The sequence below is a fragment of the Helianthus annuus genome, chromosome 2 (genome assembly GCF_002127325.2).
Source record: "Helianthus annuus cultivar XRQ/B chromosome 2, HanXRQr2.0-SUNRISE, whole genome shotgun sequence".
NCBI lineage: Eukaryota > Viridiplantae > Streptophyta > Magnoliopsida > Asterales > Asteraceae > Helianthus > Helianthus annuus.
The window spans coordinates 154587115-154659203 of NC_035434.2; the positions used below are offsets into that span (position 1 = coordinate 154587115).

The window sequence follows — 72089 nt, forward strand, 5'->3', positions numbered from 1 at the left end:
CCCACTCTTAGCGCTGTATAATTTGATCATCTGACTTTGTTATTATGAAAAATATTTCGTGTCAGAGTTGTTTTTTACCGTGATATGCAGTTCAAATGCGGCGGTATGTTGTGTTTACAAATGTTTAAATGAACACTTGTAGATACCATAAAGTGCTTTATAACCCGCGCGGCGTTAATGAACACTTGAACAACAAAGTGTTGTCTACGCGCTTGGCGTGAGTGAACACTCATTGAGATAATAAAATGCTTTATACGCGTTAGGCGAGAATGAGCACTTTATGTAGGCCACTACGTGCTTTTCCCGGACGCGCATTGGCGTGTGGAATGCTTATAGTAGGTGGCGTGTCTGTTTAAACTACCTTGCCGAATATGGCGCGAGGGTTTTCTGTTATCCCTGCCTTATATTGGCGTGGAGAATACACATCCGAAGAAGTATTTTTCCTGTCGCATAGCGTGCGGAATACTTATTCGAATAATCAAGTATATTGGTTTTGTTGTGCGTTTGTCTTGACTACCAAATTGCATATGTTGTGTCAAATGGTGTAGTCATAGGCCAAATGATATGAGAAGTGTAAATATCGTATGGCGCATCAAAATATCCACATTATATAAGAACTAATGCAGGATAATATGTGGTGGATATCACCTTAATAGGCGGCCTGAGAGAAGATGATCACTTTTAAAGTGTGGTGGCACTATACCCTGCTAGTCCCCCAGTTCAGTGCTGCTAAATAATATTAGTAGTATTGAACTTAAATAATATAAGAAATGTTCAGAAGCGGTAATGCAAGCATATATAAGAGTGAATCAGATGTGATGGATATACCATGTTTGTCAGGCAAAATACCTACACATGGTTTAGTATTTGATACCTGTTAACCGGAGTCTCTAGTATATATTGGGTAAGCGAGTGGTGGAGCTTGACTGTCATGCGTAGGTAGCGAGCTCGTCCGTCATGGGCGAGTGGCAGGAGCTTGCCAGCTATGTGAAGGGTTTCCTGAAAGGTGCGCGGGTTACGCCAGATAGTTATTGCACTCAGGTGGACTTTGAGAAAATATTTGGTCGCTGTTGATCCATGAGTCGTGTCGGAAAATAGGATATGACTATCAAACGATTAAACAGGTGTAGACAATATCTATCAATATCAATTTTAATGACGCGTGTATGGTCTAGCTATGAGATACACCATCAGGTCAGATGATGGTACATGGCCTGATCATAGAAAAGTGTCCACTGAATAATTAGTGAATACATATACTTCGAATGTAATCAAGAATATACCATTCCTAAATTCAAGTTGGAGAAAAGCTTTAGAACCTGTAAACCATGACACGTATGTATACAGTTGCGATCCGTATATTTATTACGCCTAGTTCAAGACTGTCCGACGAACATGACGGTTTGATAAATGAGATAGCTTAGCGGGAAGATATCTGGGCGGGGTGCGATGCGCCCTCATTCAACGTGTTGCGTACCTGTACTTCAATCATTGTAAATACTTTACTATGTACAAATAAAGGGTTAGACCAAACCGTTGTCCTTGAACAAGGATCACACGGTGTACCAGTTTTAAACCGTGTGAGCTTCTTCCACGGGTATCATGCTAAATATGTCATCAATATTGAAACTCGTAAAATGAACTGATTACAGTTTCAAGATGAATACAGGGAGCTGTATCAATCCATCACCCCTGGGGGTATTGTTTGCACTTAGACATAATAATTTATGCTTCGACGTACAATACAATGTCTAGCCCCTTTAAACTTAGTCTGTTTCATATACTGGTAGTCCAATCCTCATAGCCAATATGTTCTTAAAAACCATTTATGGCGGTGATTGTAGGCTCTTCGAATCATACCTGATGATGTATGGCGATATATAAAAGTTTTGCTAATATAAAATTCTTTTACAAAGATGTAAATATGTTCGTCAAGCCTTGTGTACAACATTGTTTTATCTAGTGAAGTGATAACCTTTATAAAGACACTGCTGTATGAACTAGCGAATCATGGATGATAATCTTCTACCATGAAAAGCTAATGCATGGGATACGCCGGTATGGTATTACATGTGTATGAGAGAAAGAACTCATAGCATTAATACCAATAATAAAATCATTCTCCTGAGCCTACTATTATTATTGTTTTTGTGATAACCACAAAAACGTGTTTACTTATATAAGACATGATTTGACATGATATATATTTTTCTTTTTGCAGCCAACTGTGAGACTATAATTTAAACCCGTAAGCTATCTCAAAGGGGTTATTATAAGGGGGGACAGGGCGCCCCATTATCGGTTATCTTTCCCGCGTGGAACGGCGTGGAACACCACCTCCGGTGGATATTATCACGCGTGGAATGAATTAAGCGTGATAGTGAGCACGCGTTGTATATGTTTGTGTGATAAGTGACGGGTACCCCTACCCTCCTAAGTTGAATGAAACTAGGGAATTTATATACAGTCATGGGAGCCATTCCATATATCCCTCCCAAAATATGATGGAAATTCAAGGCAGAGGACTTACCCAAATGCGGTGACTTCGTACAAGGAAAGAATGGCACACCACTTACCAGAATCCTTTGGTCGATGCACCTAGGATTGCAAGAAAAATTATCCAGTAGGCGGTCCAGCTCGAAGTGGTTCGACAAATAGGATGGTTTAATCTTAAGTTATCAACGTGATTGTCATGTAGTTGTCCGGCTGGGTCGGATGGCGAGTTCGTGCACATTTCCAGCCAGGTTTCATGCAACCCAAACATAATTAGTTGAAAATGCAATTAAAAAATTTTAAGAGTAAAGAGGGAAAAATCTAAGGGATAATCGATGTAATGACGTACCTCAAATCCGATTTTTCAACTTGAACGTTACCATACAATGCATTTTGTTAATAAGCATGTGAGAATGGGACATGATGTCCCTTGATAAACAACGTGTATACGTTGCATTATCTTTGTATTATTTCAAAACATAGTTAAGTTATGGTATGGTTAATGACATACCTTTTTGTATAACATATTCAGCACATGGTGATTGCATAGCGGTAGGATGCCTGATTGGTTGCCATCAGACCACGCTACTTGGACATCGAAATGATCGTGGCTGGTCCGTGTATGAACGACTGTCTCACGCGTTTACTATCAGTTTGTGGGCGTTTATTGTAAAGCATTGTCTCACTCTAATAATGTGTGGTTCTGTCTTAGGACCACCGTATTTAGAGCACACATGTTTATCAGGAGCGAAGACTAGCTCGATTGGACGTGTTAAGTCTGGTAACAAGGTTGCCATGGTTGTAGGAACTTTTACGTTATCCCGTATAGTGTATACATTCGACCCTTGTCAAAATAATTTGTAATTACAGTAATATGTGAAGCTCTAAGGTATACCTCTCTAATTGGAAGCATCTCATGAGCTAAAATAGTCAAAAGTTAGCAACAAAATGTATACAATCAGATTATATTTGTTTCATGAATGAAACATTTTCATGAATCTTAAAATAAATACCATCTTGTAGCGCGGGTAGTTGGTACGAACAAGATAGTAGCCCGCTCGAGATGGCATAACATAGGACTTGGCCCGTCTATGGGGGCTTCATACAGAAGGTTACATGTCGGAGATGGCATGGCCTAGGGCGTCGTCCGCCACTATAGCGTGGCTAAAAAAAAAGTTATGTGCTGGAAACGTCACGACATCCGATAAAGAATTTAACTTTACGTACCGCAATGAGTTACTCAGTATCGTTATTTGTAAAGGATATTTTAAAAATACAAAAGATATGTATTTATCTAAAAGATATCTACCTTGTATTATTTATGAAAATAACCACAAGAGCTTTATGTAAATTCTATGGGGTGATAAGTCATAGTTATTTTCAACAATAATATCTCTCTTTGATTTTAATATAACATCATACTCTGTTTAAACTCATAAACAACAAAGATGTCTCTGTTTGACAACAAATCATATCTCATTCACTCCGCGTCCGGTGATGGCGTGAATGGACCAAAAGTCGCTTGAGTGTGACCACACCTTCAATACGTCTGACATGGTGTGACTGAGGCCCATTAGTTGATGGCGCGACTAAAGATGGTGCCCAACCGGAGATGGTGTGAATGGACCAAAAGACGGGAGTGGAGAAATAAGCGGCCGAAGAAAAGGCATGTTAAATAAAAGCCTCTTCCGGAGGGGCGGGTGGATATGAGCTTCCGCCGAAGGTGGCAGGTTGAAGAAAAGCCTCCGCCCGTGGTGGCGGGCATCCGCCAAAGGTGGCGGGTTGAAGAAGAGCCTCCGCCCGAGGTGGCGGGCGTCCGCCGAAGGTGTCGGGTTGAAGAAGAGCCTCCGCCAGTGGTGGCGGGCTTCCGCCGATGGTGGCGGGTTGAAGAAGGGCCTCCGCCCGAGGTGGCGGGCGTCCGCCGAAGGTGTCGGGTTGAAGAAGAGCCTCCGCCAGTGGTGGCGGGCTTCCGCCGATGGTGGCGGGTTGAAGAAGGGCCTCCGCCCGAGGTGGCGGGCGTCCGCCGAAGGTGTCGGGTTGAAGAAGAGCCTCCGCCAGTGGTGGCGGGCTTCCGCCGATGGTGGCGGGTTGAAGAAGAGCCTCCGCCAATGGTGGCGGATTGAACTGCTTCGGCTAGAGTTGTCGTAAGAACCCATAAGTAACAATCGGCTTGAGTTGTCGTAAGAACTCATAAGTAAAAATCGGCTAGAGTTGTCGTAAGAACTCATAAGTAACAATCGGCTAGAGTTGTCGTAAGAACTCATAGGTACCTGATTGTTTCCCCCTATACAAGCAAAGCTTTTGAATATGCCCTGCAAATTGGTTGTACCCTCCCAAATCAAACATATCATGAAAGTATTATGACAATTGTAAATGGGTGTATGACGTGTACCTTTGAATGGCCATGTTCCATGCCTCACTTTTAATTCATTCAGTTTCTTACGAATATTTATCACTTTCTTACGAATATTTCGTATATGAGATAGGGTAAACGGCAAATGACGCCAACCACGTAGTATAAATTTTAGGAGGGTAGAAGCTTACCTCATTGATCAGATTATTTTCAACAGATCTTATAGTGTGGGTTTTCCAGAAAAAAAAAAACTGGAAAGTTTGCCGACCACAGATGCAAAACTTGTAAACCCTTTAGAGCTTGAACGGGCACAGTTTGAGTTTCTTGATTCGAAAATCGAAAGTTGAACCCAGAGAACTCAAATCTTGCTTGATAAGGATGTACATCCCTTTTAGCCGATGCCAACATGATGTTTATGTATTACCCCTCTGTTGCCTTTTGCAAATTATTTTTAAGGCCTAGATTTATTATCTTTCACAAAAAAAAAAAAAAAAAAAAAACGTTGACCACATCAAAAAGAGTGTAAGATTTGGGTGTAATAATTAAAAGATTATGCAAGGGCATATGAGGAATCATGAACCCAAAACAAAACCATATTTGGAGTTGTGGGTCTCTAAAAGGCTAAAAATATGCAGAACGCAGATCTGGGAAATAGAGAAAAACGAGATGTGTTTGTTGTCGGGTCCCATGGATGGCGCCAATGAAGAAGCATGTCCCGAGCGGGTCGGTACTTCTACGGTGATGGATACGAACCTGGCCACACCTCGTCTTCTCCACTTCATCCTAGACCTGTAAACAAGAAGAGAGAAACGTGGGCAATGTAGAGACGGCCGGTAGAGGAAGAATCCCCTATTTCCAGCTACAAAAGTGTGTTGCCCTATATCTCATGCCCTAATGAGGAGGTGGAGACCTCCTTATATAGGAGATATGGGAAAACCCTAACCTCAATGGGCCAGGCCCAGTTAGGGGTTGTCTCTACGAGCCCACAACCTAGTGTAGTATAAACTACAATGCGCTAGGCTTCGCGGGTTAGTACACAATAATAATAATATATAATTAATATAAAAGTGATAAATAGCAGAAAAGTCTGACCGTTCGGGTCGGGTCCAGTACCATACCTCGTCAATATATATTATGATGTGAAAACAATTATTAAGTGCAAAAACTAGAAATATAAATTCCCATTTATCACACATGAGTTACGCTCCTGAAGTAGCAGTATATTATGAGAGTATGAAAAGATTGAAATAATTTTATATTCGTGTGACTGAATAAATAATGAAAAGTTATGAAACTTATTTTGCTTATTTCGTTTCCCAAAGTGAATGTGATTATATAAAGATCATTGAAAATATCGTGATCATGGACACAGTTAAGAAAATTGCAATGATGGTCATTGTAATAATGAGATCGACTATTAGAAATTAAACGATAGCCAAGTTAATAATGAGATTGACCATCACAAAAAAGGGAGCGATAATATGCGAATGATATGTGGAAATAATAATGGTGATATAACATGATAGTTTATACATTATCTCGTGTCTTATGTCTTATACTAGCATATGTGCAAGTAATATGTATACGATCATAAACCAGAAGTTTATGGACCATGATTATTTACTTTATTAGCATGACCGGTTAGACCACACCGAGTCAATGATGATGTGAAAAATAATGAAGAACTTAAAGATTCTTCTAGCAGATAGCATATTATGTTTGCTCTTAAGGGAAATTGTTTATTTGCAAATTAAGGGTGTGTATCCCTAAATATTCTGGAAATGATTAAGAGATATGCATATCTCAACATGATACCATTTAGTGTTTTAAATCGATGCATCGTCTAAATGGTTATCAAATTCACAACATGATGTTTGTGGAATTTATGGCTTAGCTAATAAGATAGCAAACACGATATTCCAGATTGCATGTATTTATTAGTATTGACGATAAGTTTATTTCCCTAGCTATTAATGATCGACGGAATAAGTGTTGAACTTCCTGTAGATTATGTTCATACACGAATTGCTTTTGTTAAGACGATCACTGAACGTCTACGATTGATAGCAAAGCCAATAATCATGAGAGCAAGTTCATGTTTATATATGAGTACATGTAATTTTACATGAAATAAAATTAATTCACATCAAGCTAATATGTTGTAATAGTTTCTCCCCAATTATAGTTGGTTTTTGGTCAGAAACCAAAGATGTCCTTTCTAAGATTTTGGTTGTGCGGTATATATTGAAACTGATCCACCACTACACACAAAAAAGGACCTTAAAGGGTGGTTGGGAATACATGATAACGAATTAATTGATATCCATCTCAATGAATTAACATTCCCAACATCAGGGGGAGATAAAACGCAGTTGGAAAATAAATGAGTTAGTATGAATTATCATTGATCCTCAAAACTAAAAGTATGAACCAGAAGTTCAAAGGAAAACTCAATTACAAAGATTAGCGAATCCATTACCAGGCGCATTCACTGACCTTAAGAAGGTGACTATGTCACATATACCAACTGCTGATGCTCCAATTAAGATGAGTGTTCCAGAAGAACAACCACATATTTTGTAATGAGTCTATTGCATGCCTAAAGCATGGTAGACTAGTTGATTCCAATAATAAAATTCCTCGAAAATTGGAGCAAGTAATTAAGATGGTCAAGTCGAGGTTATAGTAATAAGATCTCCTGAAGAGACAGTAGACATGATGGTTCAAGAAGAACCTCAGGTACCTGAAAATAAATAGATCTAGATAAGCTGTATCATGTCTAAGATATGTATGGAATCGAAACAAAATCGACGTCGTTATACTTTTGTATATAATATAGCGCTTGAAATGATGAAATGACGAGGATCAAGATTTAAGATCTGCCTATGAATGAAAATACATAAATGATTGGCCAAAATGGAAAGACGTAAAGTATGGCGGATTCAAATTCTCTAACGAAATGGAAAGTTTTTGGACCAACAGTCTATACAACTGAATTTGTAAAGTATGTTGGATATTAATGGGGCTTTTATGCGAATCATGTGAAAATCAAATTAAATGAGATAAAGCAAATATGGTGCACAATGATTTTCACAAAAACCCATGATTGATTATAATGAGACACATTCTCTAGTGGTGGATGTAATGACTTTCCAATATTTTATTAGTCTGGTAGTATAAAGAGAGAATTGATATGCGTCTTATGAATGTTATGTATCACTTGATACTAAAAGTTTACATGAAAGTCCCTCAAGGATTTGAATGATCAAAAATCATGTAAAATGAGTTCTCGAGAACGATATGATCGTTGTATACAAATTCATATTTGAATACGTTGAATATAATTGGAACTCCTGATGAGTATCGTAAAGCATTTAAGTGCTTAGAAGGTTAGTTGAAACATCTTAAGGATGTAATTCTTGTGCACCAATAACTATACATAGAAAACTTGTGTCTGGTTATTATGGCATCTTAATGTACAATGTATAAGCATGGTACAATATGGATTAAATATTCAAAGACATCCTTGCATATGATATAGAAATCAATGAGGAGGTATATGTAATAGAACTCCTAAAGAGTGAATGCACATACATTGTTTTTCAAAGTTGAAAGAAGTATGTATATGATTGCAAATGCCTGAAGCATTGATTTGAAGTCCTCAAGAATGTATCTTTATAAAGTTAAAGATAATATGAACTAAAATAGTCAAGTTGAGTGTTGTATAACTCATGATATATTATGATAAAGAGCAATATAAATTTGATAATATTATCCATCTTTATCAAATGATCTTTCTTAAAAGTTCACTATAATCCCAATTTACAGTGATGATGTCTAAGCATCATCAAGAGAAACTGGCGAGCTTTTAGAAGGGGATTTTTTTAATGACCCTAGTACAGTCTAATTATTACTCGACTTGAAGTTCGAATATATTTGTAATCATACTTTTATTCATCTATCAAACTACATCTAGAAGATGTTGATGGGGACATTTTAGTATGTTGAGAGCTCAACCTTGTAGTATGTTAAAGGTTGTTCAGACACGTTTTATAAGAAATGATTATTATCATCTCCTACCAAAGTAGAGATTCTCATTTCAAAAGTACTATGGCTAAAGTGCAATTGTGCACTAACTTAACTTTCTAGATATGCATGATAATATATATTTTTTATTTGAATTGATCAACATGATATAGCACATGTCCAATGAGGAGACATGTGAATGGTAAAGCAGATATGTCGATACCCTAAAGGTAAGAATGATATGTGTCTATATTTTACTAACCCATGAAAGCTAGTTCTGTTAGTCTTGTAGATATAAAGAATGTAACACAAATAGTCTTGGATCTTATAATATTTGTTCGCAAGAGGAAGCACTAGAAGTCTCACAAGAAGATTTTACAACATTACTCAATATAAAGGATTGCACTTCAAGGCATCAAACGACAAATCATTCTACAAAAGTTTTGAGCAACTTTTGAGGATAATGGACACACTTTACTTAAAGGATACATATTATAATGAGGGGGAGATTTACTCAAGTTGCACTCTTTTTCCCTTAACTAAGTTTTATCGCAATGGGTTTTCTTAGTAAGGTTTTTAATGAGGCAATACACCTGATCCAAAAGTATCAGGGGGAAATACGTGCTGCACTCTTTTTTCCTTAGCTATGGTTTTATCCCACTGGGTTTTCCTAGCAAGGCTTTTAACGAGGCAGCATCACCTAACGTATTAAAAGAACAGTAGACTATTATATTTCAACATGTGGATAGTCAAGGGGGAGTGTTATGAATGCATCATAATGTGGTGACTCTCCACATATGTAACCTCCATATACTTATTACCTTTGTATTAATGTAAGAACAATATATATAGAGGTTCTTTGTATTGTATGTTGACAACTCAATGAATAAGAATTCACATTCTCCATATTCTCTTTTTCTACTTGATCTCTATAGTCTTGTTCTCATGTTGCTAATAGACCGTTGTTTTACAACAGAGATAAATTTAAACCCCATTAAAATTTACATAAACTATATTAATTTTATAACATTAGAAGGATATAAATGAGTACTCATCAATGCCGTTCCTATGTTTTCGGAGGCCCTAAACGAACTACGAAGTGGTGGCCCTTTTGCAAAATTATCATAAGCATAATCCCTAAACAAGAGATTCAAATGGGCAAATACACCCTAGTTCCCTATTCAACAAATGAGGATGTGAATGTCTAACCTGAGTGAGAGCCACAAGATTAAATCGCCAACCATAAAATTAAATCGCAAAAAAAGAGTCTGAGCGCCTATGTGTTCTGAGTTCCAAGTCAGTCAGAATAGTGAAAATCGCAAAACTGAGCAGAGTGAGCAGTGTGTTCCTGTTCCAAGTTCGAAATTGTAAAATCGACAAATCACAATTTCGATTGAAGGAGCAGTTGATTATTAAAGAGTGTATATAAAAGATTAAAGGCTTTAGAAGATGGATTCAATAAGATACAACAAATGGTTTGAAAATTGCACGCTATTAGAGACTGTTAGATGTTAGTTACCTTGCGATGATGCAGAGTCGCTCCTGATGCCATGATTATTGCCTGGATACTTTGATTGCTCATCGTCGCTTTGGCTTCTTGGCTTCTGCACCGCTGCACACTGCACGTGCTTTCAATGTTCACATATTGAGAGATATGCCATTGGGTTATTAGGTTTTTGGTTTAGAGATTTGGGTCTGATCTGCTAAATTGATGGCCCTTCAAATTAGAAAACTGGTGGCCCTTCAAATTTGGTGGCCCTAGGCTTGGGCCTAGGTTCAATAACCTTTTGGGCCAGCTCTGGTACTCATGTTTGCATGCACAATCATTAAAACAATTTATTGTATACCCAATACAAATATTGACCTCTGTTGTCATTGTCACCACTACCAAAGTCGTAACCTATCCTCCTTTCATAGTGACACTACTAGCATTCTAAATACTCGTCATCAACAACTCTTTCTGCCAATGACCTTCCCGTCTTTGAACTCCGTCATGATATGTTTTACTTGGTTCTATAGAAATGACGACGAAGAAAACATAAACAATCACTAAGAGTGTTACACCCCAACCAATGGCGGAATCATCGGAGTGAGACGAAGAAAGATTGCTCATCACACATAACGCTAATTGTGACAATAATTAAATCAAAACCGTTTTCATTTCATAACTCAAATTGTCACTACAATACATGGAATTCAAATTACAAATAGGGATGGCAAAAAACCCAAGCCCGACGGGTATACCCGAAACCTGAAGCATAGCCGGGTAAACCCGAAGCCCGATGGGTATAGGCCGGGTATGGGCTTAAAAATGGAAAAAAATCAGGTATGGGTACGGGTATGGGATTTAGTGATACCCGCCCGATACCCGGCCCATTTACCCGAATAATACCCGAAATAATCATATTATAAATTTCCATACATATAACTATATTAGTATCCAGAAAATTATATTTTTTCTTTTCATATTATAAATTTTCATACATGCACTTATTACTATAGGACTAGGGGTCTAGTCTTGTCATCTCTTTAAAATTATATTTCCAAGAAGAAAAGATATAGATGATCAGTATCCAGATTTTCCCACCTAATTTGCCAAATGCATCATCCACTTCATTGAAATTGAAATTAAATTTCCAAAAAGTCAAGTAGCAACAACACCATTATCAGATCGAGATCTTGTTCTTGTAGTGAAGGTAATATTTTTCATGTCTACCAGGTGGTCGACCAAATGCTAAATAAATAAACTGACTTTATGTGTTGTATATGTTTGAGTTATTGTTTTTCAAGTGTTGGAATTGAAGATGATGAACATGTCTTTTATTGATCCTTGTAATGCTACACAAAGTATGTGAGAACAGAGAATAGATACGCCCGGTGGAATAAGTCCATATCACTTTACCAATTTTTTTTTGAATTGATAACTTTCAGTTAGTGATTAAAATTGTAGTCATTAAAATTGTAAACTATATAAACATCAAAGTAAAAATTGCACATTTGTCCCAACGGGTATTTTTAAGAAATTAACGGGTATACCCGATACCCGCGGGTATGCCCGATACCCGACGGGTACTTACCAGACAAATACCCGACGGGTAACGGGCTGGGTATGGGACAAAGAATTACAACCGGGTACGGGCCCGAGATTACCAATACCCGGCCCAAAACCGGCCCATTGCCATTCCTAATTACGACAAATAAAAGACAAGTACAACGAGTTCAACATAACATAAATATTCAAATCTAGTAATTTCTTGAGCGTGTTTCTAGTCATCCCTACTAGATTTCATATGATTGTCACCATCAACCTGTAACATGTTTAAAATAAAGTTCAATGCAAAAGGAAAGGCAAGTATACATGTTTTCGTGCATAGCGTAATAAGATAAGTTTTAAAACAATTCCACATGGCAAGCTAGTCGAAACAAGATAAACAATAAACTGGCATGTGCATAACTAATCAACCCAAGATGAAACGCAATAAGCTCTTAACATAACCCAACGTTCACAGGCGGTGCGTTAATCCTATTGCGCTATATATGTCAAGGATAGGCTCGTACGAAGTTAATGATAAGTCTAACACAAAACGTATAAACCCAAATTTAAAGTACCGAGTAACAAGTATGCATGCATGTATAAGGAATGTTTGTACATTTTTAGAAATATGTACAAGTGTAAGTTTTCATAGTTTAACATGTTACACCCCAAAGGTGGTAAACAAAAAAAGGGGGTTTCAAGTATACTCATGGTTTTGCAAGCTTCCACTTGTTAATCCGCGAGGAGCTTGTTGATTGTTGGAGGATGAAACACCGACTCTTTCTACACAAGGAAACGTAGGTGTATGAGTGTTGGATGTTAACGGAGGATTAGGAATTCGGAATTTAAAGTATATGGAAAGTAAACATATGGGAAAATAACCATCTAGCACATAATACTCGTTTTTGACACTATGAAACCCATAGGGGTTTGAATGTTTTCATGGGTTAAAGTACCCATTAGAATCGTAACGAGTACTAAGTTCTTAGATGGTGTAACTTAGTATTTTGACAAGTAATCATTAGATTATCATCAAAGGTTCGGTTACTATAGGTATTATTTATTCTTTATAGTATATATTATAAGTTCTAGTCCATCAAGTATATCAAGATTATCATAGAAGTCATGCATAGAGGTAGGAAGATAAATCTTCCATTTTAAGACCTCTTTTGTATTCACCAATGCACAAGTTGCCATAAGACAACAAGGATGGTCATGAATGTACAATAAGGAATGAAATAAACTAACTAACTATCTAAGAAGAAAACATCAAGTGATGCATGGATTTGTAAGTAGGATAACCAAGCTATCCAAGTAATCACACATATTCAAGTTCAAGACTTGTTCATCACTTGTGGGTTTAAACCCTTTTAAACAGAAAGTTTTTGAGGATTAAACATTTGGATTTACATGTTACAACCTTGTTTTTAAGCTCACATAATCATGGTCTTGATTAGTGGCATAAGGACATAGGAATGTATTGAGAAATCATAAGTTTAAGTATGTTTATTAAAGTGTTTGTACAAAACAAAAACTTTCTTGCACTTTTAACCCTATTTGGTTGATGTTCCAGCCTTGGTTTTCCATGGAAAACCTGTGTAAACATACCTAAGGCTGTTCTAAGCGCTAAGAAGAAATAATGAATGAAAAAGATGAAGTAGAAGTGAAGCTATGCTCACTTTTGCAACTTGTAGTGAATCTGCCTTGCTACTGATTTCTCAGCTGGATTTAGAGTGTTTGAGACTAGAAAAGATGAGTTTGCAAAGTGGAAAATGTGTGGAGAAGGGTTGGGTTTTATAGGGAATGATTAGGGTTAGTGGTTGAGTGTAATCAATGCAAGAAACACACCCAACTAGCATAAACTCGTCCAATAGTTGAAGCTGATTATGTTTTCTGCGGATCAGTCGTCCTCGCCAGGCGCGACTCGAGTGGGTGAGGGGGACGCGGCCGAGGAGCCACCCCATTTTGTCATTTTGTTTGTTATTTGGCACATTAGGTCCTCGTACTTCCATATATTAATGTTTTAGGTTGTTTTAAGATGTTTTAAGCATAAGTGATGTTGTAAGGGTATATTATGCAATTAAAACATCAAGTAAGTATAAAACAAGTATGCATAAGTATCTTCGTCGAGAATAAGTATCGTGTAAGCATAAATTGAGCATGTATGACAAATAGTTGTATGTTTAACACGTTTCGCATGAATTTGGAATAAAGTATCGCATGTATGATTATTTCAAACGCATGAAAATGTATGAAGTATGTAGAACATGAATTTAAAGAAATACGACTTTTATTTATGATCCAAGTCTCGGATTTTACAACGATTACAACGAAAAGACGATTACAAGAATACAAGACTTCCAAAAATAGAAATACAAACAATGCTTTCTAATTATGGAAAGTACGAAGAAGCATGGCGTTACAAAGAGAAAAGCGTAAACCTATATAAATGATTGACATATGTTAAAAACTCATAGGTCAATAAACATGAGAATGTTGGTCAATTCTCCATCCAACTACAAATGTTAGCACTAAGCCCCTAACCCTTAATCATATGATGTAAAACTTCATACAACTTTAGAGCAATATCATGATCCTAGCATGGATGGAGTTTTAGGCGTGGATATCACCACACTCCATCAATGGGCACCCCATCAATGGCCACCATACATGTGCTATCCTGTTGACCGCCATCCATCCACCTTCAAACTCTTGTTAATTTACATGTGAGTTTACGTTATGAAATGATATTTAAACTAATATTAACTAACAATGTTAATTCACATGTGAGAGAATATTAGTAAATATGTGACATAGTGTAAATTCAGGTGTAGAAATTTACTGCGTGAATTGCCATTGTGGGTATTAAATGACAATATTTAATATTTGTAGTACTTATTCACAATTACTTTATTCTTTAGGCCCTTTATCGTATCTTGTATGCATATATATTGCCTTGAAGTTGCCTTTTGCAATGCGTCATTTGAACGTGTGCATAATCTACGTGATAATCTTCGCTTCATTCAAAAAGGAGACAAAACTGTCTCCTAGTTCAGGCGCACTTTCAAAACCGTTTGTGACCAACTGAGTGCTATAGGTTTCCGTGGACTAGAAGTATGGCAATAGGTTTCCATCTTCTATAATTAATGGATTATTACCCCAAACTCGTTTAATCCAAGATTCCAACTCTGGAGGAATCTTGGGAAAAAGGCGACATGTAGAAGTATTTTAGCAAATTGAGGAAATAGCTTAAACAAGCTTTCAATGGTACACAACCCAAAGTGCCAAAGCAAAAGCCCCTAGTGCATACAAAGTTAATGAGACCACTTCGCCTCAAGCTCAAATAGAAGCTTTAACAAATAAAATTAAAAAGCTTGAAGCAAGTGAGACTAGTTCTGTTGTAATGGCCCGCGAATGTTGTGGCGAACCCCATGAAAATTGAAGTTGCACCCAAGCAGAACAATAACAGGAAGATGTCAACTTTGTAAATAATAGACCCCGACCACAAAGACCTTTCAGCAATACCTACAACCCGGAATGGAGAAATCACCCTAACCTTGGCCGGAAGGACTCTAATAATAATAACATAAATAATAATACTAATAATAATAATAACATAAATAATAATAACATAAATAATAATAATAATAATAATAATAATAATAATAATAATAATAATAATAATAATAATAATAATAATAATAATAATAGTAGTAGTAGTAGTAGTAGTAGCAACAAGAACAACAAGAACAACAACAACAACAACAACAACAACAACAACAACAACAACAACAACAACAACAACAACAACCAAGAACAATCTTTCAACCAAAGGAACACTTTTCAAAGAAACGAGCACCAATCTGCTCCCCGTTCTTACCATCAAAATAACAGTTCCTCAAATGACATATCCAAATTAGAAGAGACGATTACCCGCCTGTTCTCAGAAAATTACAAGAAAACTGGTGAACGATTTGCTCAGAATGAAGCAAAAATACGTAACCAACAAGAAACTCTCTAGAATATCAAACAACAACTGAGTCAATTGGCGGAGTTGGTTCATAAGAGACCTCAAAGCGCACTTCCAAGCAACACAAAGACCAACCCTAAGGCTTAGGTGCACACAATCACGTTCCGAAGCTGAAGGGTTGGACCTAAAGAGGTGTACCCTTCTGAAGCTATCACTCAAGCAACAATAACTAAAAACCTACCCATAGCACCCACCACAAATACCACCGCCAGTAAAAAAACCACCCACTTCATCCACCACTCAAAACCATGAAACTATACCAGATCTTTCACCTACCATCGGAAAGAACCAACATACCCTTCCAACCCCAGAGTATGACAAACCTCCCGATAGCCACATTCAGCCAGAGGAACAGGTTAGAAGACAACGAGTTCCATATCCCGATGTAAGACCCTAGTTCGTAAATGACAAAAGACGCAGCAGAAATTCGTGCCATAAAAATTTCTTTCATGATATACGTCTTGACATTCTAAAAATTCATTTTTATAATATTAGAACATAACTTATCCTCACTAAATTACATAATTAAATATTCCCGTACAATCTGTCTTGTGACTCGATCCTCGATCTCCAAATCCTTGGATATCCTCATGACTGATACTACCTGCGCTCACCACATAAAATTTACAATATTAGTACGCAAAATAAACACACAAGGTTTGTTCATGTTTACTTCTCGTTTCGACAACTTTTTACATCCCAGCTTTCCCATCCTGTCATACCATCCGTGGTGAGACTTCTTTGCTATTCCTGCATTTCCCTTAAAGCTCCAGGTACACGAATAAACAACGTAAACACTTAAGCGTACTGAATAGCCTACATGCATACCTAACTTCATACATACTATTTCCATATATACATACGTACACACATGCATACATACCTACTTGCATACATACTCACACACATACATGTCAACCTACATGCATACATATAAACACATCTACATCATTATATACGTATCTACAAGTACACATACCTACATCATTACATACACTCATGACATTATACATGTATACATACATACATCCCTACTTGCATCATACCAAGCTTATACATACCTACTCCTATACATACCATCACAGGTCCACGTACTTGCTCGCATACTTATAAACATACATACATACCTATCTACATAAGTGCATACCCTCAAGCTCATAAAAACGTAAGTTAAATTAGTCAAACGTAACATACCTACAATCCATAAAACATGAATTGAATCAGTCATACGTAGTTTAAAACGTGTCAAAACGAGTCCAGGAAGCTGAACTGATTGAAATACAAATTTTTCAACAAAAAGGGGTTCTTTCGCGCCACGTGACGGCGCCATGTTGCTCCCTCGCGTGGCGCGGGGGAGGCACTTTTCCAGCAGGTCTGCAGCTTAGTTTCAGCTATGCCAATTTTCACGGAAACGGTCATAACTTCTTCGTTATTGGTCCGTTTTACCCGATTATTTTTCCTACGCGTTCGTAATTTAATTCTCCATCTAATGGAATTAAAATCCAACATCCGACTTAATAAAATTTCAAACTTTCAACTCTTCGGCTTATTACCCTCTTACCAAATTTCGACCCGTTCATGCATACATCATCGTAACTTGTTTGTTTTACCATAACCTCTTATAAACATATTAATATCAGTGACATCTATCATAAATTACTAAATTTTTGGATGTCTCACATCCTCTTAACACATTATTGTTCATATGCTTATTTTGACCCGTTAAGGGTATTCGCGCATTAATTGGTCTATGACTAACCAAACCATCAACCCACATCCATACTTGTCCAAAACATTACACTAATCGAATAACTTATTTCTAAGCTACTTTTAAGATCGTTTACCCCAAAATACCCATCGAGGGCATTTTGGTCAAATTAATCCCATCATTTACGACGAAAGACTTTAACACATATTTGACCTCAAACATCTTGTTTAATTAATCACAACACTTTATTACTTACTTGAACTAAGAAGTGATTACGGAAATCACTTACCTTATGCGTCCGTGCTCGTATCCGATTCCTCGCCTTTTCTTGACCCGTTATCCTTTCATGCTTGAGTCCGTCTTGACATGATTCCTATACTCTCTTTTCATCAAGATCACGCTCCTATTAGCATATGCATTCGTACATGATAACAATCATATCAATCACATATTTCACACTTAACCTTCATTAATCATTTCTAACAAACATAACTCATATAATCATATCCGTATACCTTTAAACTCATGTAACTCATCATGTCATTACATTTAACACGGATTGCTATAACATGTACCATACGACTTCCCATCAACCAACATTTACGACAACGAGTCAAATCATGTTTCTTATACTTAGTTGACTTTCAAAAGTCAACTATTAACAATACTTAACTATCGACTTATCATCATATACCCGTAACATCATAATCGACTATACGGACGACACTATATACATCTTATCATACGCTTGGTGTGTGTACCACCTTTTAAGCATAACGTACAACTAATTCATACATAAATCTTCTAAACTCATACGTAACCCATCAAATCCTACTACTAATCATCATATATCATTCCAAATGAACATTAAACATAACATCATCATATTCCTCCTAATTCATCTAACAATAATTCATCATACCCACATAATACATCAATCATTCAACAAGACTTGAACATAGGAGGTGATTCTAGTCATCATCTTCACCCTAACTAACGGGTTTCACCTCTAATCATCAAATTAACGAAAACCATACTTAACCCATGTTCTATACGAGGATTCTAACCCTTGTACATGATCAATTTCATATTAACTCACGGATTAGAACATAACCCACTTCACCCATGATCACCAATCTTAGATTTAAGACATACCTTATGATCCCCTCGTGTTGATGATCATTAATCCATGCTCGGTTATGGATTTAAGCTTCATCTTGCCTTCCGATTTAAGCATAAAGATGGATTTAGGGTTTGAGGCTCCATGGGAGCCTCCTGCTCCTTCTCGAACACACGTATGTGTGTGTGTGTGTGTGTGTGTGTTAAGTTATTTAATAACTTAACTTTCATCCTTCCCACTTTAGCCCCTCGGGTTTGCCTTTAAAACATAACTGACATTACCTTCCTCTTTTAACACTTTTAACCATACCCTTAACTAGGTTAAATAGCCTTGTTATTTATTTCATGACGTGTCACACAAGAACATACGACAAATATTAACATTCATATTTTGGGGCGTTACAAGTCTACCACCCTTAAACGAGGTTTCGTCCCCGAAACCTTTCTTACTTTCATCGAACACACATTATCTTTTCTTCCAGTCCATCCATACAACCACTAGCCCATCCTAATGAAAATCTTCTAGCTCCAAGAACCTGTTCCGGAGTTCTTATTAGTGTCGCTTTCTATGATAACGCTAATCTCCAACGCACCTCATAGATAGTGATTCATTCATCATTCTATTACTCGTATATCATGTGCACATGTATGGTTTACTTGAAACCATTCATGTTATTTTCGTCACTATTCGATCTTATTTCGTAATTTACACATACACATGTATGTTTAACATTAACTGGTACATTATCATAGTAGGTAACTATCCATCCTCGATTCATAATTTATTCATATAAATGACTTCTTCCAAACAAGTCCATACTTTCCTAATCATACTTTCATATATCATTTTCATTTTCATTTTCATTTCCTTGACTTGTCAATAACGGTCAATACACATACTCTTCTAACCTTTAATATGACCCGTTCTTAATGGATCTAATATTTTCATCTCATCTCTTAAAAATTACATTCTCTACATACTCTGTATAACATTTAACTTTTGTTTTGTTACCACCACAAGACTACTATTTCATAGTCACACCTACGTGCTTAAGTCTAAAGTTAACCTTATTCTACGTTTTCTACAATTACTTGTTACTTGCATACCTTTACGTTACCTTTAAATCATTTCGTTCATTCCTCATTACTATTGCTTTCACTTCATGCATTACTTAATTTACATATATACATGTGTGTCATACTAGTTTATATCTATACAACATAAGTTAAACATCTTACTAACCTCTTTTCATTTCACAATCCGACGATCCGTAGCCCAGATCGAACATCTTCTCCTCGATTACTAGCCGTAACAGACCAGGTTTCATTCATCCTTATAATGAGCTTCCGCTCGTGCACATTCTTTCACCAATACGATTGGTTCCATCACATCAATAATTCTAACATTTTTGTTAACAAAATTGGCGGTTAGCATATTTCATTTAAACATGATGTTTATTACTTCTCCTTGTTTACATATTACTACTTTCAAGATTCTTTTTAAGGCACTAGTGTGTTAAACCTATTCATAACGGGTCAATACATGACCATTTCTTAATATATCATTCTCCTTGTTTGACCCGTTCTTGACGGGTAAACACATAATCATTATTTCGTAATTCTTTAACTCATTTGGTGTACTACACTACACATTTCCTTTCTTCTCTAGCACTCCCTTGGTTTGAACTTAAATTATTTCTCAACTTCTGCAGTTTGATTTTTCAAGATCAAACTGCCACTTATTTCTTATTATATACATGCGTATCGAAGTACACGTTTGTATCTTTTTTTTAATTCAAACATGCTTATGATCTCATAGCTTCGCTGTTCCAGTGTTTTCTTGCAAACACTTAAACACTTACCCTTCCCGTTTTTAAAGGTTAGTCTTAATACTTATTTTGCTTACAATACCAACATTCTAGTTCCATTCGCTTATATACTTTCATTTCTTTTTACGCATTCGAGTACCCAATTAAATGGGTAATGGCGTATATTCTCATAATGAGATTCAAGCATACCACTTACGACCCGGTAACATCGGGTTAATTGCTTTCAACATAAATTTCGTTCTATCCGTATAACGGGTTGAGCTTCATACATTTCTTATTGCATTCACGACCACCCGTTCTAAACGGATGGTACCTTATCCTTACTCGACTTGTTCAACTTGAACCGGTCGACTTGCATAGCTTATCATAACCTTCTTTAGCATAACCAAATCCACAAGGGATTTGCATCATTCGTATCTTTCATTCCTTGAATCCGTCTCGCGGATTCAAGCATCGCATTCGTATCTTTCATTCCTTGAATCCGTCTCGCGGATTCAAGCATCGCATTCGCATATTTCATTCCTTGAATCCGTCTCGCGGATTCAAGCATTGCATTCACATCTTTCATTCCTACAAGGTACTCTCAATCCCCCGAGAGTCTTACTACCCATTTCACCCACACGCCTAGCTGCTACCAAACTCTATCGGACATACCTGTAATAATTATCACGGTCTCACGAACATCTTACGTTTCTTGTGTACTGGCCAGGTACACATTCCACGTACTAGTTTCGTGTCTTCGCGTAATCGCCACCTTATGTCCGAAGAATTTAGTTTCGGCTCGTGTAACATTTTCAAAACTTATTTACCATGTCGTTATCATAATTTGTTCTAAATTTTTCTTTCACTTGCTTAACCATACCATTTCATACGCCCATACATTAGGTTTACGTACCTGGGGTCAATTCGTTTCATTACTTGCCTCGATGCCGGTCCTAGACCGCATTCACGGATCATCTCTCCCAACAATTGCGCTTACCCTTCACAAAACATACTATTAGTTTCCTTCAAATACATAATCTAATACATACTTACATTCCCTTTTGCCTTTAGGCCTCGATCGAGTCTTGGATTGCACGGGTTCTTGGTCACGAGAGCACACCGGTTTGAGTTCAAGCATTTACCTCCTGTTACTTGATTCTCTCAAACCAGGGCTCTGATACCAACTTGTAAGACCCTAGTTCGTAAATGACAAAAGACGCAGCGGAAATTCGTGCCATAAAAATTTCTTTCATGATATACGTCTTGACATTCTAAAAATTCATTTTTATAATATTAGAACATAACTTATCCTCACTAAATTACATAATTAAACATTCCCGTACAATCTCTCTTGTGACTCGATCCTCGATCTCCAAATCCTTGGATATCCTCATGACTGAAACTACCTGCGCTCACCACATAAAATTTACAATATTAGTACGCAAAATAAACACACAAGGTTTGTTCATGTTTACTTCTCGTTTCGACAACTTTTTACATCCCAGCTTTCCCATCCTGTCATACCATCCGTGGTGAGACTTCTTTGCTATTCCTGCATTTCCCTTAAAGCTCCAGGTACACGAATAAACAACGTAAACACTTACGCGTACTGAATAGCCTACATGCATACCTAACTTCATACATACTATTTCCATATATACATACGTACACACATGCATACATACCTACTTGCATACATACTCACACACATACATGTCAACCTACATGCATACATATAAACTCATCTACATCATTATATACGTATCTACAAGTACACATACCTACATCATTACATACACTCATGACATTATACATGTATACATACATACATCCCTACTTGCATCATACCAAGCTTATACATACCTACTCCTATACATACCATCATAGGTCCACGTACTTTCTCGCATACTTATAAACATACATACATACCTATCTACATAAGTGCATACCCTCAAGCTCATAAAAACGTAAGTTAAATTAGTCAAATGTAACATACCTACAATCCATAAAACATGAATTGAATCAGTCATACGTAGTTTAAAACGTGTCAAAACGAGTCCAGGAAGCTGAACTGATTGAAATACAAATTTTTCAACAAAAAAGGGTTCTTTCGCGCCATGTGACGGCGCCATGTTGCTCCCTCGCGTGGCGCGGGGGAGGCACTTTTCCAGCAGGTCTGCAGCTCAGTTTCAGCTATGCCAGTTTTCACGGAAACGATCATAACTTCTTCGTTATTGGTCCGTTTTACCCGATTCTTTTTCCTACGCGTTCGTAATTTAATTCTCCATCTAATGGAATTAAAATCCAACATCCGACTTAATAAAATTTCAGACTTTCAACTCTTCGGCTTATTACCCTCTTACCAAATTTCGACCCGTTCATGCATACATCATCGTAACTTGTTTGTTTTACCATAACCTCTTATAAACATATTAATATCAGTGACGTCTATCATAAATTACTAAATTTTTGGATGTCTCACATCCTCTTAACACATTATTGTTCATATGCTTATTTTGACCCGTTAAGGGTATTCACGCATTAATTGGTCTATGACTAACCAAACCATTATCCCCACATCCATACTTGTCCAAAACATTACACTAATCGAAGAACTTATTTCTAAACTACTTTTAAGATCGTTTACCCCAAAATACCCATCGAGGGCATTGTGGTCAACTTAATCCCATCATTTACGACGAAAGACTTTAACACATATTTGACTTCAAACATCATGTTTAATTAATCACAACACTTTATTACTTACTTGAACTAAGAAGTGATTACGGAAATCACTTACCTTATGCGTCTGTGCTCGTATCCGATTCCTCGCCTTTTCTTGACCCGTTATCCTTTCATGCTTGAGTCCGTCTTGACATGATTCCTATACTCTCTTTTCATCAAGATCACGCTCCGATTAGCATATGCATTCGTACATGATAACAATCATATCAATCACATATTTCACACTTAACCTTCATTAATCATTTCTAACAAACATAACTCATATAATCATATCCGTATACGTTTAAACTCATGTAACTCATCATGTCATTACATTTAACACGGATTGCTATACCATGTACCATACGACTTCCCATCAACCAACATTTACGACAACGAGTCAAGTCATGTTTCTTATACTTAGTTGACTTTCAAAAGTCAACTATTAACCATACTTAACTATCGACTTATCATCATATACCCGTAACATCATAATCGACTATACGGACGACACTATATACATCTTATCATACGCTTGGTGTGTGTACCACCTTTTAAGCATAACGTACAACTAATTCATACATAAATCTTCTAAACTCATACGTAACCCATCAAATCCTACTACTAATCATCATATATCATTCCAAATGAACATTAAACATAACATCATCATATTCCTCCTAATTCATCTAACAATAATTCATCATACCCACATAATACATCAATCATTCAACAAGACTTGAACATAGGAGGTGATTCTAGTCATCATCTTCACCCTAACTAACGGGTTTCACCTCTAATCATCAAATTAACGAAAACCATACTTAACCCATGTTCTATACGAGGATTCTAACCCTTGTACATGATCAATTTCATATTAACTCACGGATTAGAACATAACCCACTTCACCCATGATCACCAATCTTAGATTTAAGACATACCTTATGATCCCCTCGTGTTGGTGATCATTAATCCATGCTCGGTTATGGATTTAAGCTTCATCTTGCCTTCCGATTTGAGCATAAAGATGGATTTAGGGTTTGAGGCTCCATGGGAGCCTCTTGCTCCTTCTCGAACACACGTATGTGTGTGTGTGTGTGTGTGTGTTAAGTTATTTAATAACTTAACTTTCATCCTTCCCACTTTAGCCCCTCGGGTTTGCCTTTAAAACATAACTGACATTACCTTCCTCTTTTAACACTTTTAACCATACCCTTAACTAGGTTAAATAGCCTAGTTATTTATTTCATGACGTGTCACACAAGAACATACGACAAATATTAACATTCATATTTTGGGGCGTTACACCCGAGCGCCTAGTCAATACACATAGTGTAAAGGTGAGCATACAAGTTTAATAGTATAATAGTAGCGAAAGCGATTTACGCATAACCAGCATGTAACACGTAGAAATGCGAAGCAAGTAGGTTATCGACAATGAATTATGCACAAACATGACTGCGAGTTGTAAAATGCGCAACACATATCACCATTGTGACATGTGAAGAAATACCCTTAACAACCCCTGTCCACGACAGGTGCTGAGTCCAAACTATAGTACTATTGTTGCTAAGGTGTCAAGCATCAATCACTGTGTAAACATAACATACAAACATTCATCGAATAACACGTATAACATGCGATAACGGTTAGTGTATAAAAAGTGTTTGCATTGTGTGTCGATGTGATTTGATATAAGTAACGTATGTAACACCCAAATGTGCATTAAGCAAAAAGGGATCGAGTATACTCACAGTTCGTGTTTAACAAATAAACACCAGCTTGGATTGAAGGGAGCGCTTAGAGTAAGCCTGATCAGAGAACGATAGTATAAGCGATGAACAGTGCATTAAACAGCGTGTTGGAGAGTTGTGGGGTGGATTGTGATCCGATCGGATGACATTCCGGATGACCATCCGGTCGGAGGGTTGTCCGTTTGGGAAGGATGTGTTTGTGTATGATTTGAACTTTGAAGTTTTCGTTGTAGCATTTTAAGAATGTAGAAGTGTCTCTACATGTCAGGTCATCTGGTCGAATGGTCATCCGGACGGATGGCCCTTCGTTTGAAACTGATATTCTTTGAAGTTTTGTGAAATAGTTTAAGTGTTGAAACCACAAGTTACCTGGACGAATAGTCGTTCGATCGGATGGTGATCTGATCGGACGGCTATCCGATTGGGCAACTTGTTCGTTTGAAATTTGTAAAATCAGCTTAGAAAGTTTGCGGTTTGACCGAGACGGCATGACAACGTGTTAAACAACAGAAGCCTCAACAAGTCCAACTCATCCGTTCGGACGGGAATCACCCCGTTCGATCCGAACCAGCTGTCCTTGACGGATATTCATGTTCGACCCGTGAATCGGTCGTCTTCTCCGATAAGAATCCATTCTCAGTCCGGCACTTCACTAGAGAACGAGTAGAAGGCCCGAACGAACTCAGATTCCATCGGCTTTAAGTGAAAAGTGAAGAATGTTTAAAAGGAAAATGGGAAATCAGTTGGAAAATGTTTAGATTTAGGTGAAATCAATGTTTAAACATTGTCGAAATCCTTTAGATCTGGGTTGTTCTTGATGAGATGATGTCACACTTCAATGTTCATAAGAACTCCATGATGACATCACCTTAGAACAACCCGAATCAGAGGATTTAATGGTGAAAATGTGAGATTTGTTGGTGAAATTGATGAGAAAGTGTGTAAAGATCAAAGAAGGACAAGATTTGAGATGAAAACTTACAAGAATCGCGAGGAATCGAGAGAAAAGTGGCCTGAGAGTACATGGGTCGGAGAAGAGCTGTCACATCACGTGAACAGTGATGTGACTATTGAGTATTTATAAGGGAAGAGGAGAAGATGCGGTGTGGAGTAGTTGGGTCAGAGGGCCCTTCGATCTGATGGCCATCCGATCAGATGGTCATCCGGACGGATGACCATTCGATCGAATGGTCCTTCGATCGGATGGCTCGAGTGAGTTGGTTTCCGACTTTTTGTTTCGTGCGTTGAGCGTTGCGATTCGTTGCGAGTAAGAGATGCAATGGTATTAAACAATAGTTACACAAATAACATAACTCCTACTAAACACAAAAGTAAACCTTAAATTTCGAGTTCGCGATGAGATTGCGTTGCGATAGAGTTGCAACTGCGTTTGCGATTAACACCTCAATCATAAATAAACATGCACAAGTAAACACATAATGTCACACACACGTAAAACAATATCCATAACTGCGATTCAAGTTGCGATGCGATAGAGATGTGACAGCGTTAAATAGAATAGCGTGTAATTACGTTTATTGCATTGTTACTTCACATAATACAACTAAAATAGCGTAAACTAAAGTATCAATTATCGAGGTTCGAAAGTACAAGTAATAATTAAGTAAAGAATGACAGATCTGTTTAGCAATCTTTTCTTCCTTTGACTTTGACTTGTACTTTGTCTTCAAAAAGTCGGGTTGTTACAATATACCTTTTATAGATGTTCTAACCCAAATGCCAAAATATTCAAAATATATGATAGATTTCTTGTCTAAGAAGAAACGTTTAGAATAAATACATCATGTAGACTTAGGGGAGGAATGCTCAGCGGTCCTGCTGAACAAAATGCCAAAAAAAACAACACGACCCAGGTAGCTTCACTATTTTATGTGACAAGCAAAGTGCCATATTTCTCACGCAAAACCCTGTATCACATAAATGAGCTAAACACATTGATCTCGACTACCACTTTTACATGAACTCGTCGCATCAGGGATGTTGGCTACTAAATTTTTTCTAACCAAGCTTCAAGTGGCTGACATATTTACCAATAGTCTTCCAGGTCCCTAGTTCATAAACTTTCATCAGATACTTCGCGTTGGTCCTCCACCGTTACGCTTGAAGGAGGATATTAGATGACAATATTTAATATTTGTTGTAGTTATTCACAATTACTTTATTCTTTAGGCCCTTTATTGTAATATGTATGTGTATATATTGTACCAATCTTACCAATAGAAAGTCACTCACATTCCTAAACTAATTGTGGAATTACATGTGATATAAAATAATATATATGAGTTAATACTAGTTAACATATGAGGTACAAAATCAATGAAATTAAAATCTTTGTACCCTTATCTTTTATTTATATAATTTTGTTGAAGTTCTATTTATAAATAGACACACTTTCGTGTCGTGTAATCGGTAAGACAACTTATGTTGATCAAAGACGATTCTTGCCTTGCAAGCATAAGTTGAGGGAAAATCTATTTTTTGATGACAAAAAAGAGACAAGTGATCATCCTAGATGATTGAGTAATGAACAAATATTAGAACAACTAAAAAGTTTCTCTAAATGTGTTACGTGGAAACATCCTGCTAGTGGGAAAAGTAAGCGTTGTGTGTTCGAGAGAATCTGAATAAAAAAGAGTGTCTTCTTTGAGCTGGATTATTGGTCTTCTCTAAAACTAAAACACAATCTTAATGTTGTGTACATGGAGAAAAATGTTTGTATAAGCTTGTTGGGTACTTTGTTGATGAATGTAAAACCAAAAGACGCATACAAAGTAAGACAAGACCTAACGTTTGCATATTCTTACGATACTTGTATAGTCAATGGTGTTGGATTTGTGGTACACAGTCGTGATGTCCAACGCACTACCCAGAATAGAGGTGTTGTTTCAATAGGAGAAGATGGTACTCAATTATGTGGTTAACTAGAGGAAACCAAAAGGTTGAACTATATAGATGGTTACTCGGTTGTACTGCATCATTGTAAATGGTTCAAAACATCGGGTAAGGGACTGTTAATTAAGAAACACAATGTTGTATTTAATGTCATTTTAGTCTCTGTGGTTTGTGTCATTTTACCAGTTTAGTCCAAAGGTTTCATTTTTCACCTGTGGGTTCAAAAAGGTTTCACCATTGCAATTGCAATTTTAGTCCACTGGGTTAATTTCATCTATTTTTTCTATTAATGAGAATGCCAATTCGATCATTTTATATGGCCGAATTGCCCTTCTAGTTAACAGAATTACATATAAAATGACCGAATTGGCCTTCTCATTAATAGAAAAAATGGATGAAGTTAACCCAGTGGACTAAAATGGCAACGGTGAAACCTTTTTGGACCCACAGGTGAAAAATGAAACCTTTGAACTAAACTGCCAAAATGACCCAAACCACAGGGACTAAATTTATTTACATAAATTTGTATTTTATGTGTATTCTATGTTGTATACAATATTGTAGTTAGCTAAATTTCCTACGAATAATGAAAGTTTCATTATTACATATATACTATACTAGGTTATCATCCGAGTAGACACCCGGGTTGGAAAATTTAAATTACATTAATCAAAAATTTCAACACACACTGATTGATTTCTATTTAAAATTAAAATCAAACCATACCTACGAGTTAAATATTGCATCAAGAGTAACACTGACTTGGCTTCAGCGCATATTGTGTTGTAAACTTCTTTTAATATGACCAAAGTGCCATGTTACATAAACTTAGTGACAAAGTGGAAATATAATTTAAAGATAGTCAAGTCCATTTGAAGATGCATATCCTTCGAATTGTCAAAACATTTCCCTTAGTAAATCGAGACCCCGCTACAAAAAGAACCAATAAAATTATAAGTGTTAAAAATATTAAATAAACACCGGTGTGGATACTATGCGGTACCAATGGTTGATCCGATAGAGAGAGACTCAACAGGACATAACTTTACTTTAAGAGACACTCATTTATTCCATACGAAATTATTACCACCGTAAGAAAAATAAAGCCCCTTCACGTGTCTCCTATCCGCACCGAGAATTGACCCGAAGCGTCCAGCAACCATTTTTACTTATCCTAGCCCATGCCGAAGGAGTAATTTCTGATATCTTCCGATAGCCTTTTCAATTCAGCTACTTCTGAGCTGGGGCCATTGAAAAGTCAAGCAAACCACCCCATTTAAACTAATCTAATTAAACCTCAAGGATAATAGCAAATCATTACTTTCATCAATAAGGTCGTTCCTCACTCTATGATCTAAATGGACACTTAAAATAATAAAATTTGTAAGTGTTCAGTACATGAAATTTTCCTTTTTAAACATTATACACACACACACATATATATATATATATATATATATATATATATATATATATATAGAAAAAGTATATCGTACATTACGGCTTAGCGTACTTCACGTACAACAACGTGCGTGATTTTAAAATGAACGTGCGTAATTACCCGTCGTACGTGAAGTACGTTAAGCCGTGATGTACGTTAACCTTCCTCTATATACACACACATATAAAACTTGGATTTTAATAGTCAAAAGATGCATAATAATCTATAGTAACAATTTAAGCAATGACACTCCTAAATTCTACTGTGGTTGCCAATGCAATCTCACTTTAATAGAAAAGAAACTTCGTCTACCTTAAATATGTGACTAATTGGTATAGACTTTTACTATTGTGTGATGTTGCTTTTTGACCAGTTAAGCAACTCAACCATTTGGGTCGGCTCTGTTTATTAGACTGCCATAGCCAACAATCGACAATAAATAAACAATACCTACTTGTTTTTCGGTTTCATGTCATTTCAAGGCAACCATTATAAGTTTTTTTTTTTATTTTTAAATGAATTTTATAAAAAAAAACAACAAAAGATATAAACCTTGAATATAGATCGGATCATTGTTTAAGATATACCGATATAAATCAAGACTTTACCTACTCATGAGCAAATTAAGCTAACGTTGTTGCATGAGCTACGTCTTGAAACGATGCATTGTTTACCTAATCCAATAAAAAAAGAGACTCAAGTAGTTAACCAGGGTCCCATTTTCCATATCCAATAAAAAAAGAGACTCAAGTAGTTAACTAGGGTCCCATCTCTGATACTTTTTTCTTTAAATATCTAATAGCATGTACCATTAAAATGGAAAAAACAATTAAACAACATTAATTTGTAGACACATTATACATAAGGGTGTACGGGGCGTTCTCGGGGAAGGGTTGCGGTGACCCTTGTCCCCGATCGGGAACACCGCCGCCATCAAAGCGGGGACCCGAATCGGGGGGGTCGATCGGCGTGGACTTGCCGCTTGCTTTGGCACGCTTTTCGGAATAAGACCGTTGTCAAACGGTCACTTTTATAAAAAAAAAAATTCAACATTTTTAAACAATATATATCTAACCCACCTAAATCAATTTTTTTACCACACTCACCACTCTCAAACTCACACCAAAACTCTCAAACTCAAATCTTTCAAATACAAAATGGATTCCAAACTTCTGTTTCTTTCTACCCTACCCGACTTTCCCGACGATGGAGATGCATCGTCAAGCGATACTAGCTTAATTTTCTTCCAAAATCTCATCCAACAAGCGGAGCTACTAGACACGGCATCGTCTAGTAAAAAAAATTTTGTCCGTCGAGATCGTGAGGGGGGGCATGAGACACTCATGACCGATTATTTTGATGAAAATCCAAAATTTAATGACGATACTTTTCGTCACAGATTTCATATGTCCAAGTCTTTGTTCCTAAAAATTGTTAGTGACGTGGAAGCGTATGACGAGTGGTTTAAAGAAGGCTTAGACGGGAGAATGAAGAAAAGTTTTACACCGTTGCAAAAGGTTACTTCGGCAATTAAACAACTTGCAACTGGTAACCCACCAGACGAGGGGGCGAGTATTTAAATATGTCTGAAAGGACCTCTCGTGAGTGCCTTGAATATTTCTGCGAGACGGTCTGTAAAAGGTATGGCGGTGAATTCCTATGTAGACCAACGAGCCACGACGTCGCGCTATTGTATCAGGCTCATGAGGAGAGGCATCACCTACCTGGTATGTTGGGTAGTCTGGATTGTACACACTTCGTCTGGAGAATGTGCCCCACAGAATTGCGTGGACAATACATGAGAGGCGATCATCAATACCCGACGGTTATGTTAGAAGCGATGGCGTCTCAAGATTTGTGGATTTGGCATGCTTTTTGTGGCCCGGCGGGTTCACAAAACGACATCAACGTGCTGCAACAATCTCCATTATTTCTTGCTCAACGAAACGGAACGGCACCAAATTGTCCATTTCAAGTGAACAACCACTTATTCAAACGCGGGTATTATCTTACTGATGGGATCTACCCTACCTGGTCCGTGTTTGTGAAGTCTTTTCCATATCCACACGACCCGAATGAAAAAAAGTTCAAGAGGCAACACGAGGCCGCAAGAAAAGATGTGGAACGGGCGTTTGGTGTGTTAAAGTCGAAGTGGGGAATACTAAATCGTCCAATGCGTCCGAAAACGGTGAGAAAGATAAGGTCCATCGTGTATACGTGCCTTATTTTACACAACATGATTATAAAAGACGACGGAAGGGCGATAGCACCGGTACATATTCAAGATCCTCCAGTCGAACCCGTCTTCGATGATACAACTTATACGGAGCTCATTGACGAAGACACGCATTGGAGACTAAAACACGATCTCGTTGAGCATCTCGGAAGTTTAGATCTGCCTCACCTTGAAGTTGATTCGGGCGACGAGTAGTTTGTTTTTATATTTTTCTAGTTTGAATGTATTTTTTTTCTAGTTTGAATGTTTTTTTTTCTAGTTTGAATGTTTTTTTTTTAATTTAATGAAATGTCTTTTATTTAATTTTTATTTTTATTAATATTTTTTTAATTTGTAAACATGCATAATTTTACAAAAAAAAAAAAAAACCCAACTCCCCTAAGAGGGGAGTGCCGCCATCAAAATGGGGTGTTAGGGGAGTTTAAGAGGGGAGTTGACGTGGCACTGATTGATTGGTTGGGCGTAAGAGAGGGAACTCACCTCTTAGGTGAGCACCCCTTACACCCTAAAATGAGACAAATCAAGCACTACCTTATCATTAATTGCTATGCATCCCTTGCCTAATCTGCTAACCCAACAATAACAAATGTAAACAAATTGTTCGTATATACATGAATAACTAATGAGATTATGAGGTTTAGTTTTACCTTATCAAGATTATCAAAGGAATTAACACGAGAGCCACGACGGTTTGAACGTCTCACCAACCTGGACAAATCAAGATTGGAACAAAAAGAAAAATATTAGCAATTGATCGTATGTTAAGTAAGAGAGAAAGTAAGCACTCATTTTATCAAAATTTGTAACCACCAATGGTTTCTATAAAAAATTAATGAATGAAAAAAGACTCACCAACTAAAAAAGCAATTAATACCTGATAAAATTGTCTTAAACACACTACAAATTGCATGATTAAACAAAAGCAATCAACATACAAAGAAAAACATTATTAATGATTATACATACCTGGAGACGGGTTGGTGCAATTAAAACTGGTAGTCTCAATCACAAGAGCAAACACACAAATTATGGCGATGAAATCTGGTATTATCGATCACAAAAAGAACATTCAGACCTCAAGATGAATTACTTCGAGTTCGCCCCGTCGAGGCTTTTAAGCAGGTGCATTTATGAAATTATCAATCTATCATAGAAAATTCATTTTGAAATTACTTCGAATTTGCCCCGTCGAGTTTGAGAAAATTTACATATTCTGATTATAAGAAGATTCATTTCGCAATGTATCATAGACATTTTTAACGAAATTATTACCAATTGAGTAAATTGCTAAAATAGTCCCTAACGTTTGTTCACATTTGCTAGATCCATCCAAAAAAAGATTTTTTCTCATATGAACCACTGAGGTTTCAAAAAAGTTGCTAAATCCATCCAAACTTCAGGGACGATTTTAGCAATTTAATAAAACAAACTTTTTTTGGATGGATTTAGCAAATGTGAACAAACGTCAGGGACGATTTTAGCAATTTAATAAAACAAACTTTTTTTGGATGGATTTAGCAAATGTGAACAAACGTCAGGGACGATTTTAGCAATTTTCTCATATGAACCACCGAGGTTTCAAAAAAGTTGCTAAATCCATCCAAACTTCAGGGACGATTTTAGCAATTTAATAAAACAAAACTTTCTGTAGTAGTTGCACCCTCCACACCCGAGTTTTCTATTACAGTGCATTTACTCCAGAGAGTTTTCGGCTCTTGTGGAGGGTGCAACTACTCGCATATGGCAGTAGGCTGGAAATTTTGTCGGGGAGCGCCAAACCAAACTCTGATGCGAAGCGTGAGCCCGGTTAAGACAACATAGTCTTGGCCAGAGTGGGGTGGAGGGCCTGCAAAAGCAGGTGCGAATCTATCGTCTGTTGTAGAAATTCGTCGTTCAAAGAAAAAAAAAACTAGTAGATTTTATGTTAAATAAGAAATTTAATAAAAAGATGAAAATAAATAGATTTTATGTTAATTAAGAGATATAATAAAAAGATGAAAATAAAAAAAAATAGAGTAAATTGCTAAAATCGTCCTTTACGTTTGTTCACATTTGCTAAATCCATCCAAAAAAAGTTTGTTTTATTAAATTGCTAAAATCGTCCTTAAAGTTTGGATGAATTTAGCAACTTTTTTGAAACCTTAGTGGTTCATATGAGAAAAAATCTTTTTTTGGATGGATCTAGCAAATGTGAACAAACGTTAGGGACTATTTTAGCAATTTACTCACTCTTACCAATTCTACAAATGATATTTATACGATGGAAAGCTAACTTACTCGTGGCCATCATAAGAGCAGCTAATGAAAATTTCCTTAAAGAGAACTATTAGAGAAGTTTGTAAAAATAAGGACAGTATCAAAAGTAAAAGACATTGCAACCTAAATACATGGCAATACAAGCCAACAATGATTTTTAGCTTCATAATCTAATGTGTTGTTTAATGGAAAATAATAATAATAGATATGATTGGGTTAAAAATGAATTTCATTCCAAATCCATCTAGTTTACAAAATACTTAAAATGAACAACAAAGTTTGCTACTAAATTCTACACTTGAAACTAAAATACACAGACTATAAAGTATCCAACACAAATTCAAACTAAAAGGTCATAACAATTATAACAATTATAAAAGTTGTTATCAACAAATCCCCAATTCATATGAAAATACAAATATACAAACTAATTTTTTGAGTAATCTTATCTTAATTACCAGTTTTGACCCATCACATGAAAGAAACATTTTTCCACCTCTAGATCTTACATTAGCATCCCATCTATTGCAAGTGAATAAAAAGAAAAAAACTACAAAAGTTAACAGTTACATAAGTTTACCTCATCTAGTAGAAGATCAAATATCATCTGAAACGACAGAGGTTTCCGATGTACCACTATTGGCCTTCATGTTTTGAAATCCGCCTTCTACCATATACCATTGCTCACTACCTAAACCAAAGACTCGAAGTGATCACAAGGCACATCAAATTCTGCATAACCCAAGCTAGATTTACAGCTCTACAAACCTTTTGATTCCGAACCAAAATCAAAACTTTTAATCGAGAAATTAACATAGATGTCGATAATAAGTGACTAAAGTGATTCATTCTTACCTGTACTTTAGCCATTTCAATTCCATAGCTCGCCTCTGACATCCAATACCTAGTTGTGAGAAAAACACCAAACCAATAAGCAAAATAACAAATCACTATGAAAACTTCTGAGAAGAGGATAATTGAATTTATAAAAAAAAAACCAAATTGAGAAGATAGTTGAAAAGACGGTTAATACGAGTATATATAAATGATTATGCTTTATGATCGGAATGGTTGCACACCTTGAATGACTTCTGGAATTAGAAAGGGATTTGCTAACCGATCCGGAGCGTGTACCTCTGCAAAATAAGTAATGTAGATACAAAAAATCAATAAAGAAACAACACAAATAATTCCTAAAAGAAGCATGTAAAGGACTCAGACCCTTAAAAAGCTTTAGTAATGATAAAAAAAGGGACCGAGTTGGTGACATAGAACGATCAGCTGGACGCGGAGATTGAGATATTCTGTAAAAAGGATTAAATCATGAAAACAAATATTCTGACGGTGGTAATTTTCGATTCCAGCAGTAGTGAAATCAAAAAGAAAATTGGGGGTATCTTCAAATACGTTCATCTTCCCAGCCCTTCATGCTCCTCTTCATCACCTTCTTTCAGACTAAAATTGAATCTGCATATGCAAAACAAACACATAGAAAGTTAAAACAGCCAAGATAATATCAAATGGTTCGAATTAATATTGTACGCTTTGTATTAGTTTCTATTTGGATTAAAGTATATTTCCATGTACTTTCAAGAATTGGGTACACAAGTGGAGAGTTTTATTGTTGGATAATGGATAGTCAATTGTGTTTAACAGTATTTTTTTTCTAATTTTTGGTTCACAAGTTTTTTTCCGTTTTCAATTGTTCATATATCTATTATGGGTAAAAAATCAGATCTATGTTAGAGTTTTATCAATAAAAATTTCATGTACTTTATTTATATGTGTTTAACTTTGATTGAAAGACGTAGACAAGTTCAATATGTATGAATATTTTTATAATATAATTTTATTTTTTTATATTTTTTGTCGTACCTTTGCCGTACCCGTATCTTGAATTTTTGAGTTTTGCCGTTCCCTGTACTCGTATCGTCCCCGTACTCATTTCCATGCTACATAGCATCATGGTACAACGATTGTCAGGATGTGTGGAATCCAACATAACTAACAACATTAGATGATCATCAGCAGTAGAGACCAACAACAATATCTTTTCTTATAACAATTTTGAAGGATACGATCACTTTTCTGAAACAAAAGATTTAAAATTCAATTCCATGAACAACATTAACCACCACTTGATCCTATAACCAATTTAAATCTATCACAAATTGTTATAGAAGAAGAGAACTAACCTGATCGGCAGAACCAACCTGCAAACAGAACAAACGAAGTAGCAGAATCAATAAACCGATTCAAACAAACAACAAATAAAACATATATCATTACGGATAGACTTACAGATGCATGTATCGTATCAAATTAAATGTTATCTTCAATCATCTGATCTCAATCAATCAAAACACAACAAATCAACTCAGTTTCACACCTAATAATAAAACTAAAAACCAGAAAACATCACTTACATCCTCCGATGAACAAATTAGGGTATCGGTAGTAAAAAATTGCAAATAAAACAGTTCTCGATGATCAAACAGCCTGAAAATGGAACAAACGAAGTAGCAGAATCAATTAATCGAATCGGATTGACAATGGATGAGAGAGGGACTGGCTCAGGGAGAGGGGGGGAAGCAGGATCGGCTAAGGCTTAGAGAGGTGTGATACCATGAAAGAGTATAATCGGCTGCCCTTTCTCATTCATTATCACAGTAGTTGATGAAGTTTTCTAAACCAACAAAATCGAGCAGTTGATGAAGTTGTGAATCTAGGGTTTCAGAGCTTGGAGAGGCGAATGAAGAAATCATTTGATTAAGGTATAATCAGAGTGAAGAAGAATCATTTGATTAGTGTTTATCCGCCGTCGTAAAATCCGCTTCAAGCATCCTCCACTTCAGACATGGCTGCGCTAGGGTTTTGAGAGGGAAGATAGAGAGAAGAGTTATGTAGTGTTCTTGAATGAAAAGAAAATTTTAGAAACAATAGATACACGGGTCAAAATCCGGATCCCGTGTATACCCATATGAAGAAAAAAAGACCCGAAATTTTGGAGCCAAAACCAATTTCTAGAATGCCTGAGGTAATGCCACATCATTTTCCAAGCCCTCATATCATGACACATCAGCCCTTATTTATCATGTTTATTATATATAATAGACTAGGTTATCACCCACGACTGCTTCGCGGGTAGTTTAATTTAATTAGTTAAAAAACTTGTATTTTTATTAAAATGTAACATATTATTTCATTAAATTTTAAGACAAAAATGTTGAAATAAATAAAAAACACAAGAATATAAGAACTTGTTGAACAAATACAAAATAAACCAACAGGTAACATTAATATAACAGGACAAAAGTTAAAAGTCAACGAAAAGAAAGAAAAAATTATATATCATAAGTTGCCAAAAATCTCTTTGTAAACGACGTTGGCAGTTTGATTTGTTGGTTTTCCTTCATCGTCGAATATTAAAATCTTCACACCATCTCTCGTCTTAACTCTTGATAGCGCAACATACAGTTGACCGTGCGTGAAAACAGGATCTTTTAGATATAGACCAACTCTAGATAATGACTGTCCTTGACTTTTGTTAATGGTCATGGCAAAGCATACGGATAACGGGAATTGTCTGCGTTGAAATTGAAGAGGGATTTTTTTGTCTGAAGGTATCATGTTAATCCTCGGAATAAAAACCCTTGATCCAATATTTCCGCCGGATATTACTTCAGCTTCGATTACTCGTTTACCAAGAAAAGTAATCTGAAGTCTAGTTCCATTACATAAGCCGTTTTGTTGATCGATATTTCTGAGAAGCATTACCGGAACTCCAACTTTTAGTACTAATCTGTGATTAGGTAAACCTGAAATCTTAAGAGCATTGAGATTTTCCGTAGAGTATAAACTTTCTTGAAACGGATCAAGCATTTGCTCGGTTTGGCAAATACTGTCAGAACTCAAATACTCCTTCTCTTCACCGGGAAATAACGCTAGCAACCGGTCGTTAATGTCGTGAACTACTTCATTTTTAGGTGCTAGGATTGCTCGTTCTGAAAAAAAACCGGGATTCTTAAACTGTTCCATTAGCGAAGGACATGGTTGTAAAACAAGGTTTCCAAGGCCGAGTACTCCCCGAGTAGTCGCTACAAGGTAGGCTGCCGAGGCGACTTTCTCTAACTCCGCCTAATTACTCGGAATCGATCAAACGCGGTCAAACTCGGCTAAAATCAGATCTAGTTGGTCAATTCGGGCCGAGTTTGACTTAAAAAACTAATAAAACATAATTTATATGACTATCATATTAAATAATGAGTATCATTTTCACGTGTTTTGCTATAAATATTAGTAAATTTATGTTATTAGACGTATATTTAATTTCCAAAAACTAATTTCTTTATAATTTTACATGTCCGAGTACTCCCCGAGTACTCTCCGCCTATGCCGAGTACTCTCAACTCCCCGGTCGACCGACTAGGGAGCGCCTAGCGACTTTTGCAACCATGGCGAAGGATATACAAAGTCAATTAAACTTTGAATCGGATCAGATACATCATTGATTAACAAATCTTCAGGTATCTCTATAAGGGCGTCACCATCGTTATCACCACCAACTTTTCCTTCACCAATATCAAGTAGCCATTTGGCGAATTTTTCAATTGATTCCATATTCGAAGTTTGAGCTCCGACAGTCAGTCGCATGTTTTTAGTCAACTTTAACAATTTGCACTTTGACCATATATATGATGAGCTCAAGGATGCATTCACAATTTCCTGTCTACTTCCATTAGGAATAACTGGAAGAATCTGTCTAAAGTCACCACCAAAAACGATAACTTTACCTCCGAATGGAACTTCCGAACGTATACTTGTACCACCTGAAAAAACATCTGTCATTGACCTATCTAAAGCCTCAAAGGCATGTTTGTGGACCATTGGTGCCTCGTCCCAAATAATCAACTTTGCCTCCTTAATTAAGTTCGCAATATCACTTTTTGGCTTAATATGACACATTGAATCCTCTGTTAGATTAATGGGTATATGAAACCTTGAGTGTGCGGTCCTACCGCGAGAAAGAAGTAAGGAAGCAATACCACTTGAAGCGACGTTTATTACAATTTCACCTTTAGAACGAACGGCTGAATAATAAGAAAAAAAGTTGTTCCAGCTGATACTATGAGAAAGAATTTCAGTTTCACTACCACTCAAATCCAAAAAAGGTGTTCGAGTTCTAAATTGGTAATTAAACGCATGATGTCTGTCTCCATTGCTATTTACCGTTCACAATTGGTAGTTCGAGGTTAATATGGAATGGGTATTTCTTATATGTATATAAAGTAGTGTACAAACATGCTAGAACATCCATTTGTGTTCTAATCTATGCTGTCAAAGGCGCATAGGCCTCACGTGGAGCATAGGCGCAAGGCGCTTAAAAAGCGAGGGCTTTTTTAAGCCAAGCACTGAGGCACCTGGTATAAAAATGCCATTTTTAGGGGTTTTTAGACATTTTTTAGGCTTGTTTAGGCTGTTTCAGGTTGATTCGACGCTTTAGGGCTAGTGTAGGCTGTTTAAGACCTGCTCGAAACGATTTTTGGCCGGAATTTGGCCTGAAAAGGCATCTTAGTACCTGAAAAGGCATCTTAATATTTAAAAATAAGAAATGTTAACTGAATGAGCGCCTCGCTACGCTATCCACTATAGCGCTCGCTATGAGCCCTATTAACATCCATGATCTCGATAATCAAGTTAAAAAAATTTAACTTCTTACAAGATTCTCCAAATCTTAAATATTATTACCCTAAAAACTCATAACGACTTTTATCCAAACACTCAAAAACTGATCATTACCAGTTCAGGGTGTGTTTGGGTTAGCTTATTTAAGTTGAAAAGGACTTTTTGTTAAAATCTTTGTTCAAGTGATAACCACACATGTAAAATCTTTGATCGTTAATTTTGTAAAAAAAAAAAAAACTTAGCTGATAAAATACCACTTACAGCATAAGCTACCTACGCGTATGGTCTTTGTTCAATATTTAGGAAAACATACAGACTAAACGTTATTCATCTAAAGAGTTATATAATAATTATGTGAAATGGTTTAACAACAGCATTTGCAAAATCATGGATGGCTTTCAACCTCTTTTAGGCATGTGCTAGTATTAAAAGTTATTCAACCAGATGAGTTATATAATAATTCTGAAATTTAGATGATAAATATTGTCGATGATTGGGTTAAATATTATTGGAGGCAACAGGGGTATAATGGTAAAATATACCCCAAAAGTCCTTTTTCTTCTTGAGAAGTTATAAATCCTAACTTCTCAGAATTGCTTATTTCCTATTTCCTATACAAGTTATAATTATAATTTATTATAAAAGGACTTATTCATTTGCCAAACACCCTCTCAGTATGCATTATTCAAAACTCAAATCAAAGAAAAAGTAAAAATCAAACAAACAAAGTAAACATAACATACCAATATCGTACAGTTTTGCAGCGCGAGCAACGCGTAGTGGCAGGACTAAAGCAATTAGCACACTCGTGAAAACCATTCATGACCTTCGATACCGATACAACAGGTACATCAACAGCAGCAAGCATGGCCTCAGCCATAAACTGTAATCAATCAATATTTTAACTTAGAGATGATCCGAAACAAACTGTAATGACAACTAAATCAACCGAATCAGTTCGAAATCAATCAAAAATTCGTCTGAATCAATCACAATTTTAACCAGATATTATCCGTTCAAAAATTAATCGCCGTCCAATAAAAGAAAACCATATTTTATAATCAAAAGTTTAATACGTCATCCTTTTTTTAAAGTATTGGGTTCTTATTCAAAAACCTACCACACACTATATCCGTTCAAAACCTTAATTGTTCACGAACCGGAAAACAATCGGAAACATGTATTAAAGAATTCGGTTCTTATTTACCTAGATACAATCGGAAACATGTATTAAAGCTTAAAATAGGAAAAACTTAAAATCGGAAAAAACTTAATAAACCCTAATATCAACAATTCACGAATCGAAGCTAATCTATCGGATCTTCAATCACCGTTAATGATAAGATTAAACTGCCTGGCGAAGGCGGATCTTGAAAAGAACGAATGAATGAATGGAAGGGGAATCATAGAGGAGGAAGCGTATTAGTCGGCGGAAAATGAAAGTGTATTAGTGTAACTGGTGATAAGAAAAGATATATATGGATCCGATTAAATAATCCAAATACACATGGATAACCCATATGCTCCGAAAACTTAACCCATCACTTTTCCCGCCAAAAACACAATTAGTAGTGCCCTAATGAAGGGACACGTGTCCCATATTTTTTTTATTTATTAAATATAGTAGATTTAATAAAAAATGAACCTAGTTACTATTGCTCACTCCTTATGTCAACTTGATGAAGAACATCTTGAAGAAGATGATGAATTTATCTTAGGGGCTCTTTGTTTACCTCTTACAGGTTCAGACCTCTTACTGGTTCAACACTTAATGATTCAGACTGTTTGTTTCACGAGCAGATATCTGAATGGTTCAGACATTTGTCTCTGAATGGTTAAGCATTTTACAGAGTTTGAATGGTTAAGCCCTCTAATCTGAATTGGTCTGACATTTGCCTCTGAACGGTTAAGCATTATACAGTCTCTTAATGGTTCAGACCTCTTACTGGTTCAACACTTAATGGTTCAGACCTCTTACTGGTTCAGCACTTAACCATTCAGATGTTGCCAAACAGCCCCTTAGTTTCGTTTTATTTAGTTGAATACATTGAAAATAATATAACTAAAAGAATATACTGACTTGTTACGGTTATTTATATTAGAATCGAACTTTATTTGTTTTAAATCTGTAGTTTGATGATTGTGGATTTTATAGTTTTATATTTTGGATTCGAATAACGAAAGTTTCGTTTGATAAACAAGGGTAAGGATCAAATAGAAAGTTTATTTTGGCTAGGAAGGATAGGAAGCAATAGGATTATGACATGTGGCAAAATTTAAAATAAAGAGGAAGGGTATTTTAGTCAATCACATCCTTTCTTCTTCCTTCTTCTCCCCAGTAACTTCAAAACCCACCATTTTCAAAACCCACCATCTTCAACCATTTCTTCACTTTCTATCTTAATAATCACTACATTATAGTGCGATTTTCATCACCAATCAATGATTCAAACACCCGATCAACGTGTTCTTCAGCTTTTTTGAAGAAACCGAGTTGAATTTCATATAAAATCTCGTTTTTTCCCTGTGATTTCACTCGATTCGTTCGATTCGATCGCTGATAAGTGTTTCTAACATTCAAATTTCGTCAATCGGTGAAGAAATCTGAAGAAATCGACTTCGATCTATGTAAGATTTTTTTGAATTGCATTTTTACGATCTGGGTTTTGGAATTGAGTCATTGCGTTTTACGATCTTGGCGGGGGTCCGGGGGCAGCACCCCTGGTAGCAGGATCCAAGGGGTGGCAGCCCCTGGCGGGGTCGAGCTGCCAGGTCAGCTCGGAATTTTTTTTAATTAAATTGCTTTAATAAAAATGCATCAGAAAATTTAATTTTCCAGATATTGCCTCATTTCGAAGACAGTAATTCGTAGACAGTTTTTGATTTGCTACTCTCTGGTTCAGACAAATTCACAGACATGTCAGCTTGTGTCCATTGCGTTTTAGAAATAAGAGAGTTTTACGTGTTTTCTGCCCATTGCGTTTTAGAAAAAAACACATTTTTGAAGTGTTTTTAGGTCATTGCGTTTTAGGTAAACACATTTTTATTTGTTTTCAGTCCATTGCGTTTTAGAAAATACACTTTCTTTTGTGTTTTTAGGCCATTGCGTTTTAGAAATAAGACATTTTTATGTGTTTTTTGGCTATTGCGTTTTAGATAAACACATTTTTGAAGTGTTTTTAGTTATTGTGTTTTGGTAAAACACATTTTTAAGCTTTTTCAGTCCATTGCGTTTTAGAAAAAAGACATTTTTAAGTGTTTTCTGTTCATTGCGTTTTAGAAATAAGACATTTCTTTGTGTTTTTTGTGCATTGCGTTTTAGGTAAAACACATTTTTTTATGTGTTTTCAGTCCATTGCGTTTTAGAAGGTACACTTTCCGAAGTGTTTTTAAGCTATTGCGTTTTACAAATAAGACATTTCTTTGTGTTTTCTTGCTATTGCGTTTTACAAATAAGATATTTCTTTGTGTTTTTGGTGCATTGCGTTTTAGAAAAATTTCATTTTTTAGGTTTTTTTCCATTGCGTTTTACGCAACTGGGTTTAAGAAATTTTTTTTTCGAAAATATAGCAATAGTATACTTGTTTTAAAGATAAAAAACGCTCGTTTTTTGCAATTTTTATAAAAAAACAATGTCGTATGAAAGAGTTATTAACGTTTAAAAAATGGGGGGAATTGAAGGAGAGAGAAATTATTGACTAAGATTGACTAGAATGCCCCTAAACAAAGTCACACGCCTCTTTTCTTCCCTTCAATTTTCCTCATTTAATCTTAGCCCTTGATTAAATAGATGGATGGCCAAGATTACTTTTTAGCTAAATAAACTTCCTATTATATCCTAACCCTGATAAACAAATAATATAGATTTTTTGGTCTTATATGTGACACCTTAAAGGATTATTAAAAATCTATAGGGATTAAATTTGGTGTCTGTAGATAACAACTTTAAATATTGTTAAAAACTTATATGACGAAATTCGCTACAATGTTTAATTTTCTTTTTAGAGTAAATTACGTTTTTGGCCCCTGTGGTTATATCACTTTTACTTTATTAGCCTAAAATAAGAATTTTTAACATATCTGCCCTCATGGTTTCTATAACTAACCATTTTTAGGGACCTCCTATGCAGACCATAGGTTCATCATACAATTGATATAAATCATTGGATTTTTTTAATTCACATTCATGTTCCAATAAAGAAAGGAGACATTTTTAAATTAGAAGTGATTAAGTGAACGCAAACAAGATTACTCTAAAACAAACATATGAACATGTGACATTGCATAATGACATGGGGAAGTTTCATATTAGCACTTTCCTAGAAAATGGTTTGATAAAACTAACTTTAATTTGTGACTTGATACCTTTAACCCATGCTGCCAATTGGCACTAAAAGGCATTATATAAGAAATTCCTTGAATCTGCCTAAATTATTAATATGGCACATGCAAAAATATAAATTTAATTTAATTTTTAATATGATAACATTAGCTTCTGCATGAAAAAGTTTAATTTACATGACCGTATCGTATATTAAGTGGGGTAATATTAACTCGTACTTTCAAAATTGGTGTGAGTGAGCATATACTCAGAATCAATATAAGTTTGCATATGTGGTTCATATGATAATCATATCGATTACAATTTAGAATCATGTGATATTTACAATTTTAGAATCAATATAAATCATGTGATATTTATATACGGTAAAAGATCTAGAGGGTAGAGGCGACTAGTTTTTTTTTTTTTTTTTTTTTAATCTGTTTTGGTTTTCAACAATTTTTGCTTGGTTTTTGAAAGTTATATATGATTTGGATGTATTTAAAGAGACAAAGGAAGAGATAACACCCGATATATATACTACACGGAAGGATATTAACAAATTCATCTTACGTTCGCTCTTTAGCCTTTCACCAAGAATTATTCTTCACTGTCTTCTCTCTAAAACGCGGTAGAGATTATTGTTAAAACATCCCATGAAGATCGTCGTGATCACGCCGCTTTAACACCCCCCTAAGATAGCGGTGGTAACCACAACTTCTCTCTAATGAAGTTGTGACAACTCGGATTTCCAATGCTTTTTCACTGCGTACCAGTTACTCTCACGTTCGATTTACGTTGCAACAATGCGTTCGTTATGTGAATTTAATAAATGTGTCTAACGTGAGTTAATATATTTAGTGTGTTGTTTGTAATTGGTTCGTTAAATGTTAAGTGTTTGGCGAGTTGCACGTTTGCTACACGGGCCGAATACCTTCTTTCACCACTTGACTATCCTCGGCCCAGCCCCTTGAGCCCGAAGCGGAGCCCGAAAGCTAGGCCGGCTCACCAAACTAGGCGCATACACATATGATGTTGCGTGGTTTTCATATTTCGCAAGACACACACAACCAACCCTAGTCCCCTCAAGTCTCGACGGCAGCTTTGATCTCCCTTGAAGCTCTGTTTGGATCGCAGCCTCTCTAGCATCTTCACACGCTCTTCACCCTCTTTCGGTTAGTCATGGTTTTATTTGCTATATGTGGCTGTGTTGTAGTTGTTGGTATCATGTGTGATTTAATGATGATGAGATTAGTGTGCATGTTTTGATAAACCTGAGTTGATGTTAGGAGCCACGTGTTGTACCTGTATTATATAATAATCAGGGTTTTGATAGTGGTTAATAGGGTAAACCGATGACATGAAACTAAAAACGAGTATTCAATGTGTTAATCGATAACCTAGGACCTGATGCATGCTAGAGTTGTGATTTGCAATGGTATTGAAGCCTATAAACTGTTATATGGAACTCGGATATGGATGTTAGTCATGAGTTAGTTGGATGATTGCTACGATAATAATCACATGAATATGGTGAGTATTAAGAGCTGTTTAGTCGTTGACTGTGTCACTGTGATGATTTGAGCCGAATGAATGGCTAATAGTAACTTGGTAATCGGTAACTAATGAAAACACAAATCCGTGTTGCTAATTGGTAACTAAGAATGTTACGGGTGTAAGGTTTTGTTAGAATTTGTGTGCTTATGTGATGTACGATGTGGACAATCTTTACAAAGATTTGGTTGCTTGATCAAGGTGTATTGTTGTTCGTAACTAGTCATAGTGTCGATGAGTTAGGATTGTGTGATGATGAATGATTGTGGTAATCATGGTAATAACTAAATTGGTCAAACATGAATAAGGATCATGAAACTGTTAAAGCATGATTAAGGGTTGGGGATTAGTTATGTAACTGATTGATATAGATTGGTTATGAGATCCAATAAAATCGGCCCACTTAAATCATATTCTTACTTGGACTTGTTAGGTAGTTGGGCCACACATTGAACCGAAACACACCAGGCCCGACCGCACCATCACTCTTGGGTCGGGAGGCAATAATGGGCGCCGCACATGTCGTTGGGCTGTGTGGTGCTAATGGGCTGAGTACAGGTGATCAGCCGCCACTCGTATAATGGGTCGGAGATCACTAGCCCACAATAGAATTGATGTAATATTCAGAAATTCACAAATATAATATATTTAATAAATCATGTTTAATTGTCTTTAATCTAAATTAATTTGTTTGATGAAGTAAATATATGTCTAATTAAATGGTTTATGGAGATGTGCATTATTTTGATATCCTAATTGTTTTGAAATTTGAGAAGTGTGTTACGTCAATAGAAAATAATAATAATAATAATAATAATAGTAAAAATAATATATAACTTATGAATATTTAAGTTAAACTATATTTGTATTTCTAACATCTATAATACTATAAAAAGGAGAAGTGATGTACAAATTTGTAATTTTACATCGTATACAACTTTTAAAGCAGCATGTACAAGAGATTGCAACACATTTGAGAGGGGTAGAATTGGAAATAAACCAATATTTTAAGACAGTCTAAGGGTAAGATGGTAAATTTATCTATACAATTTTAATGTTAGTTCCACCTTTACCCTTTTGTCTCTTCAGCATCACAAAACCTATTCAATGTCTTTAAATTTAATGGCTTTAAGAACCCTCGATTCACCTTCTGACTACCCCATTAACTGAAGAGAGAGTGAGAGTTATAAAAAGTGAGAAAGATGTAGACAATAGAGAGAGAAGGGAGGTTGGAGGGCGACGACATGAAGGCGTAGGATCGTGATTCCGATCATACTCCGGTAAGTGTTTGTGGTCCAGTTTTAATTGAGAAATTCAATGAGGAGATTGGAGTGACGGGATTGAAGGGTGAGGTTTTTGTCGGTGCCTCAATGGTTTTCGTGTAAACATGACCCAAACCCAACTCAAATGTACACGCACCCCCTCAACCTCTCCTCCTGTTCTCTCCTCATTCTCTCTCTCTCTAACCGTTTCTAAATTTAGTCGAATTTACCGTTTATCCACTGTCAAACTGCAGGTACGATTTTTCTGTTTCAGTTTTCTCTTCGGTCTATTACTGGTTTGCTGCTGATTTGTTTAGATTTTGATCGTATAACACTTAGTTTTGTTTCTGTTTTGGCTGATTGTTGAAATTTACGTGTTTGTCTTGTTAGGCACGAGAATCGGCGAGGAGAGGAATCTATTTGACGGTGGTGGTTCGATTAGGCACCAGAAGGTCGACGGTTTTAGGTTCTAGCGACACATGTATGAATAGGGTTCAGCGTTGGTTGACACGACGATGGCTATGGATTCCTGCAATATGTGCCTCATTCTAGCCGTAATACTTGAATTTTGTAAATATGTGCCTCAATAATCAAAGGACTTGGTATAAGTGAATGTGATAATTGTTTGAATTATGAGCCATACAATTATTACCTGGTGGTTCCATCGTCGTGGTACATCTTCCTTTTCCTATTAGTTCTAATGAAGAAATTAGTTCTTAGGTGTGAGCCCTTTTTCTTAATCATATATGGGTTGTATATAATTTGTTTCTTCTCGAGTTGAGTTTTAGTTTTACCACAACCCTCTTCTATAAGGGGTAGACAATGGTGGTTTACAGATTAGGGCACAAGATTGTGAGCTCCCGTTCCAAATAGCTGCTTATCAATCGAGGGTTTCCCATGGGTAAATTTTTACTTCATATGTATAATTATTGTATACAAATATTGATTTTGCTATCACTAGCAACAATTTTTATATAAGATTATATGTTAGAATTTAGATACTCTTGGTACATTTGTCCCGTTGTGTCGTATCTATAAGCACAGTTCTGTTGATTAGAGTAGTGAGATTCACAAACTAAAGGCTCAGAAAGAGGTAGAGGGAAAGAAAATTAAAGTCAGATATACCTTTGGGGTCTTTTTATAATTTTTAAAACACACAATTCATGAAAATAAATTTTCTTATGTAACAGATCTTTCCGATGAAGTTGTACACCCGAGGGTGCCATTAATTGATTGCTTAGCTAGCTTTTCTCATCCAGAGGAGGTTCAAGGTTTCTATAGCACTGCGTTAAAAGCTAGGACAACTGCTATCAAGTAATCTTATTTGTTTTCTGCTATATTTTGAGTGTTCCTTGCCAATATAAATACTTCTTAATTCTGAATCTGAGAGCATTTTGGCTGAGTGTTGTGGATGCCTTGCTGCAATTTTATTATCAATTAGCGAATATTATGACATGGCGGACTGGTGGTTATTGGCAGGGAGTTGTTGCCTGCATTACTAACACTTACAAAAGCTCTAGCTCTGCAAGTTGCAGAACAAGCATTAAGTGCTTTAGCGACCCTTTTATTGGATAAAGAAGTTCTGGGAAGGAATGCTTGTGAATTTTGTCATCTTCACTCGATTGTCTCATGATCTACTTGAGGTTGTTTTACTTTAATTCATTAGTTTAGTTATGGGTGAATTTACTTTACCTGCAGCTTATTAGAAAACTGTATGTACATAAGGCTATTTTAGCTATGAAAATGGAGTGTTCCAACTTCATTCATCATGTTTGTTGGATGATGGCGATAGACTTCTCAAGTTCTTGACCAGGTATCATGGCACTTCGTTTTGTTGATTGAGCCCTACTAATCCTACGCCACCCCCAAACTCAACAATCGCTTGATGAGAAACTGAATATAAGGGCTTTCAAACAATGAAAACCAGGAGAAAGCGATTATATAGATATTGTATTTCTATTCCAATGAAGATTTACATATGTTTATAATTTGAAATTTAATGTTGTTTTATCCTTTTGTTATGTGACCCGACCCGATTCGACCCAACTCAAATCGGACCAAAATGTTTTTTCGTATTTAGAATAAACAACTAACTCTTAAAATTTCCGCCCCCTTGAAATTTTTGTTTGGGTCCGCCACTGTCAAGAGTTTGAAACAAGCAGTGGAGATTTCCAAGGTAGTAATTTAATCTATTTTATAACTACAATCTTTGTCTTAATCAAGTTATGTTCTCATTTTTGTTACAGTTGCTGGAGTTTCTCATAGATGGTGGCCAAGAACTCGAGACGTCCTATGCAGGTTTGAACATTATAGTGGCAAAGCTGGAATGGTGGTTTGGTTGGTTAGTTTATAAAGTGGCTGATTTTATAAAAAGGATAACATTTTAAAACAAGGAATCAAATTTCATCATTGTTTGATTATTGTGAAATTTTGTCCTCTTGTTATGCATTAAGTAAGTAACCATTAAGTTTCATAACAATGGAACAATAAGAAATTTGAGTCTGTTTTGTAGTTAAATAATAAAAGTGACTTAATTGACTTAGTAAGTAAACTAGATTAATGACACATTCCATAAAAAATAGTTTTCTTAATTATTTTTTTCCAGTATTAAAGTATGAATAAATATACATTTTAGGAATATATTAATCCTAAATCTTTTCTTCATCATTTGTAGGAATACATAGTGCAACTCACCTGATGGTTGCGAGCTTCGCTCACGTGCAAGGATTTTTTTTTCTTCTCAAAACTGTTATACATGTCATAATTCCAGTAATACAATAGAGCTTTGAATATTTACTACTTAGGAGGTATACCTTAAAAGTCAATTTTGAGAATCCCTTTGACGTGTTTCCTATTTATCTAAATCTTTTCATTTGACTCATTTGATATAACACGCTGACTTGATCTATTCATATATGTAAGGGCTACATATATTGATTATCAATTTCAAGTTTTCGGGTATACATTTCAAAATTCTGAAAAAAGTTGACCCGATCTCCGGTGTGGATAAATATGAGAATGACATGAGCGTTGTAAGTTGCGAAACCAATATGGTGTTACTGCGGAGCGACAAAATAGACGAACCCGCCGCAACGCGCGGGCATTCCCACTAGTATATATATAGTGGTTGAATAAATAAGGAATTTGTTGACAAGGAAATCAAAATTTCATACTCCGATTCTTCTAGAAGATAATTCATTATGATACGGTTTCCTTTTCTATGAGGTTTTAACCGACGACCATCACGGGATCTCGTTGTAAAAAAAAGAGAAACGATTTATTGATATTTATTGAAAGGGTGCTGCTAAATGTACCCCCTTTTCTACTAAACGTACCCCCTCCTTCAACTTTCACATTAATATAATTAAAACCCTTTTGTTTTTTCTTTCATTTTTTATCTTTAATTATTATTATTATTATTATTATTATTATTATTATTATTATTATTATTATTATTATTATTATTATTATTACTAGTATTTGTTTTTAAAATGTTATTTTATTTAAAAAGAAACTTTTTTTTGATTATTTGAAAAATAATCGTTTTCTTACGTTTTAAACTAAAGCGAGTCATTTTAATTTTAAATGGATTTTTTTTGTTCATAGCGGCTTGAAGTGAGTATTCGAATTCAGTTTGTATAAATAATGATATACAAAAATTTAAATGAAGCTTTAAAACCAGCCAACTTAAATAATGTTTTATTTTCTTTTTACGTCTTATTAATTTTAATAAATAAAAAGTTGTTAATTATATTAAAAACATTTTAATATAATAATAATACTAATAAAAATAGTAATAGAAATAGAAATAGAAAGATGAGAGAGCTAAAAATACGAAATAAATAAAAAATATAAAAGCAATTGTATTTTTTTTTCAAAAAAAAAGTTCTGAAACTTTTTTTTTTTGTATAAAAAATACCTTTTTATTAATTTTAATGACATTTTATAGAAAAATAATAAAATACTAGTAAGAGAAAGTGTCTTCAAATTATAGAAACACAATAGTTTTCAAAAACAATATTTATAATGTTTAGAGGTGTGAAATTTGATAGCTTTTAAACTATATTTTTAGAAATGGGGGTATGACTAGTAAAAAAGGGGGTGCATTTAGCCAACCCTTTATTGAAATCATTCAAGCGATTTACTTCTCTCAAAACTAGCTCTTTATGTCCCCTTTACTCACCTTCTAGACGGCCGCCGACAACAAAGGATTGAACCGACGACACCGCCGGTATCCTCACCAGCCCAGTTTTGAGACCGCCGTGCCTCCGTCGCCTGACTCGTTCCCAATTACTCGCTTACGACTTCACTCTATTCCGTTTTATTCAATCTATTATTGAGGTAATTGTCTACTTCTTGGTTTGGTCAGTTGTGATTAACATGTTTTAATATGGCATCGTAATCTCGATCTATATCCGGCGAACTTGGGATTTTGGGTTGGGTTCCGGCGACACCGTATAGAGAGGGAGGGAAAATCGATTGTATGTATATATGTTGGACTCTCTCTGTGTTTATATATATATATATATATCGATGTGTTTGTATTTCATGTAAAAGTAAACTGCTTGTATGTTATTCGTGTACGTGTCGTTGATATGTTACAATGTATGTGTATGTATATCCAAATTTGTGTGTGTTATCTTGTGTGTGGCTAATGTGTGCATGTGATGTGTGGTGGGTGTATGTGATGCATGCATGGTGTGTAGGTATGGTGTATGTAGTGTGTGTCTTTAATATGTGTGTATTTAATATTATGAGTGCATGTGTGTAGAGTTTCTTTTATTTGAGTGATTTAATGCATGGATGTGTATATATAGTGTGCGTCTGTGTGTGTTATGTGTGAATGGATTGAAAAAGGCATTAGGATCTACATATTTGGTGTTTTTGTAAATTAACATATGTTACGAGCAAGTTAGTGATGGCTAAAGTTTGTATTTTATTTTATAACTGGTTAGACTATATCAAAATATACTCATATCTATACTATATAATAAAAGAAACCTGTTTTGCGACACTTGTCATTCTCTCATTTAATTGATTAAAATTAATAATAATAATAATAATAATAATAATAGTAATAATATTTAATCTAAATTAATAAAATTTTTATTATTAATAATATTTAATCAAATCTAAAATCTAATCTAATACAAATTTTTATTATCAATAATATTTAATCAAATCTAATAAGAATTTATAGTTAATAAATTCAACTTATCTATGTAATCTTAAATATTCCGATTGGTTAAGTATTATGGGTTGAATGGAAGCTTAAATTATAGACAAGTTGAAAAAATTACATTTTTTTTTATGAAAGTTTATATTAACTTTCAAATAACTAAAAAAATCCACCTAACATCACAAATGCTTCTGTTAAATTCGATTAATTAATTTGTTCAACAATCACTATTATCTTTATCATTCAGTACAGTTAACCGATTTATCATCATACAACCTCGCACCTATTCAATCATATGATTTTTCAATCTCATATTAACTAAATAATTAAAGATTAATATTCAATCTTATCCTACTTTAAATATAAAAAAATCCGTTAGTTCAGATTAATATTCAATAGAGGTGGCAAAATGGGTGGGTTGGGTAGGTTTGGGTAATGGGTTAGGATGGGTATGGGTTAGAATGGGTTTGGGTTAAGATGGGTTTATTAAGAGATGGGTTAGAATGGGTTTAGGTCACAATGGGTTTCGGTCATGATAGGCTAAAAATTTAAAAAAAATCAGAAAAATTTTAAAAAAATCTGAAAAATTGAAAAAAATTTTAAAAAATCAGGAAAAATAAAAACAATTCAAAAAAATTAAAAAAAAATCAGAAAAAAATAAAAAATTTTATAAAAAATCAGAAAAATCAAAAAAATAAAAAAAAATCTTAAAAATTAAAAAAAATAAGAAAAATTAAAAAAAAATCAGAAAAATTCAAAAAACTAAAAAAAATCAGAAAATTTCATGACCACACCCACTAAGACATTTTCAAACACTGTGTATAAACAAGTAACGCAAATAAACCTTCTAGTTCCAAACTGAAATTCATTTTTATCTCATTTAACTATGAAATCACCCAGAATCTATCAAAACAATTAATTTAATCACCATCCCGACTCCTATTTCCATTCAAAACACAAAATTTCACGACCACAACCACTCAGACATTTCATCAAGCATTTGGCGTGCATAAAACAGTCAGCACAAACAGACCCCCCATCTCAACACAAATCGATGATACAGCCACTAGTGAACCGAGAAAAGAAGAAGATGATATAAAAGTTTAACTGCTAGATATTGTGGTGTTTAAGGATCTTATCGAATATCACAAGAAGAATGGGGTTTACCCGTTTGATGATGCAGGTGGATGGAAAGCCAAAATTGAACACTTGAAGAACAAATTCAAGAATCATGATTATAGTTGAGTCGATCCTTCCTGGAGAAAAAGCGGAATTCGTAATGTGGACCATGGTCTTTGGAGATCAAGAAAATTAACGGTGGTGATGGTAATGTGTAAGATGGGTGGTCTGTTAATGAAAATATGCATTCATTTTGTGCTAGAAGTAGTAAGATGGGCTAAGTTTTAGGGTTAGATAGTTAAAACCCATCCTGACCCATGTTAAAATTTAGATAGGTATTTTAAAACCCATCCTAACCCATATTAACTAAATCACCAGCCCATTCTGACTTATTTCCTTTTTTAAAGAGGCCCAAAATAACCCAAAATATCATGGTTGGGTTTTTATTGCCACCCCTAATATTCAATCTTATCCTACTTTAAATATAAAAAAATCCGTTAGTTTTTTTAAATATATTTTTTTATTTGGTATATAAAATCATATTTATTCAACCCATGTAATACACGGGGGTTTTTAAAAATATAACTTTTTTTTATTATTTGGTAAACAATATTACATTTATTCAACCCGTGTAATACAATGGTTTTAAAGATATATTTTTTATTATTATTTGGTATATAATATTACATTTATTCAACCCGTACAATACATATGGTTCTTATAGATATAACTTATTTTATTATTTAATATATAAAATTACATTTCTTTAACCCGTGCAATAGATATAACTTATTTTATTATTTAATATATAAAATTACATTTCTTTAACCCGTGCAATAAAGGAGGCTTTTAAAAAAATAATGTTTTATTATTTGGCATATAAAATTCATTTATTCAACACGTGTAATACACGGGTTATAACCTAGTTTACTAATAAGATAAAGAGTTAATAGCCAAAATGGTCCCTGAGGTTTGCTCACTTTTGCCACTTTAGTCCAAATTCCAAATTTTTTAAATCTGGGTCCCTGAGGTTTGCATTTTTTTTTTGCCATTTTAGTCCAAATTTCAAAAAAGTCAAATTTTTTATTGAATTTTGTCTTTATCCTTATCTCTCACAAGGGCAAAATTATCATTCTATATTATTATAAAGCAATTTATATTAAAGAAAATAAAAAAAAACCCTTAAAAGGGCAAGAACCCAGAATTTCATCTTCAACATCCAGGACTTCCAACTTCCAGAACTTCATCTTCATCTTCCCACCACCACAACCATCCCGACGGCTTCAACCACCATCCCCGACGGCATCACCTCCACCCCCGCACCACCACCATTGCACTACCATCATCCCTACAAAACCCAAACCCCCACCCCTGCTACCTCTGTGAGAACCACCACCACCACAAACCCACCACCACCGACTTAACACCCAATCAGACACATCCATCACCCATTAACACCCTAATCAGACACATACACATACACACACCGAAAATCTTTGAGAGAGAGAGGGAGATCGAAGAGAGGAGATCAGGGAGGAAGTCGGAGAGAGAAAGAGGGAAACGACAGAGATGGTGGCTAAGGTGGTTGCCGGCAGTGGCGGTGTCTCCATCGGAACCCTAACCCCAAACCTGCAACAACCCAAATCCCAAACAACCTGCAAACAACCTGCAAACAACCCCCCACCGTCTCCACCATCACCACCCTCACCGAAACCCTAATCCCAAATAACCTGCAAACAACCCTAATCACCAACCACCTGCAAACAACTTAGATCCATCCGGAAGAGAGAGAGGGAGAAGAGAAAGATCCATCCGGCAGTGTTGGGTCTTGCCCGAACCCACTGATATCTGTGTTTAACCCACTGATCTTTCATCCGTTAGTGTCTAACCCACTGATCTTTTATCTGTGTTTTAATGTCGCCGGCGTGAGGATGTGGCGGTGGCGGTGGTGGCGGCAGAGAGGAGTAGAGGGAGAGAGAGAGAAAGAGAGAGAGAGAGAGAGAGAGAGAGAGAGGGAGAGAGAGAGTGGTGGTGGTGATGGTGCTTGTGAAGAGAGAGATGGTTTTTTTAAAGAGGGTTTTTTTTTATTTTCTTTAATATAAATTGCATAATAATAATATAGAATGACAATTTTGCCCTTGTTTGAAATAAGGATAAAGACAAATTTCAGTAAAAAAATTGATAAAAGTTGACTTTTTTGAAATTTGGACTCAAATGGCAAAAAAATGCAAACCTCAGGGACCCAGATTTAAAAAATTTGGAATTTGGACTAAAGTGGCAAAAGTGAGCAAACCTCAGGGACCATTTTGGCTATTAACTCTAAGATAAATAAGATTTTTAGTCATGTTTCTAATATATATATATATATATATATATATATATATATATATATATATTCCTTGTTACAAATGTGATAATTTATAATTTATAGAACATGACGATTTAGTACTTGTGGTGAGTGTTAAAAGAATGTGTACTTTGATAATATATTACCGGTAAGTTAAGTTCGTCGGTCGTCGGAAAAAAAATTTGCTAAGAACAATACTTTTAAATTAAAAGTATAATAATAAAACTAATATCGAGAATACGGGATTTAGGTACTTAATCTTCGAGGAGGACTTTAACTGTGGATTTTACCTCTGTTTGCTAAAATAAGGTATGGATTCTCGTTTTTGACATCGTAGTATTTTTATTTGTTATTTTGGTTACTCTTTGGTACGTATTCTGGTTCTCTCATGTTAGTACATTTGTATTATCATGTCCGTTACTTCGTAGTACGAATTTTTGTTTGTTTCCGTTTGTTGTCCCATATTCGTATCAAACATCTGATAAGTTGGTTTTAGCATGCACTATACCTTAGTAATTGTAATCATTGTTGCATATTCTCATTAGCTTTAATTTTTGTACTCTGTCACCCGAGCATGTTTGGTTTGGTTCGGTTTGGTTTGGTTTGGTTTGGTTTGGTTTGTGGAGATGGAACAATGGGTCCACAGCGTACTCACCGTCTCGTAGGTGTATGGACTAGCTAGCTTGTACCCGTTTGGTTTGTTTAGGCTCGTGGGTGCTTTCGTCTAACGCGACTTGAATTATTGTTATGTGTAGTCGCGTGGTTCTACATCTATATATGTTTGGTATGTCTTTGATATTGCGATAATATGTGTTTGATTATGTTCCTGTCAAGTATTGGGTTATACCTCGGACTCTGTTCAGTTTTTGTTTTCGTAGAAGTTGGGTTTCTGGTTTGAAATAAAGTCTGTTTGGATTTCATACTTTATTATGTCTGTTCTTGTGCTGTTGATTTTTCCGTTACTGAGCAACCTTTGGCTCAACCGTAGTTTTCTGTGTTGTGTTGTCTTTTTGTTGTCAGGTAATCGGGGGAACTTGGGGAACCAGTGATGATGAGAGTAAAATGCAGATCAAGAATAAAGATTTTATTTTATTTGAGTATTCAAATTTATTTAAAACTTAGGATTTCTTGTTTGTCTTCTAGACTTTTGGTTGTCTTTTGGATCCTACTTTTCTTTGTTAAATGGATTGTGTTTGGTTTTTGATATCTGTAATAGTGACACGTCAGCCCTATCCGGGTCGGGGTGTGACAATTGAAGGATGCACAATTTATGTGGGCTGGGCTGTGATGGGCCGCACACACTCACATTTCTCGTGTAGCATGATTATATTGTGTTGCACAAGTATTAGGTGGTCACTAGCTTAGTTGACGCACACATTCTAGTATCGAGGAATTTGGTGTTACATGACGTGTATAAATGAAATCATGAGGTAAATTCGCCTATGAATTGAATACCTAATAAGGGAATAATTGATGATGCTAAACCGATGTGTAAACGGATTATGACTAGAACTATATGTGTGTACTACCTGTATCTTGATTGAATAATATGTGAACAAGGAATACATGAATTGATGTACGTGAATATGTGGATTATGTGCACCTAAGACTGATTGTTACCGGTAACCATGTTAGGACGTGATTGATCAACTGATAAACGAGTAACTAATCTTACCGAGCACACCGAAGGTGAGTTCATTTCTCTTGAGCATGCGTCCCGGTAGTTGGGACAGTCATTGGGTAAGCCTGAGAGGGATGGGTTTTGGGTAAATCAATTGGGTATTCCTGAGAGGAATACGTCTTGTGGTAAATCTGGAATGTTTGATAATATACTCGTCCTATCATCTTTAAAGTCCCTCCTTGTAGTTTGTTACCTTAGAGGTAACATGGTATTAGTTGGTAGCGCTACTTAGGTTTGGCACCCTCACCCCGTATTGGAGAGGACGAGTGTGAACTAATGACTTAATCATGACCAATGCTTTGATAGGAGCTTTGGGGAAAGGGCAAAATAAATCAGGAGCCGTCTTGTATCCGAGGTGTTATCAACATTGTAATCAATGAACGGAATTAAACACTTGGTAACTAACGTTTTCGTAAAACTATGAACTCACCAGCGTTGTCCGATATACGTGTGTGCATGCTCGCAGGTTATTGATACGTGTGGATATGAAACTTGCTGTCTGGGATGCTGGAGTGGTCATGGGTCGAGAAACATGGAATCGCGAGACGAGTCTAATGGTTATCATACACAGGGTTTATGAAACACTTAACAAATGATTTATGCTTCCGCTGAATACCGTGATTTGTAATTACTGTTTTGTAATACTTTATATTAATGAGTGAAAGTTTATTTAAAATCTTGTATGAGTTCAATGTGATTAGTGGCTAGATCTTGGTACGTCACACGTCCTGCGGTGTTTCCGCATGTGGTATTTTGGGGGTGTGACAGTTTGGTATCAAAGACACTGGTTATAGTGAACTTGGTTTTAAAAATGTTTTATAAAACCGGACTATAACCGAACTGTTCTGAAAACGAGGATATGACCATGACACTCAGCTCCAGATTGCAAGGTTCGTCTTTTCATCTGTGTTATACATTGCATGAGTAGTGTACATTTGTTTATGATGTAGCATACAAACACACACTCGTCACTATAGCATGATTACATGAATTGCTTGCTTACATTGTGATGCGTTGATAGCATGTCGTAGTCCTTAGATTCTTGTGATATATCGTTTGATAACCTTTGTTTGGCATTCGAGTTTGAGGAACCACTTGACATGAGTTAGGAGCAACTGAGATGAGCATGCAAATCACAATATTATTGTGGGTGCACACATAATAATAATGTGGGGTGTATGCGAGTCCCAATGAGGCTTAACAAGTGAAAAAGGGGTTCCGTTCTGCTATATGATTGATGTGAAACATAACAAGTCTATAGGAGTCATGGCAGTGATTGTTGTCACACCCCCAAATTACCACCTAGGGCGTGTCCCTAATGGAGGTGTAACGATTCAACAAAGAGCCACCAATCATATCAAACACCAGTAATAATGTATTAAAATACCCAATTGAAAGAAATGTATCGTTTGAAAAGTTAAACCAAAACCAAAGTATTGAGCGGAAGCATAAAAGTTTAAATGTACAAATGTATCAAAACCAAATCAAAATAACTGTTTATTATGACCACAACCACTCCAGCAGCATCAGACAGCAAGCTCCCAAGTTCCTTCAATAATTACCTACAAGCATGTAAACAAGTGTGTCAGACTACGCTGGTGAGTTCAAGGTTTTGTTAACAAGTTATGTTACCATATGTATGTTAATGCGGTTTAACGTTGCGTTACGATGTTGCTCATGTTAGATACCCTAGGGAGTGTGCCCATAAGTATCCGGGGAGTGGGTACCCCTTAACGACCGATTGCTATGTTGCCTTCGTTAGATACCCTAGGGAGAGTGCCCATATGTATCCGAGGAGTGTGCCTCTAACAACCATAGCCATACCCAGATAATTAGTTCACGCCCGTCCTTACGGCCCGGTGTGAGGTTTCCCACCTAATAGCGCTATCAACTAATCACCCCCATTGCCCTCCAGGCAATAACCAAAACCGATTAAGTTGTTTACCCAATGTTTTCCCTTCCAAATGTTTACCAGTTGTCCCAAACCACCGGGACGCATGCTTGAGAAAAGTGCAGTGAACTCACCTTAGGTTTGCTCGGTAAGGTTATCTACGAGTCTACCAGTTAATCAAGTGCGTCCTAAAGGGGTTACGATATCAGTTAGTTTTACGTGCATATGAACCACAGTTTTTATTTCCAAGTAATTCATGTGTACATTGATCACACAAAACACATTTACTGTACATGTAACGCATGCATGCAATTAAAGTCATGGTAATTAATCCGTGCTCATAGTGCCATCGAATACTCGCTTAACAGGTATTAGCTCAAGCAAACTTCATACATACATACACAATTTACTTACATACACTTCAAGCCCACGTAATAAGCATATGCGGCCCATTAATGTAATCGGACCCAATGTAAATTCAAATAAAGGAAACAGTGTAATGTGATTCAAATAAAAGGAAACAGTGTAGTCTAGTCTGTGTATTTGCGGCCCAAAACGCCCAGGTCCACCCTGGGGAAATGCGGCCTGGTTTTAAGCTTATAATTCAAATTATGCGATCCATTACAATTCTCGGGCCCAATGTATGCCAAACTCAAGGACTGTGTAACAGGCCAATATTGATAGGATAAAATCCAACACAGTTTGTTTATTTCTTGGCACAACAACAGTGTGTGTGTGTATGTCCTTGGAACCCCCAACAACCCATTATTGTTATGACTCTAGCAATATATAATCTAGTTCAATGATTAACATATATCCTGTTACATCTCAATTAATGATCCCCACGAATGAAAACATCATCCAGTGTTAACAATGCTAGTAGACTTTATCAACACACCCATAATTCCCGTAAATTTCAACTAATTAATATAACTCATAGCTGAAACTTGCCTAATATTTTGAATTGTAATCGCCCACTAGGCTTCGGCCCAAACAAGCATAACACGTGAAACTGGGCTCCATGTACAGCCCCTATTCACGGCAGCCCATAACAATCCATGTTGCCACTTCAAATTAATCTATGGCAGCCTATTTTCAGAATATTAAATCCCTCCCTAGTGCACATTAGTCATTCATCACAATTCCCTATAACCGATCCCTATTCAGATTTATCATGCAAACCCACATGCACTTAATCACTTTATCATACTATTAATTTAATCATATAATATCAATCATGACAATCATAATGGATGGCATGTGTGTACAGAAATCATCACATGTAATATTCACATATAGCAAACATAATTGGACCTTCACTTTGGTCCAATGAAAACTGGTGTACACAAAGCTTGATGCAATTATCAACACAACATATATCATTATTAATATATATACCAATCAGTCATCACATGGTTGTACATTCCACCCATATTGCAAGCAAGTACCAACAGTGAATATATGCGAACTATTAACCTCATGCCATTTATAAATAATGCACACAGTGGTTTCTTGGAATTATTACATCATGCGACTTCTGTATATATAAATTACATGCAGCATAATTCACACATAGCATCATAGCAATCTATAACCTATGTAATGGATACACATTAACTAACCATTCAATATAACACAAAACACTAACCACAGCGATCGAATGGATGGGATGATGCTTAGAGATTGGAAGATCTTGTCTTCTGCCGAAGGGGGGGGGTATCCTACGTCCGATGCGTATCAGTGAAGAGGAGGGGTAGGGTTTGTTTATTATACCCACAATATGTGGACGTATCCTCCAAGGTTTACCCTTAAGGATATCCTAATTAACAATCTATCATGCTTATCGGACCTCATAGTTATCGGACCTCATAGTTATCGGACCTCATAGTGGGCTTGACTAATTGTAATATGTTAATTATGTAATTGTTAAATATATTACAGTGATGGCCGGCCCAATGTAATATGTGTATGATAAATATACACATGACATGGACTATCCACTAATATATGGCCCACTAACACACTCGAACATAATCCGACGCGTTTACGTTAAATAACTAGTCGTAGCGAAAGTGAAGGAGGAATAACGAGGAATCAAAATTTGCGAGACTAACCTTAAAAGTTCGGGTTGTCACATCATCCCCAACTTGAAGGAAATTTCGTCCCGAAATTGGCAAGTGTCAAGTGTGAGAGAAACGAAGTGAGAAATCAGGATTGTTGCGGGTTCTGCTCAGTTGTGGCATCATCCCCAACTTGAAGAGGAATCTCGCCCCGAAATTTAGCAAACAGTCACTGAGGAAACTAGTTTTGTTAAGCGTTTTCGCGGGGTGTCACATCATCCCCAACTTGAAAGAAATTTTCGTCCCGAAAATTGATCTAAGACAATGGTTTGAAGTGAGTTCCGACGAACTCGATCTATAGATACTTTACAACGCCTGGGGGGCAAATCTTGTGATCAGTGGAAATCATGGTATGGTGGTTAGCGTGTTGTTATATCAGTTGCCGACCAAAGAAACAGCGGATTAATGAGGTTCGTACAAAGAATCGAGCGAAACAGGGGTCCATTAAACATCCAAAGGATTCGACCAGCTACTCAATTGTCTAGAAGTAATTTCCAGTAGTGGTGCATGGCGGCATGGCACAACAGGGAGGTTCGTCACATTGCGGTCGCGCGAGTGTATCATTTGTCCAAAACAGAGTTTGGTGGGTAAAGGTTAGTGTTGCAAAACGACATACGCGTGTAACTGTGACTGCTTCACTTCTAGCGGCGATAACAAGTGAAAGTGATAAGGTTCGTCTACAGGGATGCGTGGGTATAGTTCTTTTAATCCCGTGTTCGTTCGGAAGTTCCATTCTAGCGATGCCTTCACATGGTTAGCTCTATTGAAACAAGGGTGCACTGGAGGCCCTTGTGATCGGTCTAATTGGTGCCTTCGGATAGAAGCGATGCTTCGCGTGTTGTAGGGTTGGGTTTCAAAAGTTGTAAGGACGTTCTCCGATTTTATTACTCAGGGATTCACAGCTCCCCGCTATGCTAAGGAGGTTGAAGTTGCGAAACCCTCGAAAATCCTACGACGAAGCTGTGATAGTATTTAGCAAACCTAAGGGATTTCTGTATCCCAGAAGGAAATCAAGATTAGCATAAGGTCTATTCTGAAATTCCACCTAACGATGTGGAAGTAAACCAGGTAACTCTTCAGAAGTTATGTCAGAAAATTCACGAATAACTGGAAGATACTCGATCTTCCTTTCTTAAAGTGGCGAATCGGTGACAAGAGCTAGTATAGCAGAGTAGCCCTTCCGTAGACACTTCTGGGCTTTCACGACTGGGACGATGCCAACAATGGCACCACCACGATGATCTCAAACTGATAAGGATTCCCCACTGGGGAGAGGGAACGCACGATTTTCTTTACAGAGAATTTCCGCTTGATGCATAGATACCAAAATTCGTGTCAACGACCACGTCAAAACTTACAAGAGTATCGGGTGGTAGGTCAATGTCGAACACTTGACCCATGATATCGACTTTACAACCAAAAAGAACATGAGAAGCTTCTACCGATTTACTAGCAGCTAACTCTACTACATGCTTATTTTACAAGAGAGGTGGGAGTCAGTCCTAACTAACGACTGAACCCTAAGGCACATAACTCCAATCGAAACAAGAGTCAAATAAAACAGAAGCGGAAAAAGATCATTCAAAGAGGTGGAGCAGGTGGATTGTTTTGATTCACGGGTTGACCTAAAACGTAAAAGCGTGCAACGCACAGGTAAGTTTCGAGTACACGACACAAGGATAGAAAGTAATTGGCACATATCGTACCAGCCTGGTAAGCCGCTAGGGCTTCAGCTACACGAGTGTTGATCAAGTCGGTTAATTCGGCCTGGGTCATAGCAATGTGACCACGTCCACCACCTCGGCCTCCTCCACGTCCACCCATGGTTCTAAATAAGAGAAGGGAACTATCTTAAGAGTCGAAACGAGGTAAAAGTCAAGTTTCACGTTGAAATCTACAAACTACCAAGTTTACACGCAATAGGGCAGAACCCTTCCCACGCTCGTTAAGCCTCACTGGGACTTGCATGCACCTCGCGTTATTATTATGTGTGCACCCATAATAATAAGGCGATTTGCATGCTTATCTCAGTGCCTCTTAACTTGCGCTAAAAGGTTCCCCGCATTCAAATAGCAAGCGAGGGGTTTTATAGGATCAAGAATCACAATAGTCGAAGGGTAGTGTCACACTAACAGTTTAAATAACAGGGGTTGGTAATATAAGGGCTCATGCTGTTGTGCCAAGTGTGCATTCACGTGCAATGTCATACATAAGTGTACACTAGATATACTATGCAATCGTAAATGAGAAACGAACCTTGCAGTCTGGAGCTGAGTGTCATGGTCATCGTTTGGATCAATTCGGTTATAGTCTGGTTTTATGAGAACATTTTTAAAACCGAGTTCTCTATAACCAGTGGCTCTGATACCAAACTGTCACACCCCCAAATTACCACCTAGGGCGTGTCCCTAATGGAGGTGTAACGATTCAACAAAGAGCCACCAATCATATCAAACACCAGTAATAATGTATTAAAATACCCAATTGAAAGAAATGTATCGTTTGAAAAGTTAAACCAAAACCAAAGTATTGAGCGGAAGCATAAAAGTTTAAATGTACAAATGTATCAAAACCAAATCAAAATAACTGTTTATTATGACCACAACCACTCCAGCAGCATCAGACAGCAAGCTCCCAAGTTCCTTCAATAATTACCTACAAGCATGTAAACAAGTGTGTCAGACTACGCTGGTGAGTTCAAGGTTTTGTTAACAAGTTATGTTACCATATGTATGTTAATGCGGTTTAACGTTGCGTTACGATGTTGCTCATGTTAGATACCCTAGGGAGTGTGCCCATAAGTATCCGGGGAATGGGTACCCCTTAACGACCGATTGCTATGTTGCCTTCGTTAGATACCCTAGGGAGAGTGCCCATATGTATCCGAGGAGTGTGCCTCTAACAACCATAGCCATACCCAGATAATTAGTTCACGCCCGTCCTTACGGCCCGGTGTGAGGTTTCCCACCTAATAGCGCTATCAACTAATCACCCCCATTGCCCTCCAGGCAATAACCAAAACCGATTAAGTTGTTTACCCAATGTTTTCCCTTCCAAATGTTTACCAGTTGTCCCAAACCACCGGGACACATGCTTGAGAAAAGTGCAGTGAACTCACCTTAGGTTTGCTCGGTAAGGTTATCTACGAGTCTACCAGTTAATCAAGTGCGTCCTAAAGGGGTTACGATATCAGTTAGTTTTACGTGCATATGAACCACAGTTTTTATTTCCAAGTAATTCATGTGTACATTGATCACACAAAACACATTTACTGTACATGTAACGCATGCATGCAATTAAAGTCATGGTAATTAATCCGTGCTCATAGTGCCATCGAATACTCGCTTAACAGGTATTAGCTCAAGCAAACTTCATACATACATACACAATTTACTTACATACACTTCAAGCCCACGTAATAAGCATATGCGGCCCATTAATGTAATCGGACCCAATGTAAATTCAAATAAAGGAAACAGTGTAATGTGATTCAAATAAAAGGAAACAGTGTAGTCTAGTCTGTGTATTTGCGGCCCAAAACGCCCAGGTCCACCCTGGGGAAATGCGGCCTGGTTTTAAGCTTATAATTCAAATTATGCGATCCATTACAATTCTCGGGCCCAATGTATGCCAAACTCAAGGACTGTGTAACAGGCCAATATTGATAGGATAAAATCCAACACAGTTTGTTTATTTCTTGGCACAACAACAGTGTGTGTGTGTATGTCCTTGGAACCCCCAACAACCCATTATTGTTATGACTCTAGCAATATATAATCTAGTTCAATGATTAACATATATCCTGTTACATCTCAATTAATGATCCCCACGAATGAAAACATCATCCAGTGTTAACAATGCTAGTAGACTTTATCAACACACCCATAATTCCCGTAAATTTCAACTAATTAATATAACTCATAGCTGAAACTTGCCTAATATTTTGAATTGTAATCGCCCACTAGGCTTCGGCCCAAACAAGCATAACACGTGAAACTGGGCTCCATGTACAGCCCCTATTCACGGCAGCCCATAACAATCCATGTTGCCACTTCAAATTAATCTATGGCAGCCTATTTTCAGAATATTAAATCCCTCCCTAGTGCACATTAGTCATTCATCACAATTCCCTATAACCGATCCCTATTCAGATTTATCATGCAAACCCACATGCACTTAATCACTTTATCATACTATTAATTTAATCATATAATATCAATCATGACAATCATAATGGATGGCATGTGTGTACAGAAATCATCACATGTAATATTCACATATAGCAAACATAATTGGACCTTCACTTTGGTCCAATGAAAACTGGTGTACACAAAGCTTGATGCAATTATCAACACAACATATATCATTATTAATATATATACCAATCAGTCATCACATGGTTGTACATTCCACCCATATTGCAAGCAAGTACCAACAGTGAATATATGCGAACTATTAACCTCATGCCATTTATAAATAATGCACACAGTGGTTTCTTGGAATTATTACATCATGCGACTTCTGTATATATAAATTACATGCAGCATAATTCACACATAGCATCATAGCAATCTATAACCTATGTAATGGATACACATTAACTAACCATTCAATATAACACAAAACACTAACCACAGCGATCGAATGGATGGGATGATGCTTAGAGATTGGAAGATCTTGTCTTCTGCCGAAGGGGGGGGGTATCCTACGTCCGATGCGTATCAGTGAAGAGGAGGGGTAGGGTTTGTTTATTATACCCACAATATGTGGACGTATCCTCCAAGGTTTACCCTTACGGTGTGTTCCCGAGTTAAAAATCCCTCCCCTTCCCTCCCCTCCCCTCCCCTCCCCTCCATGTCTTTCCAAATTGGAAAGACTATTTTCAGGCAAAAAAAACCCCATTTTCCCTCCCCTCCCCTTGTTAAGTGGATCTCTGGAACACCATTTTCCCTCCCCTCCCCTCCCCTCCCCTCCCCTGTTAAGTAGATCTCTGGAACACAGCGTAAAGGATATCCTAATTAACAATCTATCATGCTTATCGGACCTCATAGTTATCGGACCTCATAGTGGGCTTGACTAATTGTAATATGTTAATTATGTAATTGTTAAATATATTACAGTGATGGCCGGCCCAATGTAATATGTGTATGATAAATATACACATGACATGGACTATCCACTAATATATGGCCCACTAACACACTCGAACATAATCCGACGCGTTTACGTTAAATAACTAGTCGTAGCGAAAGTGAAGGAGGAATAACGAGGAATCAAAATTTGCGAGACTAACCTTAAAAGTTCGGGTTGTCACATCATCCCCAACTTGAAGGAAATTTCGTCCCGAAATTGGCAAGTGTCAAGTGTGAGAGAAACGAAGTGAGAAATCAGGATTGTTGCGGGTTCTGCTCAGTTGTGGCATCATCCCCAACTTGAAGAGGAATCTCGCCCCGAAATTTAGCAAACAGTCACTGAGGAAACTAGTTTTGTTAAGCGTTTTCGCGGGGTGTCACAATTGTCTCCTATTTGAACGTGACCTTTTCACTCCTTTCTGAATCCTTACGAATCTCGATGCTATCGAGTATTACCTGAACACCCATCTGAACGCCTAGCGAACTGTGTAGAATGTTAGGTGCTAGTACGAACGTCATTGAGTTGGATGTCGCAGCGTCGAATGATTGTTTGATACCTTTCTCACTCCACTTCAATGGCTAGAACTCAATGTATTGACGTCGTAGCTCCCGAAGTGTGATCACTTCTGCAACACTCTCGCAACATACCGTGTATTACTCAATCAAGTTGCTAGATCGATGGACAAGAGGATGAGTGTAGTACTTTACCGACTTCAGTATTTGGACGACCCTGATTACCAACAACGAACACTAGCGAATTGACTTCAATCGAATCATTAACCCTGGTTAGCGACTTATGGGAGTCAACTCTTATGAATTAATCGGGATATAAACAATGACAATGGACCATGGTGGACGTGGCACGGAATGTGAAAAGATGGACCCTGTTAGTGAAAGATCGTAGGGCTCCGTTTCAAGCAACGACATTAGAGGCAACGGTCACGGCGACATCTAGGTACTTGTAATCCTAGCCTATAGTATGGAAACGAAGGTGACTTCGACCAGGAATGGGCATTGATAAATCAAGATGATGACAACCAAGGGAACGACAACAGTACTGGAAATCCTTGTAACGATAACAACAACATTGGAAACGATACTCATGGAAGGGCATTTAGGATTGGCGTGGGCAACGCCAGGATTTTAGCATCATGGTAGCTAGTATGAGTAGCTAATCGCTTCGTTTCTGTTCTGTTTAACCCTGATGCTTCTTGAATCTAAACCTGTTGTGGGATCGGCTGATGGCAAGACAATTGAAACCTCATATGTTTGTTGGGATGCAAACTCGACCTTGTGGGACAAGTGTACAACATCGACCTTCCTTCTGCTATCCTAGGTAGATACGATGCAGTAGTTAGTGTGGATTGGTTATCCAGATATCGCTCAAATATACCCCGTTTGAAGAAAATTTTGCGTATCCTTCTTCCTAGTGGAAAATCGTTATCTGTTCTAAAACGTCAGAGTGGTGCAAAGGTTAGTGTCATCTCAGCAGCGAAAGCCAAGAGCGTCTACCGAGGGACTACCCCACTATGTTAGCAACCGTTACTGATGTTCAGGCTAAGGAAAAGAGGATCGAGGATCCACCAATTGTTCATGATTCCTCTCGGTGTGCTACCCGAGGAGCTTTCGGGTTTACTTCCACAACTGTTAGGCAGAATCTCAGTTCGATCGCATGCCAGAGGCAGATAAGCCTTTTCGTATGTGTACTGACTATCGAGAACTCAACAAAGTGACAGTCAAGAACCATTCGCCTCGACCATGTATTGACAACCTGTTGACCAGTTGCAAGGGTTAAACTCCTATTCGAAGATTGATTAACGAACGAACTATCATCAGATGGAAGTCCAAGGGGAGAATGCTCTTAGAACGGTGTAAAGAACTCAATGTGGCCATTGCGACTTTGTACACCATGATCATTGAGTTAATCAGCACACCCGCAGCTTTATGGACCACAAGAATCGACCGTGTTTGTTGATGACGTTTTTGAATCATTACCAGGAGAAAGGAACAACATGGGCGGCATATGTATCCTATCTTAGAGCTCCTGAGGGAGGAGCCACTACGCGTGAAGTCTTGTTAAAGGTAACTCCTGGATTCGAGAGGTACGTTTTTGGTTGTATAGATAACGAAGTGGAAATACACGTGGATCTCGCTAGGATCCATTTTGTTAGAAACTGATCGACACCAAAGATCCCTTCGAGGATACAACAATTTCTTGGTCTCACTTGATACTATCGCAGATTCATCACCGGATTTTCAAAGATCGCGCAGCTTAAGTTTCTTTAGCACAGCAGGGTGCTGTGTTCGTGGAAGACAAACAGGAGGACGTCTTTTCAGCTTTCGAATCCCAAATCTGCAATGCACTGAGCATCGTCTTTACCAAAGGGTATGGGTGATCTAGTGGTATACCATGATGCTCCGAATCAGAGTCCCAGTTACACACCGATGCAACACGAGAGAGTGATGACTTACGTAGTGGAGTTACAAAGAGGAACTGCACGACACACAACCTGTGGTGGAAACCGTGGTCTTTGGATTTAAGTTGGGGGCATCACTTGGACGGTACCGAATGCACTACTTAGACGGATCAGAAGGGCCTCCCGTGTACCCTGGTTTCGAAGGAGCTAAATCAGCTAGTGGCATCACTGGATGGAACTCTTGGATGATTACGAATGTGAACTTGAATGTGCACGAGCTTTGCCGCTTACTATCGACTCTAACTTACCTGATCAGACTCGCTCTGTTCAAACTGGAGAACAGAAGGAAGAGGATTTTCAAGTTGAACTCATGTGGGGCATGGAGAAGCAACCTCTGGCAGGGCAGATGATATTCGCTACCCCCAGGAACAATTGTGGATCTCATTATACGGCAACTTTAGGAAACTTGTGTTGAGCAAAGCACACCAGCTTCGATATTCTAGTCGTCTGGATTTTGATGACAGATATTAGGATCTATAAATCTTGTACTGATGATCGGGCATGATGGCCCACCTAGCAATGTATGTGTATGACGTTTGACTCTTGGGAAAGTGCATAAGGTGGGACTCGAACCAGAACCCCTCACAGAACATATACGTGCCAAACCAACTGGACTACAAGGTGGAGTATCGGCAACCGGCAACACCCATATGGAAGATGAGAGCAGACTGTCATGGATTTGGTCGCTAGTCTGCTTACAACTCGAAACAGAAACAATATCACCTGGGTGATCGTTGATTGTCTCACGTAACCAGCACACTCTCTTGCAATCAAGGAAACTGACGAGTCTTCACAAGCTGTGAATGTTCCTCTGAGAGAGGCGGTTTTAGGCACGAGGTGCCAACTTCTGTTACCTCCGATTTTGAACTATACCTGATTTTGGCAGACAAAACACAACACCCTCGACTCACGTCTAGACATAAGCATTGCTTATCACCATAGGACAAGCAGTCTGAGTAAACGAACCACCCTGACACTCAAAGACATGCTGCGAGCATGTGTGTGATTGACTTAGTGAAAATTTGAAGGGACACATACCTTTGGCTGAGTTCTACTGTAACAGTTACCAATCTAGTATTCAGACAGCTCTGTTTGAGGCATTGCATGGACAGTAACGCTAATCTCCTTGTTGGATTAAGGTGGGTAACAACCTAATCACAGGTCCAGGACTTGTACTCGAAACTCTTGGGAAGATTACTTGGATTGGAAATCGTTTGGCAACATCGCGTGACCGTCAAAAAAGTTGATAACTTTAGGAAACATTGGGAGTTCATTGTAGGCGATGGTATCGTGTTGAAAGTCTCACCCTGGGAGGGTGTGGTACGCTTGGGAAGCGTGGCAAGCCTAATTTACGTTTCGTTGAGTCATTCTTGAAAGAATCGGTCATGTGGCCTACAAGCTCGAGTTACCTGATGAATTGAGTAACGTACACGAATGTTATTTATGTCTTGAATCTAAGGCAGTGTTTGTCCGATGAAACGCTTATGATACCCTTATTAGAGTCTGAGGTTAATGACAAGTTCCAGTTGTTGAGGAATCTACTGAAATCATGGACCAGGACGTCAAGATTCGTTAGCATAGTCGAATTCCAATCGTGAGAGTTCGTTGGAACTCAAGACGCGGACCGGGGTTCACGTGGGAACGCAATGATCATAGTAATTACTAGTATACTCAGTTGTTCAAAAGGTTGTATCAATTTCCGATATTATTAGCGAATTTCGGGACGAAATTCCCTTTTCAAGTTGGGGATGATGTGGTACCCGAGGAAAATCCACGGTCATCCTGATCTAACACTTTGCTGTTTTGGGAGTGCTTATCAAATTTCAGGACGAAATTTCTTTCAAGTTGGGGATGATGTGACAACTCGGATTTCCAATGCTTTTTCACTGCGTATCAGTTACTCTCACGTTCTGTTTACGTTGCAACCATGCGTTCGTTATGTGAAATTAATAAAGGTGTCTAACGTGAGTTAATATATTTAGTGTGTTGTTTGTAATTGGTTCGTTAAATGTTAAGTGTTTGGCAAGTCGCACGTTTGCTACACGGGCCGAATACCTTCTTTCACCACTTGACTATCCTCGGCCCAGCCCCTTGAGCTCGAAGCGGAGCCCGAAAGCTAGGCCCGGCTCACCAAACTAGGCGCATACACATATGATGTTGCGTAGTTTTCATATTCCGCAAGACACACACAACCAACCCTAGTCCCCTCAAGTCTCGACGGTAGCTTTGATCTCCCTTAAAGCTCCGTTTGGATCGCAGCCTCTCTAGCATCTTCACACGATCTTCACCCTCTTTCTGTTATTCATGGTTTTATTTGCTATATGTTGCTGTGTTGTAGTTGTTGGTATCTTGTGTGATTTAGTGATGATGAGATTAGTGTGCATGTTTTGATAAACCTGAGTTGATGTTAGGAGCCACGTGTTGTACCTGATATTAAATAATAATCAGGGTTTTGAAAGTGGTTAATAGGGTAAACCGATGACATGAAACTATAAACGAGTATTCAATGTGTTAATCGATAACCTAGGACCTGATGCATGCTAGAGTTGTGATTTGCAATGGTATTGAAGCCTATAAACTGTTATATGGAACTCGGATATGGATGTTAGTCATGAGTTAGTTGGATGATTGCTACGATAATAATCACATGAATATGGTGAGTATTAAGAGCTATTTAGTCGTTGACTGTGATGATTTGAGGTGAATGAATGGCTAATAGTAACTTGGCAATGGGTAACTAATGAAAACACAAATCCTTGTTGCTAATTGGTAACTAAGAATGTTACGGGTGTAAGGTTTTGTTAGAATTTGTGTGCTTATGTGATGTACGATGTGGACAATCTTTACAAAGATTTGGTTGCTTGATCAAGGTGTATTGTTGTTCGTAACTAGTCATAGTGTCTATGAGTTAGGATTGTGTGATGATGAATGATTGTGGTAATCATGGTAATAACTAAATTGGTCAAACATGAATAAGGATGATGAAACTGTTAAAGCATGATTAAGGGTTGGGGATTAATTATGTAACTGATTGATATAGATTGGTTATGAGATCCAATAAAATCGGCCCACTTGAATCATATTCTTACTTGGACTTGTTAGGTAGTTGGGCCACACATTGAACCGAAACACACCAGGCCCGATCGCACCATCACTCTTGGGTCGGGAGGCAATAATGGGCGCCGCACATGTCGTTGGGCTGTGTGGTGCTAATGGGCTGAGTACAGGTGATCAGCCGCCACTCGTATAATGGGCCGAAGATCACTAGCCCACAATAGAATTGAATGATGCACAATTTGTGTGGGCTGGGCTGTGATCGGCCGCACACACTCACATTTCTCGTGTAGCATGATTATATTGTGTTGCACAAGTATTAGGTGGGTCACTTGCACACCCCGATTTCCACGTGTCTCACCGGTGGG

At 36.9% G+C, this 72089-nt stretch overlaps 2 protein-coding genes and 2 long non-coding RNA genes across 20 annotated transcripts; 1 reads left to right on the forward strand and 3 right to left on the reverse strand.

The window, feature by feature from the left end:
• Nucleotides 1-4164: 4164 nt before the first annotated feature.
• LOC110898418 (extensin-like) lies at nt 4165-4906 on the reverse strand. The gene is made up of 3 exons (XM_022145203.1): nt 4886-4906; nt 4764-4823; nt 4165-4626 (listed from the first exon to the last, which is right to left on the reverse strand). Exons 1-3 carry the CDS (start codon nt 4904-4906, stop codon nt 4165-4167), a joined length of 543 nt encoding a protein of 180 aa, XP_022000895.1.
• A 23734-nt stretch (nt 4907-28640) lies between these two features.
• Nucleotides 28641-36826, reverse strand: LOC110924451. 17 transcript variants are annotated; one of them, XR_004882966.1, is made up of 14 exons: nt 36525-36822; nt 36326-36398; nt 36201-36242; nt 36095-36112; nt 35775-35851; nt 35121-35366; nt 34979-35035; nt 34755-34803; nt 34480-34590; nt 33921-33966; nt 32610-32684; nt 32291-32351; nt 30016-30081; nt 28641-29207 (listed from the first exon to the last, which is right to left on the reverse strand). It is a non-coding gene; the product is annotated as an uncharacterized LOC110924451 (long non-coding RNA). The 17 variants fall into 17 exon arrangements; XR_004882964.1 differs by lacking the exon at nt 33921-33966 and having other exon boundaries at nt 35121-35203; nt 35307-35366; nt 36525-36821; XR_004882971.1 differs by lacking the exon at nt 33921-33966 and having other exon boundaries at nt 28641-28896; nt 29054-29202; nt 36525-36821.
• Nucleotides 36827-37108: 282 nt separating this feature from the next.
• On the reverse strand, nt 37109-40541 carry LOC110924445 (ATP-dependent DNA helicase PIF1-like). The gene is made up of 2 exons (XM_035984892.1): nt 40328-40541; nt 37109-37717 (listed from the first exon to the last, which is right to left on the reverse strand). Exons 1-2 carry the CDS (start codon nt 40401-40403, stop codon nt 37251-37253), a joined length of 543 nt encoding a protein of 180 aa, XP_035840785.1. The 5' UTR covers nt 40404-40541; the 3' UTR covers nt 37109-37250.
• Nucleotides 40542-46374: 5833 nt separating this feature from the next.
• LOC110906858 lies at nt 46375-49139 on the forward strand. Its single transcript, XR_002573893.2, has 3 exons — nt 46375-46739; nt 47112-47622; nt 47912-49139. It is a non-coding gene; the product is annotated as an uncharacterized LOC110906858 (long non-coding RNA).
• The last annotated feature ends 22950 nt before the right edge of the window (nt 49140-72089 follow it).

Coding starts and splice junctions, on each gene's coding strand:
- LOC110924445 (XM_035984892.1), bottom strand. CDS start 40,403: ATGGTTTTCACGAGTGTGCTAATTGCTTTAGTCCTGCCACTACGCGTT. Junction 37,718..40,327: donor TGCAAAACTGTACGATATTG/GTATGTTATGTT, acceptor TTAAGATTTCAG/GTTTACCTAATCACAGATTA.
- LOC110898418 (XM_022145203.1), bottom strand. CDS start 4,906: ATGGAACATGGCCATTCAAAG. Junction 4,824..4,885: donor TGGAACATGGCCATTCAAAG/GTACACGTCATA, acceptor TTGATTTGGGAG/GGTACAACCAATTTGCAGGG. Junction 4,627..4,763: donor GTATAGGGGGAAACAATCAG/GTACCTATGAGT, acceptor CGACAACTCTAG/CCGAAGCAGTTCAATCCGCC.